Below are 72,089 nucleotides of genomic sequence, written 5' to 3' on the forward strand. Positions count from 1 at the left end.
GCCAGGTGGCTTGCTAGGTCTTTCACTCATCTCTCATTTTTCGTCACCCATTCGTCAACTTTCTATTTCATCTCCTCTAGGCTTTTACTCTGTCTCTGTGTGCTAGGGCGACTATGTTTAGTTCTTGTTCTTTCCACTTTTTTGTTATTGTCTCCTCCTTCAAGTATTCGATCTCTCTCTAATCTCCCTTGCTCTTCCATTTCCATCATAAGCATGTCTATCATTTCATCCATTTGTTTTTTATGCTCCTCTCCTTCTAGATCTTTCACTACTTCTTCTGCTGTGAGACGATCCATGGCTTCTTGGATTTTGTCCATTCGCCCTATCAATTCTTTGTTATGCACTATGAGGAGTTTGTATTGCCTTTGTAGGCCGATTAGCTCTTGATGCTCCTCTTCAAGCCCCTTCCACCACTTGTCTTCTTCTCCTTCCTTAGCCTTGAGTTTTACTTTTAGCTTACTTATTTCTTTTTGGTAGCTCGCCACTTGGCGTGTTTTCTCAAGTTGGTAGGCTACTAGTATCTCCTTCTTAGCCTCCAACTCGGCCATTGTTATCTTCTTATCCTCCTTCACTTTCTCAAGTGTTGCGAGAGAAGCTCTTTGATGTATTCATCATAGCTTATAGAAGGTGGCATGATGGTGAGGATGGAAGTTGTGGAGGTCTCTATTTTTTGCCTACTGGGGTCCTGTCTTGACTCAACATCCACGGCAACCGGTCTCTTGGTTCCAATCATTGGGATTCATGTGCTTATATTTGGGGTTGTCTCCTATGTCTCGTCCACCAGGAATTGCACCTAGGCCTCCATGAGATGAGTCTAGCCTGTCTACTTTGTGTGTCATGCTTTGGGTGGTTGTGGCAACTGGGGTAGGTGGCACAAACGTGGGGGAGATTGGGTGAAGTAAGCCCTTGCCCTTTCCTTTTGCTATCGAGGGTGGTATGTTGTCTAGCACTTGGGCACTAGTTCTTGGGCATTCTTCTCTAAGAGGGCTCATGGCAGTCAACTCCTCCTCCCTAGAGGGCTGCTATACTGACTCCCTTTGTGCCTTGAGGAAGTTTACTTTTTCCTTTTTCCTTCTCTCTTCTTCTTTCTTCTATGAGTGAGTCATCTCCTTTTTCTTCTTAGCCCCTCCTTGGTTGGATTGTGCCTTGTGCTCTCCTTCCTCACTCACCATTCTCTCATTGGATTGTGCTTGCTCGTGGAAAGGTGACCTGTTGAGTGTCTCCCCAACTCGTTCTTTGCTTCACACCTCTCCTATTGCCTCCTGGATTATGGCCATCAACACCCCATCAAATCCTATGGTTGAGGCCTTGGAGGATGACTTATTCCTTGCCTTGCAGACTCCCCTCCTGCAGGTCGTTCATCTGTGGCTAGTGCTTCTGCTGAAGTTTCTATTGTCTTTTGTACAATGTTGTTCAGGTTCACTTTGTCTAGGGATTTGGCTGCAATGCATTTTAGCATAGGTACGTTGATCCAACTCATTAGTACATTGTAGCCATGCCTAGAGAACAAGGTGTGCACCATCTTGTAACTAGACTTTTGGATTTGGGATGTTGGCAAGGCTGATGTCATCATTGGTGTGGACTAAAATCTTGTCCATTCCCAACATATTATACACATCTCTTCTAGGCCGTCTCTCGACCTTGTTGGCTAGGCCCAATTCTCTCTCCACAAGATCAAGGCTCAGCTCTTGACCTCCACCTAGCGAATTTCCTCTTCTTATCACACTATTATGATGTTGTGGTTTTTGTTGAAGGTTCAAAGGAATTCCACACACTTTTCATAATCCATGGCTTGCCCAACTTTCTCCATGTACTTCTCGATAGCTTCTTGCATTACTTCACTATTTGTTTTATGGCATGTTCTTCCATGGCCACATCCTCCAAGTTCAAGACATTCCTGAATCTAAATTGGTTGAAGGCCCTTGTCTCCACTGATGACAAGGCATCCTTGGCTTGTTCCTCTTTCGAGAATGGAAGTTTGCTGATTTTCTCCTGACCTGCCATTGTATTTCCCTATCATAACACCACATCTCACCATTAGTTTTCTTAAATGATTCCTTGCAGGAGGATGAGTAGAGAATGATTGTGCATCACACCAAGCCCCATAAAACCACGAAGCCAGAAGCTGCAACGCTTTCAAGACCCATATCCATCAAGCTCATCCACACATATGCCCAAGAAAGTCAAACAAGCCTATCGGCCCAAACAACAAACACTGTCACATGAATCAACACTCGATAGAGCCGCTCAGACTTCCCTAATCCATATCCCAGCCCTAATTCAAGAGGTCCAACCGCAATCTTAAGAACACCCACAACCACAACTATTTGTTGTCAAAGGCTCTAGTTCTATCAAACCCCAACTGCCAACAAGCCTTCAACCCCCTTATGAGCGAAAAACATTCTTAACACTAGCCGCCGATCTGGTTGAGGACACAGAGGAGGATGTGGTTGATTGCATTAGATGGCTCGATGCCACTTTCATGTCGTTAGCTCTGAGCTATGATCGCTTAGATTTAGGCCTACTGCAAGAACCCTTTGCAAATGAAGTTCGAACAATGCCTTGTTCTTGGGAGACATTTGAATTTGCATTCGCAAAAGCCTCTAACTCCGCTACTGAATTGCTCACCAGTGACATATCCAAAGAGCACGCCATCAAACAACACCTCATCACGTCCTATGATAAATGAACCACTTCTGCCATTACTGACCAAGAAATCACAGAATTATCAAAACTTGCTGATACTGAATCCCCATTCTTAAGGCACTGGTACACTCTTCAATTGCAATGGGCAGTTAAAGGATGCCAAATAATGACCAATGCGGAGTAGCATCGCACAATCAAAACAACGAAGTATGACCCCACTTACGTCACGCCAACCTCGTATAGAGTGTTAACCACTTTTCCTGTGGGGTGGTGGCCGACCCATGGAAGAGCACCTCAAAGGACACCCCTACCTCGATCGCCTACTACTGGCTGAGGAAGAGTTACATATTGCTAGCCGTGTCGATTCTGGTGACTTCCTAACAGATGTTCTCACATACATCACACACAGAGGCATTTAACCCTTTGATCTAGACTGCAAAGCTCAGTTAGAGTACAATGCCAATTTCTATACTTGGCTTCTACGCATGTAAATCCTAGACCACATTGCAGAATGCCCTTGTCCTCCTAATTTTCAATCCTAGGAAGGATTCTTCTCAAGCTGGAAGGGGAGGGGGGTAAGGTGAATCAAACAAAACCAAGGAAAATCAAGCAAATGTATAAACACGTAAAAAAACGAGTGAGATAGGAAAAATGGCACGAGAACTTTGAAATAAAGGAAAAAAAAAGTTAGATTTGAAGGGAAGAATCTACATTGGATTTTAATTCTTTCATTAAATAAACACATAGAGCCTTTCTTTTCCAGCAAATTATTATTTTGAAAGCACTAATGAAAACTTGCGTTCATGATAGGAACGAAAGATGTCGCAGCAAGACCGTGCCCACTGACTCCCATTCATGGAGGAGGAAAGGATGCAATATCGCATCACCCTAGAAAACCGCGCCTATAACAACCAGCTCAAATTTCAAACCATCCATAACATAGAGGGTGTGGTGACCAAGGAGGAAATAGCCAAGAGAGTTGTCAAGCAGTGCAACCTCACAAAGTACCTTGAGAAGTTTGCACAAGAGCCTGACCACACGAAGTGTGTGGAGTTCCTCAGGACATACAACCCAGACCAGGAGTGCGGCACCGTGACGGTGGGAAGGGGTGAAAAGGCCAAGCGGGTGTAGGTACACTTAAACCCAGCCTTGGTGGAGAAGACGTTGGGGTTGGAGCCGAAGGTAGAGAAAAAGCATAAGAGAGATGTTTATGCCATGCTTAAGATGAACAAGGAAGAAGTGCTGACCAATGACGGCATCAACATATCCAAGACATTCCTGATGTGAATGCCCATCTACAAGCAAAGCTAGTGCATGTTCTCTTCTCCAGCAAGCGCTACAACTCCTTGATGCATCGAATCAATGTGCCTGTGTTGGAGAATATGGCAGCTCGCACCTTGGACGAAGTCAACTGGAATGGCTATGTACATAAAACCATTGACTAGGCGGCAAAAGCACTAGCTTTGGCCAGTAAACTAATAGGTGGGGATTCCCCAGCGTCCAAGACCACAGAAAGAAAGAAGGCCTCATCCATTGGCTACGGAACCACTTTGACTGCCCTCATTCAGGAGGCGGTAAAACAGGCTCAGGATGCAAAGGAAGGAGAAGAAGAAACACCCAAGAGATCACCCCTCACCAGGACAAAGAGGTATCCAGTGAAAAAATTGAGAGTAAAGAATAAGGGGAAAAACACAAGGAACAAATGAGCAAGAAGACAGCAAAGAAACCTATTAAAAAGACGACACAAAAGAAGAAGCAGGACGAAATTCGGAAAAAAGAGAAAGAGGATTTAGAGAGGGCAAAGAGGGAATCCCTCAAGGAGGCCGAAGAGAGGGAGAAGAAGAAAAAACAAGAGGCAGATAGATTATAAGAAGAGTCTAGGAAAACAGAGAAAGAGAGGGAGAGAAGAGCTACTGAAGAAGAGGAGGAGCTAAGAAGGAAGGAGGAGGAAGACTTGGCCACGAAGCTACATGTCGGTCAATCAAACAGCACAATCAAACAGCAAAGCAAGACAGATGACCTAGGGGCTATGAGCCCGCCCAGAGAGGAGGGGCCCGGTTCCAGCACGCAGGTGCCAAAAATCGTATTGCCGATCATCACTGAGGGTAAAGGCAAGGCTCCCATCCACCCTATTCTGACCCTCCTGGTACCTCCCACTGAAGCAACAATCCTCACTCCGAGCATCCCCACTATCGCAGATGTCTCAAACTTTGTGGCGTGGATGCAATACTTTATTAATAAAGAACTAGCCCAAGGGAAGAGCACTGAGACCAGAGCCATAGGGCAGAAAAGGCTAGCCATGGATGCCAAGTCAAGGAAGGATCCGAAGTGCCAAAAAGTGGAGGCCTCGACCACTCCCATCCACACAACAATGATGCCACTAGCTAATTACGATGAGTATGTTGCCGAGCTGCTCTCTCAAGTGGAGAAGGCTAAGGAGGAAAGGAAGATAGTTGTGGTTGAGTTGCCGGCAGAAAAAGAGTCAGTGGCTGCATTTCAGCTCGAAAAGACCCAAGTAATAGCCATGCAACAAAGGGAGATCTCTGATCTTAAATAGGAGCTAAAGACTAAGGATGACGGGGAAGAGGGCTGGAGGCAGCAGCAGCTAGAGGATGAAACACAAGAACTCGTGGAGATGCAAAGAGAATACAAGCTCCTGATTGTGCAACATGAAGAGTTGGCTGCAAAAACCAATTAGATCGAAAAGCTTATGGCTAAGTTTACTGCCAGGGACGAGGAAAGAAAGCAGGAGCTAGAGCAGCAACAGAAAGAGATCCAAACCATGATCGACAAGCTGGACCAAGGAAAGAAAGAACAAGAAACCATGAGTAAAGAGCTAAAGGACCAAGAGCAAAAACTCGTGTCCCTGGTCCAGAGGCAGGGTGAGAGCATGGAAGAGATGAAGAAGAGAGCCGAGGAATGGGCAGGGCAAAATGAAAGAAGGGTAAAGACACTAGCGCGGCGCCTAGCTTTGGTAGAGAAATATAAGATCCTTGCAAAGAGCAAAGCAGAAGCCGCCCATGTAGCCTTTAATACCTAGCAAAAGGCCTTCCTAGATACATTAATGGACACCACCTACCCAGAAGAAGGAGAGTCATTGGGGGTGGTTAAGAAGAAACTCTGTATTGCATGAAAAGCTATGTACGCAGGGCTGTAGATGCCACCCCAACTTGCGGAGGTTAAGCTAAGCCTGGATGATCAACGAAAGTACCCCCCGGGAAATTGATGCGATAGGGTTTGAAGAGGGAACACAACAAGGAGACCGGCAGGGAGATGAAGCTAAACTTCAATTTGATATGGGAAGGTTTAGAGAAGAGGTGATCTCACAGCCCCCCTCGCCGCATTCCCAAGAGCAACAACCGGTTGACACATCTACAGAAAGAAAAGCCATGCTCAGGGACAGAAGGAAAAAATTAGTAGAAGAAACCAAAAAGAAACTAAGGGCCAAGCCAATCATGCAGCCGTCCACACCCCTCCCACCATGCCCTGATGACATTCCCGCAGGATTCCACGCATAACTGGTAGTTTGGAAGCAACATGAAAGAGAAAAAGAACCATTCACTTTCAGCTTTCTCATGCCCAACAACCTACGGAGAGTCTTACCACTCAAGGTGGTGGAGGAGTTGATTGGGATTGGTAGCCAACTAGGATAGAAGTGGCTAGAAGAAAGAGAGAAGAACCCCACTCTTTGGGGAACTGAAGAAGCCGAATTTTGGCAAAATAAAGTGTTTGAAGTGCCACATTCTGTGCAAGGTTATAACTGCCAGCCCCTATGGAGGAAGAGGGTGTGCGACATCATCACGCTCACCTAGATGGCTTTTTACAACACCCTTCCCTACAAGAGGAACAACCCCACGTTTATGGCGTACCCTCGTAGGGTAGGAGTAGATTTTGATGCCACCCTCCACGGGCGATATGATTTTCCCATTGTCTACAACTCTAATGTCATCTCTTTTGAATACGCCCTCATCTTCAACTCGGAAAGCTTGGATGACTCCATGACTCACTTCCTCGTCGACTTCTCCTCTTACCATGATCTAGCTTTCATAACTACATGTAATTATCTTAGGATTCTTAAATTATTACTTAAGCAGGACCCAACTCCACAAGAACATGGCCTGCTTCCCCTCTTCTTTGATCCTAATGCCATTGATAGTTGTGCCATGGCACGCCTGATGATAAGGGCTAGCCTCCTCCCTTCTTTTTGCCTAGCTCTCCTGGAAGACATGAACGATAGCCAGTTCATCAGATGTAATCATCCCTTCCTCTCCACCACTTCACTCCACGTTCACATGAATCTTAAAGGATACATGCAGAGCTGGCAATTTTTCAGCAAATCCATCTGACCCCCTTCTCCACCTAATTCAGACGATGAGAATTAGGCACTGACTATCATCCTACTAGTGTAATAATTATTTTTTTTAAAGCAAAAGAAAAAAAAAGAAAAGCATGAAAGGAAAAGCAAGAGGAACATCACATAAGGACATGGGAAAAATGACTCACTTAAAGAAGACTTAGCACCACATAAAACATGATCATTGCACCTAGGGGTCCTCAAGTTAGGTGTGCCCGGTGGCTTCGGTCGGCCAGCTCCACTCCTAACCCCCTAGCCCTTTTGATCCCCTACTTCACGCTTAGGGCCCATCAAGGGCAGGACATACCTAGGGAGGTAACACTCGCCTATGGTTAGACCTGTCACCCTAAGCTACTTGCACCGCATCTCCCTTTGCACAAATGGGGTCCTCAAGTGTGGGATGTCACTCAGGCTTGCATGTGGTTAGATCCACCTCCCCATTCCACTGGCACAAGCACGATGCACCACACAATAAGGTAGATACTCCCCTTAGGTAGCGCACCGCACCTTCTCCTTTTAGGCATTACAAAAGGCAACAAACCACCAACTTCGGAGGCCCCCATCATCCACTTGGCATCCAATTGGCTTCTTTGACAAACATCATTACCAAGCCTCCACAAGCACTCGAGTCTACATGTGGCCCTACCCTCACCCAAATAATTTGCCAACTACCTACCATTCCCCAACAGCAACCAGAAGTGCCATGGGATTGGCACCCGTCTCGGGAACCCCAAGTCGAGATGGTGGAGAAATGAAGGAAAAAGTAGAAAAAATGGTGGATGGAGCTTGGAGATGGAGGAGGCTTGAGGGTGCTTGAGCTAGCATCTAGGATCGTGGAGCTACCGACGTGTGAGAGAGAGGAAGCAACTCATTTCGGCATCAAGGTAAGCTCACTACACTCGTAGGATCGACGGTATGTCGGCTAGGTGAGAGATAGCCATTAGAGCTCACTTGAAATGCTTAAAATAATAAGCGGTCCGTGGGTCTTGGTGGTTGAGTGTGAGCTCCCTATACAACTTACCTACAAAGGAGATCAAATCTCTCTTCAACTCCCTTGCTTCCTACCTATCTCAAGCATTGGTTCGGGGCAAACCTTACTTCAATGCTTGATTCGCAGCATGCAAGCACTCAAAGCTTGAATCCATTTGTCCCAGCAATGGAACCAAAATGTGGAAGCTTCTTGCTCAACCGCCAAGACGCACTGACCACTTATTGTTTTAAGTGTCTCAAGCCAAGTGTAATGGCTATCTCTCATATAGCCATACACACTCTCACGCCTACAAGTGTAGTGATTTTACGTCCATGCTCGATCAAGTTGCCTCCTCCCTCAAGCACTCCAATAGCTCCACAATCCAAGGTGCAAGTTCAAGCAAGCTCAATCCTCAAGCTCTAAGCTCTATGCTCCATTATTGTGCGCGAGAGAAGAGAAGAGAAGAGGAAGAGAGGAGAAGATGGAGAGAGCTTCTCCACCATGGTCCCTCGCCCCTCACACACTCACTCCCTCACTACTCACACCCCCTCTCTTAAGCACAGGCTCAAGCAAGCAAGCAAGCAAGAAGAAGAAGAAGAAGAAGAAGAAGAAGAGAGCTAGTTTTGGCCACACACAAGAATGAGCGTATTCATTCACTTTTTGCCTTTTATACAAAACCCTAATCCCCTTTGGACACCCATCCCTTTTTTACATGCCCGTCCATTTTAGCCTAGGTCCCTTTTTTCCTATTCCCTTCATATTTGCATTGTGCCTTCACCCGTGCATGTCTACATTTACAAATTGCACAGGAGAGAGCCTATTGCTCTTTTACAAAGATTTAGAGTGTGCTTTTATATTTAAAATGTGCATTTCCTCTTTTGCACTTGCCCTGGACTTCTAAGGTTGCCTTTGCATTGTTGGCCTTTTTTCCTCCTATTTCTTCAATTGGGGCCGCCTTTTTTCGCTTTTCCCTGTGTCTTTTTAATTTTTTATTTTCTTTCTTTTTGCACTGGGGTTAATAGAAAGTGTCATAAGCAAGAACAAAAAAGGTAGGTTATCCTTCAACACAATACACTGCGAAGTCAACTTGCTGAAAATCAAATGAAATTTATTCAAATATGTGAACACACTAGTTCCTTTCTTCATGTGGAGGTTCATAAGATGTTTCAACCAATACATTTGTGATGCAAGACTTTGCTTGTCACAAAGTTTGCATACCTTTTTCCATAATTGATAAGCATTATCCTTAAGTGCAACAACATTGACGTAAACATGTTTAGATAATGACAATACAAGGATAGATAAATATAGCTCATCCCAATCATCATAATCCATGCCTTTGGGCGAAATAGTAGTAGAACTACCGCAAACAGTATAAGGAGAAGATGCTTGAGATCTAGAAGGAACAGGAATAGATGGTAATGATGCTGACTCAATGCAAATTTAGGGCATAGAAAAGATGAAGGAGAAGACTAAGGCTTGGGAAGAAAAGAGCGTTTGAAGGCTTATGGACCTTGCCAAACACCTTGCCTTGGCAAAAAGTGAATAAATCATAGCACTAGCAAGGGCAGAAGCAATGGAGACAGGTATAGAATTCCAATAGAGGTAGCAAACCTTTCTTATACCATGCTATTGTGACCCAAGCTAAAGGCAAGGACACAATAGAAGGGCTAAAAAGGAAGCTAGAATTTACAAGAAGAGCCATAATGTACGGTCTCCAAGAGTGCACTCCTGCAGCCACTAGCACTAGCCTCCTAAGCACATAACAACTACAGCAATACTTGAGGTAGGCTGGGCTCTCGACAAAGGAGCTAGAGGAGTTAGGGTTTGGAGAGTAGGAACAATAGATACAACACCCTATTGAAAGCCAAGAGAGCTAGTGTAGGAAGAGGGGCTAGACTTTGAGTAAGGCTAAGATGAGGAAGAGCAACCACGCAAACCTAGCCCACCATGGTAGGAGATGCCACCTGAAGATCCTGAAAAGGGTAATGGAAGCAAAAAGGAAGAGAAGAGAGATGGTGGAGTAAGCACAGAGGAGGCTGAGAGCCCAATCACAGCAAGTCCTTGAAGTCCAGATCCTGCAAAAAGAAGAATGCTATCTTGTAAACTAGGCCTAGGAACTAGTTGTCTTGGAGCAGTGGGAGAACAAATGCCAACCTTTTGAGTTCTCCTTCCACTACCATCACTCCTTAGACAGGGTCGCATCTCTAAGAGTGGTGGAGTAGGTGATTAGGCTCGCACAATCACTAGGGAACCGATGGACAGATGAAAGAGGAAAATACTCTACAAGGTGGTAGAAAGAGCCTGTAGACTACTAGCAAGACAAGGTTTGGGAGATCCCAAAGACCGTCAATAGATACGAAGCCCAATTGAAATGGCAGGGACATGTCTGGATCCCCAACCTTGATGCTTGGATGGCTTTCCGTAACATCATACTGGAGGAGTGCAATGATCCCACCTACATGCCATATATGTAAAGAATAAGTGTAGACTATAACCCAAATGTATGTGGAAGGTATGACTTTTTGAAGATCTATAATGTGAGTGCAAGGAGTTCATAGGAGTGCTTAATCTTCACTACGTGGGACATCCACCCATCCATCATGCACTTCCTTGCCAAGTTTTCATCCTGCCCTGACCTCACGTCATTCATCACTACATGTAATTATCTCAAGGTACTCCAAACAAAAGCCCGCAATAGAAGAGGCATGGCTGCCATCACTCTTTTTTTATCTCAATGCAAGATTTGATAGCTACACGATGGCTCACCTCATGATGAGGGCCATGCTCCTACCTTCCTTTTGTATGGCAAACCTTGAAGGTATGAATACAACCACTCCACCAAGTGTAGTCACCCCTTCCTGTCAACGACACCCCTAAACATACATATTAACATAAAAGGCTACTTGCAGAGTAAACCCTTCCTTACCAAGTCTCTTAGGCCTTGCAATCTAGCTCTTGAAAAGCATCGAGATGACATTTAGCATGCTCCCTCCTAATGTATTAAATATTTATATTCTTTAAAAAGGGGAGAGAAAGAAAGAAAGCAAAGAAAAGACAAAGACAAAGCACAAGAAAATGACAAAATGGAATTCTCATGTACCATCACAGTGCCACAGACACTGCATCCAGGTATAATTATATCCCTAGCCCCTTCCCCCACTTCACACTTAGGGCACATCAAGGCTGAGACATGCCTTGGGAGTTTATACTTACCTACGATTAGACCTATCTCCCTAAGTTGCACCCAGAACACCTCCCTTTACACGATCTAGGTCCTCAAGTGTGGGACAACACCACAGAGGCTGACCCAACTCCCAGTTCCACTAGCATGAACACCATACACTGCATAGTAAGGCAAGCACACCCCTAGGTAGTGCACTTCCTTTTCCTTTTCAAGTACATTCGATAACCCACAATCAACCACCGACCTCGAAGGCCCCCCGTCACCCACTCGATCTCTTCTTGGCCTCCACAACCTCACATCCTTTTTGTTATGCTTCTTCTCTATAGCCAATCTCCCCAAAACCCCATCATTGATCCATGTGGCAAACCATCAACCACCCAAGCCCTCACCAACAAGTGCCATGGGACTAGCACTTGGCTAAGGAGGGGCATAATGTTAACCCTAGTGTAACAAAACTGAAAAAGAAAACAAAACAAAATCAAAAGATGCAGGGCAAACGGGCAAAAAGTGACTAACGAAAAAATAGGAGGAAAAGGCCAAAAGTGCAAGAGCAACTTTAAAAGTCCAAGGTGAGTGCAAAAAGAAAAAGGCATATTTTGAATATAAAAGCACATCCTAAATTTTTGTAAAAGAGCACCACCCTCTCTCCTATGAAATTTGTAAATGTAGACGTGCATGGGTGAAGGAACAATGTAAATAGGAAGGGAATAGGGAAAAAGAAAACCTTAAAATGGCCAGTCATGTAAAAAAGGGATGGGCATGTGTAAAAGGAAAAAAGTGAATGAAGAAGCTCATTCTTTTGTGTGACCAAAAGTAGCTCTCTTCTTCTTCTTCTTCTTCTTCTTCTTCTTCTTCTTCTTCTTCTTCTTTTTGTTCATGCTTGTGCTTATACTAGAGAGAGGGAGTGTGAGAGGGAGTGAGGGACTAAGTGTGTGAGGGTGAGGGACCGTGGTGGAGAAGCTCTCCATCTTCTCCTCTTTTCTTCTTCTCTTCTCTTTTCTTTTCTTGTCTCATGCGCAGCAATGGAGATTAGAGCTTGGAGTTTGAGGATCAAGCTTGCTTGAGCTTGCACCTTGGAACGTGGAACTATTGGAGAGCTCTTTGGGAGAGGAGGCAACTCGATCGGGCATGAAGGTAAGCTCACTACACTCATAGGTGTGAGAATGTGCATGGCTATGTGAGAGATAGCCATTGCACTTGGCTTGAAACGCTTCAAACAATTAGAAGTCTGTGGGACTTGGCGGTCAAGCTTGAGCTTCCATAATGCATAATCATGTGTAGGAGTAGATACACACTTAGGCACTAGGTAAGGGCACACATACATGCATGAGCATGAGTATAGGAATAGATACACACTTAGGCACTAATAGGGGAGCATGTTAGAGCACTATATTTCCAAACCCATATAGTACCCACATAGACATCTCGTAGCATGGTACTCGAAGAGACACACATCTATTGGAGTTCTAATGCATAAGAGATAACCTTGCACGAGTCCCTCAAGCCTAGAAAATTAGGATATGTTAAGAGAAGAATTAGGAGCATACATTTGCACTAAGGTAGCACAATTGCACTCACTAGATAGCCCTAGTTCATCCTTGTGTAGGAGATGCATAACTCTTAGATAACTCTTGCCTCCAATATAACCATATGAGGAATCACCTACAAAGCGATCAAACACTTGACTAATTGCACCACCCTTAGGAGTCCCACACCTAACGTCGATGACCCCATCCACACACAAGGCATCAACCTCACCCAAATTCGCACATATGTAAGTTCCTTAGGTAACATGAAGCCATAGGTATTTTAATGCACATTTCGAGTGATATATCATAGAAACCCCCTTACCATTACTAGATTTTGGACCTTCCGAGTAGGAAAAGCATAACAGTGACTCACAAACTCATAGGGCAAGGCCAACACATATTGTCTATGTAGTAGAATGTTGCATAGGTGCATTGAGACCTTGCACAATTAGATTATCCACTTTGGCCAACAAATAGATACCCAAGAACCAAACATAGGAGAAACCCTAGGGCATCATTGCAACACCATTGCACACCAAGGATTTGCACTAAGGCCTCTTGTTCCTTAGAGTGTCGCTCAAAGTAACTGATCAATTCTCTTCAAGGTTCAACATCCCAAAGGATTCTTTCCAAGCCTTCGTGGGGTAGAGACAAGCTCTCATCCCACCTAAGGAAACTTCAAACTTGTAGTACCTAAAACTTTGTTCTTGGTGTGTTGTGACCAACTACTAGGACATTGGACTTAGGAAGTAGGCCACATAGGATAGTATCACATATATAGTTGTACACTAGTCACACCATAGTCTAAAATTGCATCATCAAATTTCATAGCCACTTGGGACGAGGCTTCTCCACCATAAGATCTAGGAACCATGTGGCACAAGTTGTGTGTGTGACTATCACCATAAAAGAGATTGAAGAGTAAATGGAAGGGTTGTGATTGCTTGCTTGATTATTGAACTAACAAAAAGTGAAAAACAAAAAATGTGTTTGATTACATAAAACAAACATTATTTTGAAAGAGACAAAGCCTGCTAGAGCACAAGGCATTGCTAGTTTTTAGCTCTTGAGGGTTGAAATTGAGAAACCCTTGCAATAAGGTAAACATGTATAAGGGAAATTTCAATAAAAGAAACACCCTACACAAAAGACCAAAAACCAAACATACTAAGGAAAAACCTTGGGAACTTAAAAGGAACCATGAAAAAATGCTTGTAAAGCCTATTTTATGCTTAAGGATACTATGCACATATGCATTTGGTTTCCAAAACCACCCATATAGCCACCTCCACAAACCACATCCCAATTCTTTCCCAAAACAAGAAAAAAGTGAAAAAGGTCAAATACCAAAATTGAGGAGATTGAATCGGCTAGATAGAAACAAAAAGGTTGAACCTTACCTATCGACAAAAGGCACCAAAACTCACCATGACTAAGGTGCAAGTACTCAATGCAATTGCCAATCTCAAAGATAGGCTAATCATGTTTGATGAGTTGAAACAACATCCTTATGATGCTACACAAGACAAGAAGAAAAGCTTCAAGGAGGAAATACAACTATCCAAGAAAGATAGGAAATAATCCAAGGTAGTTGCTAGTCCACCTAAGAGTCTAAAGTCTCACGAATTCAAGAGACCTTCATCTAATTAAAATTGAGAAATCTAGCATTAGCAAACTAGTGTAATAGTCGAGTTGAAGGAATAAGATCCCTAAAAGACAACCAAGATACTATCATGGACAAGAATCCCTCTTTGAGAGTGTAAAGAACTATGGGTGTGTAAAGAAGGCCACAATTGGAGAGTCCAAGCAATCACCTCCTTGAGACACGAGATAAAGCTTCCAAATTCTAAAAATTGAGAAAACCCTTACAACGAGATGGTAAAAATGTTGAACATGAATAAACATCAACAAAAGACTGCAATTTCTAGTTTAGTGAAGCCACCAAAGTCTCCTAAGTTGAAACATTTTTCACATAAACAATATTGGAAATGACAACAACAACAACCTTGTCCCCCTACTCAAGTTGTCAAAATGAATCTTAAGGGAAAATAGTTGTAGGATATATAGCTACAAGAAAGACAATGTCAACAAACCACATCTACAACTAGTGAGCCAAATAACACTTCTAAATGATTCAAGGATCCAACTACATAGTTGTTCTCAATTGCTACCACAATCAAACCCACTATGTCATTTGTTACTATTCTCAAATTTGAGTTGTAACCCCAACAATTACAACCTTTGGCTACAACAAAACTTGTCATTTCATTCGAGGAGAAAGCCCTACTGCTTTGATACTGGAATATAAGCTTTGTAACCCAAAGCACAATGAACCCAATGCTTTATCAAATGCCCTCTTTAGGATTGGAATCTCTAGCAAACTTGAAGCATAGGTGCATCAAGAAATATAGGACATAGTATGGCAAACTAATGAACCAGAAATGAAGTGCCTCATAGAGCTCAACAACATATTGACAACAGTAACACACAATCACATCCATGCTAGCATTGGAAATCCAATTAAAGAGCATAGAAAGATCTTGGAATGACCATTGACATGGGATGAGCAATAGCACATTTTCTCTCATTATATGACCATTATTAGTGAGGGTATGAAGGACATGCTAAAAGCAAGAAATATAGAGTTGCATCTAATTTCATCATTTCATAATGGATATTCTAAGAGAAACAAGCCAAAAATAGAAGCAATAGAATTAAGGACATTCCAAAACCTAAAACTATAGAGCTACACCCAATTCCCTCATTTCACATTAAATATTGTGAGACAAGAAAGCCATAACAATGTGTTCTATCATAGATGGTATTCTAGTCAAAGTTTGGCAAGTAGAATTGATAGCCAAATGATGTCCATCGCAAAGCAACAAAAAGCTTTATGGTCTTCAATGCATAATCTAATGTATGTGGCCCCCACATCCCTAAGAGTGCTTGCAAATTTTTGTAATATCAAACTTACTGCACTTGCTCAACAACATCCCTTTGTACAATTAACTCCTTTTGGAGGAAGAGCTCCATGTGGCTAGTAGTTTGAGACATGGAAGCATGGCACTTAATGTTAGTACCTACCTTCTTTTGCCTTACCCAAGTCCTACAAATTCTTAAGAGCTATGCTATGCTTCAAGACATTTGACTTCTTTATGTGGTTTACTCCTAGACTAATCAATATTCTACTTGTGCTCTTCCATAGCTCACACCATCATCCAATGATGTAAAGTAGAGTGATTCTCCTAAAAACCTCTTCGAATGAGGATATAGGGAAAAAAAATAGTAGAGCTAAGCATCTAGAGATTAAGCCAACACCTATTGAAGGAACTACTTTGACCACTATAATGGATCGTAAAGAAAAAGGAAAACAACCTTTGAATACATAATGCAATCAAAGACCAAAAGTGTTGATAAGGCTACACTCAAATCCCTTAAGTCTAGGAATACTTACAAGCCATCCCAGGATTCGATCTAGTAATTGTCTATAACTTCTACTATGATCAAATCCATTGCTCTATAGCTGTGACTTCCCAAAATAAAGTGGAACCATGATAGTCACATTCTAGCTAAAATAGTCAACTTTGCCAAGGGGCACGCCCCTAATGTTTCAAAGAAATAGGATACTAGCTCTAAAATAACAAGCATAATCAACTTGATAGATATTAAGTCATGCATGATGAAACAAAGCCTCTAGTGAATTGAAAACTAGCTTGACAATCAAAAGTCTCAATAAAATAGCAAAAGAAAAAGCTCAAAACAAAAAACCAAATAGTGGTTGAATGCCGTAAGGAATTGAAAGATAAGCTCATGATACTTGCTCGTGTCTATCCTGGGGGCTAACATTGGAATCATATTGCTGAGGATCACATGGAATTCTTAGAGTGGCCAATATCATGGGAAAATCTAGAACACCTTAGTGAGAAACACTTTGAGCACCTAGGTAACCTTATAGAATGCATTCTAATGAGGATGCTAAGAAATATTGTTTGCTTCCCACATTCCATAACACATTCTTCCAAAAGATCATTGAGGAAGTGCAAGAATTAAAACAACAAGTAGAGGAATGGAACTTGCTTGAAAAATACTAGTATACTATTTGAGCTTCAATGGTTGAAATTAGAAGTGTGACTAATGATGCTTTGAGAGCAAAGATAAGCTATATGGAAGTCTAAGCATGACTCAACGTATGCAGCTTTAACTTTCCTTTGAGTACTTGCTACTATATAAGGTGTGGAGATACCAAATTGATCTTACACTACCCCCTCTTGATTAAATCCTCAGAAAAGAAGAAATACATGTTGCAAGAGAAAACATGGTACTTTGACATGGCAAGATAATTAACCCTACTATTTAAGCTACCCCAACTTCTTAGCATCCATGTTTGTTGAGAGATAGGTAGGAGAACCCTATGTATGCAAGGGTGGATAAGGTTAGCTGGGTGTGAATGAATTGGAGGGTAGGGGGAAAACCTAACCCTAGCCATCTAGAGGCTCTTTAAATAGCCTAGAGGTCACTTTCAATGTAGAGGAGAGTGTACCAGTTGTACTTGTAAACAACTCATTAAGAAAGATCTTCTTCTTATACTCGAGCTCTCTCTCTCTCCCTCTTTGTGCACACTCTCTTGCTCTCACTTTGATATTGCAACAATGTTGCATCTAAATATAATCTAGACTTTCATAAATGGCTTATTTCATGGCCGAGTAACATTGTTGCTCATATGTAAATAATGAATTCATTACTTTTACTTTATATAAATACATTTTTACTTTTTTTGAAAAATGCATGCACACTACAAGAGCGACACCCTTGTAATGCTCGAAAGTAACACCCTTGTAGTGCTCGAAAGCCTCACAACATTTTTAAGTAGAGGAGGGAAAGAGCAATGAATCATCAAATCACAAATCACAGCATAGGTGATGTGGTGAAACTTCAATTCATGTGTACATTTTTTTTAACTTTTTGGAATTAGAATCAACTACATGCACTCTTAAATTTCATCAAGTGAATGCAAGACAAAACAAGCAACAAGCATTAAGTTCGAGTCTAAGAAGACATCAAGAAGTAGTAAAGTAAATAATTCCCGAAAGGAGCTTAAGAGAACACAAAAAATATTGAAGGAATAAAGGAATGCAAAAGCCTTAACTAACCTCAAGGTCATAAAAGAAGACATTCACCATCAAACAACTCACTTCATTAGGCATAATATACCTTTGTTGATTTCTCAAGTCCTCGATTGCCCTAGAAGGATGTGCATTTACCCCTCTAGAGATTTCAATCTTCATCTTAAAGTATGGTTCTTCATCAATAATGATTTTTTCAACACCGAAGCTTGCATATTAATCATTTCTATACAATATTTGTCCAATGTATAAATAGTGTGAATAGCCCGAATCATTCTATTACTTTTGTAAGGTTGAAAGCTTGATTGTATATAACTTGCATATATTCCAAACTAAATAAATATGCAATAACAATCATGGCAACACAACTAGGGATCCTCAAGTTAAGTGTGCTCAATGGCCCTGGTCAATTCACTACATCTCTAACCCACTAGCCCTTCTTCCAAATCCCCCGTATTCACTTAGGGCACATGAGGGCAGAAGACACCTAGGGAGCTTAACTTGTTCATGGTTAGGTATATCTCCTTGAGTCACTTACATTGTTCTCTCCATTCCTCTATCACTTTAGTGCTATCATAGCAATAATAAAAGCAAAGTAGAAAGTTGTAAGAAAGAAACCAAGCACTCCAACTACCATAAGCAATTGTGACCATTGGATCTTTCCCTTCTAATGAGTATGCTTGGATATAACTCTTTTTCCAAAATACTAATGATATCTTCCCATTATCAGTCAAAGTTTTAGGGGGGAGAGAAAGGCACAGACATTGAGAGAAACCCACATACTGAGAGTAGAGTACTCTCATGTTCTTCACCTTTTTTAATTATTCAAAACCCTATAGACTAAAGTCTAGTCACGCACTACATAATAGTCTAGGTTGCTAACTGACTATGTCACTAACTATGGTTGAGTCTCCAACTCCTTTATTACAACACACATGGCAAATGATGACAGCTAAGACTACAACTGTGAAGATAGAATCGATGATGGTGATCATGAGCTTGAATCTCAACACTTCCCCTCAAGATCAAACTAACTACTATACTCCAAGTAGTTCCATGAAATGCACAAATTTCTCTTTATCAAGTGATTTGGTAAATGTATCTACTACCTGGTCTTCTTTCTTCACATGGAGTAGATCAATTTTTCCAGCAAGTACCATCTCCCTCTGATGAAGTGGTAATGAACCTCTTTGTGTTTGGATCTAGCATGATAGACATGATTGCTAGCCAACATCACACTACTAAGATTGCCACAATGCAATGTGACCTTCCTATCTAACTGTATACCCAAGTCATGCAACAATTTCACAGGCCAAACTGCTCCTCATGCTACTAAGGCTGCACCCCTATATTCTACCTCTGCACTAGATAAAGCAACGGTCAATTGCTTCTTACTACTCCGACTGGTCATACTACTACCTAGGCTAAAAGTATAATCATTGGTTGACCTTCTATCATGGGCACAACCAGCCCAATCTGCATCTGTATAACCTATTAAGCCAAGTGACTTTCTATACTCATAAAACAACCCATAATCACTAAAACCCTTTACGTACCACATAATCCTCCTAATTGCATCTAGATATGGCTTATGAAGCTTCTGCATAAACTGACTAATTAGCCCCACTGTATAACTGAGGTTAGGATGGGTGATAGTGAGATAAATTAGGCTGCCCACCATCTGCCTATACATAGTGACATTCTCTATTTTATTCCCAACATCAAGTGCAAGTTTCACATTCTGATCCAATTGTGTTTCCATGGCTTTACACTCGATCATGTCATATTTCAACAACATATCATGAGCATACTATTTTTGCAATAGCCATATACCTTGAGGTGTAGCCACAACCTCAATCCCAATGAAGTATTTCAACTCTCCAAGATCCTTCACCTTGAATTCAGCCTATAACCATGACTTAAATTCAACAATGCCATGATCATCATCTCCAATGATAATCAAATCATCCACATAAATCACCAAGAAAACATAACCATTATATGTCTTCTTTGTAAACAAGCTATAGTCTGCATGACCCATCTGAAAACCAAGCTGCTGTAATTAAGTACTAATATGAGCATTCCATGCTCTCGGTGCTCGTTTCAGCCCATACAAGGCTTTTTTTAGCCTACATACATGTGTCGAATAGTCATGGTGTACATAGGCCTCAAGCTCTTCCATATACACCTCCTCAAGCAAGTCACCATTCAAGAATGCATTTTTGACATCCATCTGCCATACCCTTAGAAGCTGTTAATGCAATGACTATTCTTATGGTTGCCATCTTTGCAACCAGGTTGAAAGTCTCCTCATAGTCTAAGCCATATTGTTGTGCATATCCCTTTTCAATTAGTCGGGATTTTTTATACCTTTCCAATGAACCATCTGACTTGCATTTCACTTTATAAACCCATTTACAACCAATGGGTGTTTTTCCTTCAAGCAAACTAACAAATCCCATGTTTCATTTTCAGTCAGTGTTGCATATTCTTCATCCATGGCAACACACTAATTTTCATATGCAACAGCCTCACTGAACTTCGTATGCTCTCTATAACCTAACAATTTAGTCATATATGCATAATGTCTCCCTAAATATCCGCTGTATGTTAGCTTATCAATTGGTTTCTTGACCTTTTCAAATCTTCTTAGCTATGGTTCTGCTTGGCTCTCATGAGGTGGCACATACCTGCTTTGTCTTACACCAGACATCATAATTGATGGTATGCCCAATTCACTATCAAGACTATCACTTCCATGTGACTCATATCCAACTATAAGTGGGCTAGTTACATCATCAAACATATTCTCTTTGCCTTTATCTAATCTCCCTCTCATTGACATGTGCTAGTGGATGCAGAAACATGACTGCATAGTCATCCTATCCAAGGACTAATAGTAGAAGAACCATCACTTGTAGGTCCACTCATGGTGGTAGTTGAAGGATAATTTTTAGCATGAGTAGGCTAGCTCGTCCATTAGAAATCATTGCATTCAGATCACCATACCATGATGTCAACTCATCAAACACTACATCCCTACTGATCAAGGTCTCTCGAGTGGACAAATTATAACATGTGTACGCCTTTCTATCTTGTCCATAACCATGAAAGACACTCTTTACACCTTTTGGATCTAACTTCTTTCTCTTTTCATTATGTACACATACATAAGCAATGCAACCAAACACTTTAAGGTGGCTGATATTGGGCTTATGCCCATACAATTTCTCATATGGAGTCAAGTCATGAATTCCAGCTGTAGGTGTTCTATTTAGTACATAAGCAGTTGTGACAATTGCTTTAGCCCAATAAGAATTTGGCAAGTTCTTTTCATTAAGCATTGCCATGGCAGCTTCCACAAGTACACAATTCTTTCACTTTGCCACACCATTCTGTTGTGGTGTGTAACTCCATGTGAGCTGTCTTTTTATGCCATATTTTACCAAGTACCTATCAAACTCTCTAGAGACATATTCTCCATCTCCATCCAATCTCAAACATGAGATATAACATCCAAACTAATTTTCACAATGTGTCTTAAAATCCTTGAATACACCAAGCACCTCATCCTTGTGCTTCAGGATATACAGCCATGTATATTTGCTGAAATCATTGAGATAAATGACACATAATACCCTGGCACCACCAAAAGATGCATTATGGGTAGGACCACACACATTTGAATGTATCAAGTGCAATGATCGAGAATTGTTTCTAACGTGCCACATAAATGTAAACCTTGTTTTTTCAAACTAACACGTGGAACAAACATATCCTAGATCAGTGTACTTAAACTTTGGGAGACCAAGTACAACCTACTTTTGCTGCATATTTTTCAGTCTTTGAATATTGACTAATGCATTTGTGCTAGATTTCTACATCCCAAACTACTCCATTATCATGGGCAAACATGGTTGCTTTTAATTCAGGGATAGATGCATCCAAAGTGAACATTCTACCATCTGTTCCAACAACCGAGAACAAATTCTTAGTAATAGAAGGCACATGTAGTACATCATATAGACTCTTCTTTTTGCCATCATGCATGATTAGCGGAACCACACTTGTATGCTTAATATCATGATGTGTGTCATCAACAGTGCATACATGTCCATGGGAACCTACTATCAACTCATCAAACCACTCACCATGCGAAGTCATATGATTAGATACTCCCGAGTCTATATACCACTTGTCATCCTTGCCTTGCTTAGAGGTATTCTTAGAAACATGCTACATAGCAAATAGCCTATCTCCTTGATCATCCTGTGTACCACTAGAAGATGCATAGTTTCCATGTTGTTTGTATTTTGCCTTCATATTTGCTTACTTTTTATGACAATCCTTTGCTTCCACAATAATGATAGTCTTTATATAAAACTGATGCTCTTATTGATGATATATATGATTGATACTTTGGTAGAGATGTTATTGAGGTTAGTTGATGGCAAAACTTTAAAGAAATTGGTGTTGATATTAATACTCTTGAACGATGAATTGTCATGTTGGAAAGAGTTGGAGTGATCATGGGAAATGAATGGAAGATTATAGAAAATGGGAGATTCGGGTGTTGAAGTAGAAGTGATTGCTCATGATTCTCCATAATCTTTTGTATCTGCAAGGCAAAAACTCACACGAATTCACTTCTTAGGGGAGTGGGTTAGTCTTCTATTTGTGTATGTGACATAGATGAATGGGAATTTGGAAGATGGGTTAAACTTCAGGTAAGCCTAAGGTGTTTTCCCACACTACTTGAGGACCCAAATTTGTGTATAGGTTATGGTGTAAATGCTATGTGAGTATGCATGCATACATAGGCTAGTATATAGTATGTGAGTATGCATGTATAGCCTTTCTTAGGACTCTTACTTGATAGATGAATCAATCCGCCATAGTTTTCAAATGTAGAAAAAGTTGTAAATGATCATACTGTGTTAGGTTTAGGTTAAATGCTCAGAGACTCCAATGTATCTCATGACCTACTATTTTTATAATACTAGTTATACCTTTTGATTGTCATTTTTTTTGTTTATTTGAAAGACAAGGACTAAATTGTAACAATAAAAATAACTTTCCTTTTGGAGGATTTTTGGTGTTGTTATGTAGGCTTGACAATGTCTTAGAGGTTTGGCCTTTTGTTTTTAATAGGTTTTTAACATATATAAAAGGTGGATGCTCAATACTAAAATCCATTCCATGCAATCGCTATATCTACTTTTTTGTCTCAATTTTCCTTTTGAAAAAATAACGCTACAACAAATGAGCGAAGTGGGCTATTAGGTAGCTCAAAGACTATACAAAGTTCCATTAAACTATATTTGCGATTTTATTTTTTGAAAAAAAAAAAGGAGCATATGTTAGCTAGTACAATAACATATACTTGAAGAAGAAGGTTTAGATATTTTCCCATGTGGGAAAAGAGGCTCTTTTCCTTGATTTTTGTTATAGTATTCAATATCACGAGCTTCTTCTTGAGCTAGGTGCGGTTGGGGACACAGAACTGTTAGCCCTTTGGTAGAAGCTCATGATATTAGCACAATTCACAATGTAGAAATTATAGTGGGACTTTGTTTAAAACTTCTTGAGAATTGAAGGGCAACCTCGAGTCTATAGACCTATGATTGGAATTGCATCTAGCTTGATATCTTTATCCCTCCCTTAGAAAACGCCCATTACCTTGTTGTAATTTACAATGTGAGAATTGTAGTGGGAATTCGTCTAAAACTTATTGTGAAATAATGGGCAACCTTGTGCCAATAAACGTGTTTCCCTAACAATCAATAAATGTGTGCCAATAAACGTCTTCAATACAATCAAGCTGGGAGTTCATGTGCTATATTTCAAAAATGAATCCCACTTTTGATAGCTTATCGATTTCCTCTTTGACAGCATGAGTATGGTTGGGATTCATCAGATATGGTCGTTGCTTGACCGACATTGCATCAGGTATCATGTGGAATGTGGATGTCATGAGTCACTACCCTTGAATCCACTCCTTTCAGCTCGTCGAGTGACCAAGCGAAAAAGTTGAACATATCGAAAATTAACTACACCTAAGTTATGCCTTGCGATGATATTTGCGACCAAAAAGTTCAAGCAGTGTCTCAAAACTTCTTCCGAATTGAAGGGCGCTAGCACAAGCACCATTACCCTTTTGAGGACATGGGCTCCATATCCTGCGTCTCTCCTTTGAGACTCTTATCAGCAACCGATTGTCACCATCATCATCATCATCGTTATCACGCAGAAGCTTCAACGTTGCCTGTGCGCATGCGCCTTCAAGGTCGGCTTGCGAAGAAGAAACAGTCTTGTCAACAAACATAGGATCACAAAAGCACTTGCTGAATCGCAATGCTGTTTGCAATGTCTTACACTCCACATTGTTGCAATCCTCGCAAGCATGTTTGCCATCCCTTCCATGGTTCTATTTTTCTCAGGATCTCATCAGAGTAGTCGGAAGATCGGAAGGCGTGAGATCCTCTCTGGCTGCGCTCTCGCGGGAGGAGCTTCTCCTTTTCTTGGTGGCGCTTCATGGCCGTCTTGTGCTGCTGAAGCTAAGGTGCTAAACTCGCCGATTGAGAGAATAAAGGTACGAGCTGTTCTCCTGATTGTCTAGACTTTGCAACATGGCTGATCATTAACATGCTACAAATTGCAAATCGATTCGCCATAGCTGAATAGGAAGAGTTTAAGTCTTAAGGAAGAGGGTGGATTGCAGTTTGGTCAAGAATTATTATGCATCATGCCTTGCGCAATCAGTCCGGACAATTCCATTGGTTGTAGCTTATGCTTTGACTAGCAATTTCCCAGTGTACAAGATGGGCTGAGGTGCAGAAGCAAGGATTTTTCACTGTATCTTGTACTTCCATACCTTCTGCTCCATCTAATTGAGGGGCTTTGTTGCCTGGGCTGTTACTTTGTTCCAGTCTCTTTACTATTTTGTTTACAAGACACACACCTAAACAAGGGTGGACGTCTAAACCAGAGCATTATAGGTGACATAGACATTCTGCTATTTGAAAAGGCTTATGTATGTCAGGCCCTAAGCAGAATATGTGTTCAGCCTCTATCAAAGAATCCATAAACACTTTTGTTGTTAGTAGTACTCTCTATATTGGTGTACAAAAATGTCTTAACACTCCTTAAAAATGAATGGTTGATCCTTCAGACAGGCGGAAGTCCTAAACTGGCACTGCCCTTCAGTTATGCTTTTGTGTGAGGCCATTCAACACGAGAACTTCTTGAAGGTATCCTTTGATGAGAGCCAGCACATTTCCAATGCATGATCCCCTTTTTAGCAGTTGCAATAGGTCATTTTGTGCTCTCAAAGTCTCAAACCTTGAATCAGGTCGGGTTCATAAAAGTTGTGTTTCTATGAGGTTCACTTGTGATCCCTCTTGATGTTTTCTGGATGGGGATTATTTAGTATCAGTAGTTTTATGTCACTCTGAATTATGTGCTTCAAGAGACGTAACAAAGGCCATATTGTCATGGTGGCATTATTGATACAGGAGGTTATTGAGGATGACATTAGGAATGGACAATATTATGTTACTGGGAACCTGACTCCCACAATTTATGATGATAATTGCAGGAAAGTTTCGGCTTGTGCTGCTCAAAGGGGCTTTGCTATAAATTGTTTGTATTCTATTGTGTTCTGTTTTTCTGAATTGTATTTGGAACGCCAGATTCATTGATCCAACCACAGATATTCAGGGTATTGACAAGTACGTAGCAGCAATAAAGCTTCTATTCGATCCCAGTTCTTCACATCATGAACTCCTCTCTATTGACATCAAAGATCCACACACAATTCAGGCAAAGTGGAAACTAGAGGGGTACAATTCTTGTCAACTTACTTCATTGTTTTCTTTCTCTTTCTTTTTCCGGGTTTTCATGCCACTGGCCTTACTATTACTACCACATTGCGGAAGGCAATTCATTTGCCCGGTTTTTGCTAATTAGCATTTCTTGAAATTGATATTAGCTGTGACATTCTCTTGTGTGCAAAGAGAGTAGGGACAGCAGTCCCGATGATTTTGTGTGAGCATATTATAGAAAACCCACTGTTGCTTAAGCCTTTTGTCCATGCCATGCTTCATGATGAATAATGGTTTTTGGTGCTAGAACCAGGACTTAGTAGTGTAGAACCCAGCCAAATTCAGTTGATTTATTTTGTTCACACTAACCCAATCATAAATAACAATGAGAGACAGAACAGCATATGAAGGCACATGTGCAGTGCCACAAGTCTGTAAGCTTGAATGTTGCATGTTACGAAAACTAAGCCAATCCATTTGGCCCACTGCTGACTTAAGGAGAGAGAAAAGTCTATGTAAAAGATCGTGGATGGCATTGAAAGACTCATAAGCATGCATGAGCGGACCATTGTGCTAGATCAAGTTGAGGACAATCTAAATGCCACATTAAAAGGACAATGGTAAGTTTGCACTGCATGATAATAGCAAGCTTGCTGCACGCGTGAGTCCCCCATGGCCAGCATTCCTTTTGTCCTGTTCTATGACAAGTGACCAGTTATTAGTGATCTCAGGCATGTTACTTGTGTTCCAGGTTCTACTGTAGTGCCTTCAGGCAGGAGTAGTTCTTAAACTACAGTTCATCTTCTCTGCATTTGAGTGTGCCTCACTCTTTTTGATAACAAGTGGGCCTTGGGGGTTTTTCTCACATTGGCACAGCTGAACATGCATTTCTTACTGCAGCTGAACTGAGTTACAAGAACTGACTTTCAAACTGAAGTTGCTGTTGACCCGCCCAGAAGATCATTGTAGATATTAGTTTATCTTTCACTGTTCTGCAAGCTAAAATTTCACAGTATGTTTTGGAGATTGTTTTTGATGTGATGATGTCGTGAACATGATCTCTCAGGTACTTGAAAGTGCCTTGGCATCCTCACATATTACCTTATGGAGGTTTGTGGAGAATCTTGATGCACTAATCTTTTGTTATTTAGATATAGTGTGCTTGAATGAAGACCCTCTTGAAGCTACTAATTTATGAGTCCTTTTCTTACAGGAACCACTCAGTACACTGTAAATGATAAGGGTCTCATAGCATCACATGTGGAGACTTGGGATATTTCTGTTTGGACAGCCTTTTTAGAATTCTTGACACCTTCTTGGAAGCCTTTGTAATTGTTCTAACACATGTTTGCTTGGTAAAACTTCAAAATGACAAAGCGCTTTCAGATTTGTGTATATAGCTTTAACCATGTTCGGGATAAATATGTATATCAAAATTTTTAAAAATTCCAAACTTTTAAACAGTCATTATGGCAATTAAGAGGAGCACTATGAGCGCGCTAGGTCAGCTTTACTCTCTTTTCTAAACCAAATGGTTGGGGGCACTTCGAGAGGGGTTTATTGTATTGCTAGGTTTAGATGCTCACTTCTCATGTGGAGAAATTGCCTGGTTGGAGTAGATTTCATGAAATAAGGAAAGTACAAAGGCACTAGTATTTAAGTTGGAAATATGGGACATGGGCATGCAAGGACTTTAGAGCATAGACATGTGCAAGTCAATTGACTTGTGCGTGTAAAGGCCATTTCATGTCTGAGTAAACAAGTGATCTAGTAGAGAACCAAAATTCGAGTGAGGCAATAGAGAAAGCATAATGTTGTCGGACTCATCAAGTGGTGAGGTGCCAAGTAGGGAATACTTTATGAAGTAATGGTAGTATTGAGGGTATTGTCTCTACTTTCTAGAGCCACGAATGGTGCATTGAAAAGTCCAAGGACTCCCTCAAAAACCCATCCTTGCACCCTTTGGCTTTGGCTACATGGACTTGTGTAGGTCAATTCGCTCGTGTGTCTTGGGTCTTAGAGATTTCTCTAGTGTCTCCCCTCTCTACTTTCATACTTTGGGGACTCTAGAGAATGAGTGTATCATTCCTTGCATTGGTCAAGTCCAATCTTGTAAATATTTTCATACGTCTTTCCATTGTTATTGGCTAATGCCATCTAGTTTTGAGTACTTGGTACTCGCTTTTGGTTCTCCTTTGAGAGAGAGAGAGAGAGAGAGAGAGAGAGAGAGAGAGAGAGAGAGCATATCTCAATGCACATTGAGTTGCCATATCACTACTAGAGCTATGTGGTAATTTTAGATTGCCAAACTTGTATTTAAAAAATTGAAAACCTAATTTTTCAAAATAAAGAACCCACTAGAAGGACAAAAAGTAGCATGCATGTGTATATGTATGCCCACACAATGTGGGTAATTTGTGAGCCCAAAGAAAGTCTCTCTTTTTTCCAAATATCTCACTTAGTAGAGAATCAATTTGTTTACTCTCTAATGTGTTTTAAGTGTTTTAATCTCTCCCCCCCTCCCAAGAAAAAAAAGCAAAAACCCCATGTGCATGTGTGCAAGTGTGCACATGCACAACCTTGCTCTTTTAACTATGTAATTGGGATGATGCTATCTTTGATGTAAGAGGATGGTGATGGTTGATATGGAGATGCTCATTACTAGTGTCATTAGCAAATTAAGGAAAGTACATAGTGTTCTCTATACATTGATGCGACAACTCATTGAGAAAATAAAGAAACTCAATAGAATGTGTATTATTAGGGTTGAAGGTGGAGGTCCAAGATGAAGAGAATGAAGAATACCAAGGAGGCTCCTCCATTGAAGATGCTCAAGATGACTCGAAAAGTAAGCGAATCAAGCAAAGTAATGGATACAAGCCATCAGGAAGGGAAAAAATTGGCTTGCCATATTTCTTCCCACAATTGCCATTATTAATGATATCTTGGAAGAGGAGTAAAGGGGAAATGTATGAGCATTACATGTGAGAGTGGTGGATTAGAAAGCATGTGATAGTGTGTAGAAGGATATCAAGGATATACATGAAGATGGGTATTAATGGGTTTATGTGTATAGTATTGTATTTGTAGATGCACTTCGGTCCACATTGCACATTTCCATGGGTGGCAATATATAGATGGGAATCAATACTCAATAGAGAGGCATTTATTAAATGTGATAATTGTGGATTAGGATGCGTGGTATTTCTATTCAAGGAGTTGTACTTTATGATCTAGGTAGTTTGCAGAGATGAGTGAGCCACATATATGTGGGTGAGTGACTAACTTACACATTATTTGATTAACACGTGATATGAGAGAGAGAGAGAGAGAGAGAGAGAGAGAGAGAGAGAGAGAGAGAGAGCAACCCACACATAGAGCTTGTTGCAGGGCAATGTCTCTGAAAAGTTGGTATGATATTGGGTGCTATTAGATTAGAACTCATCTAAAGAGAGGTGGCACTAGGATCCATTACTTAGAGATCGACACAGATGCTCTTCAAATGTCTCATATGACGAAACAAGAGAGCTTGCTTAGTCCACATGGAGAGAGACTTGCATTTGTTGTTCATGAGTTGAGACTCTAGAGGCTTTGTGATTTTCAAAGAGTATTTTTGATCCGCCATTACACCTATGGATACATCGAGACATTATGCAAATAGTCTATTTAGAATGGTAAAACAACCTCCTCTATTCGATCTAATATAGTGTTGTTGGGAGATGTCTAAAATAACAACTATGTATCACTAAGTATTCTAATTGTTTTCTATAAATAATAGCCACGAGATATTTAGATATCATAGTCGTTTATATAAGTTGCACCTTTGAATAAGTCATTAGGGTTGGTTTTTCAAGTGTCTTTGTATGTACAATCGAGATGACAAGTGGGTCCCATGACGATACTTACAATATGCATAGGTGGAAGGTTCTTAAATCTAATCAATTTTAGATTCATATCTCATTGTATGCATTTTAATTATTTATTGGAATTGTGATAATTTATGAAGTTTCTAGTAACCTTATACAAATCATTTTTTTGAGGGGATCTTAATACCCCTCCCCCCCCCCCCCCCCCCCCCCCCCCCCCCCCCCCCGCCCCAAACACACACACACACAAAATTGTAATGCCTAACCTTACATATATATTGACAACCACACGTACACATACACACTTACAAAGACACATTACACAAGCCATATATATAGTAAGCAAGACATTATACCCATTGTATTTAGATTTGTAAGCGCGTGCACACACAAAATTTTAATGCGTAACCTTATATATATATTGACAACCACACATACACATATGCACATACAAAGACACATTACATGAGCCATATATATAGTAAGCAAGACATTATACCCATTGTATTTAGATATGTAAGCCTAAGCTTAACCCCTTGCATAGTGAGAATACCCCAATAACTCAACGGGACTTGGGTGTGCTTGTGAATGTTAAATTGTTGACAGCCTTGAAGTACCGCAATACTATGACTAGCCATTCATCTATGATATTCACTATTAGTTCCTCTTGCTCTTCGTTATCTCTATTTAAAGACAATTGAAGCCTAAAAATGCTTCTACCCTACTATGGTCCTTCTCACCTCCTTGCCAATTGCTACCCTCACAGATGCCACCCCACAACCTCTTGTGGTCCTCTCCAACCCCTTAGCGATGGTCCTTCCCAACCTCTTGTGGTCCTCTCCAACCCCCTTAGCAATGGTCCTTCGTCAACCTCATTACAATGTTAGGCCACCTCCTATTGATACCTTCTCGACTCCCCCTTGCTTCCACCACTTAATAGCCTGCCCAAATGCCTACATGGCAACAACAAACTTGAATACGAGGACTGTAGTCCACCAAACTTGTAGTGTAATGTATGATGATTTACATAGGCAAAGATCTTAGAAGCATTGAACTATAGCCCACCATGACTATTGGGATTATGATGAGCCAATGTTGCCTATTGGCCATTAACAATGGCCAAGACAGTGGTTGTTTAACCATGGAAAAGGTGGTTTATTTTATTTTATTTTATGGTCATTTTAATAGCTTAATGATGGGTATGATGACATTTTAGACCTTAGCTTTTGGGTTACCCACTAATGTAGAACCCAACTAATCCCTTTATTTGGTACAGAACCATGATTGGTTTAAGTGGCATAGTGAAACTAATATTGATGGCCAATTACAAGCTAGGAGGAATATCTGGAGATCTTCGATCCACCCCAATAAATTTAGAGCTGCTAATGCAATAAAAGGATGAAGCATACACACTAGAACTCACCATCGCCATCATTGTGTATACTTGGATAAACTACTAGTGCTTCTAAGTAGTCATGCATTTTTGTAACTCAACCAACACATTGTGTTTCTATTTTAGACAACTAGTCAAGCCTATCCTACATCATCCTAGAGATAACCTATGCACTCAACAACACTATATCCTCACACTTAGACTAAGCATCATCCATTACAAGGAGGTAGCATATCTAGAAAAGCATCTACTTTGCCTTGGTGACTCACCATGGTGCTATCCTCTACAAAAAACCTTCAAAGTATATTGGATCAGCTTCAACTTCAGTTGTGAGTAGTTGCCAAACATGGAATCCAATAAGATAGTATGTTATATGGGCGAAAATGATTGACAACTACTAGTGCTTCTAAGTAGTCATGCATTTTTGTAACTCATATTCACTTGACTGCTTCTGAGTAGGCATGCATTTTTGTAACTCACCTTCACATCAACACATTGTATTTCTATGTTAGATAATTAGTTTGGCCTATTGTACACCATCCTAGAAAGAACCTACGCACTCAACAACACCATGTCCTTACACTTAGTCTAAGCATCATCCATTACAATGAGGTAGCCTATCTGGAAAAGCATCTACTTTGCCTTTGGTGACTAACCAGGCTGCTATCCTCTATAAAACAACTTCAAAGTATGTTAAATTTGCTTCAAATTCAATTGTGAGTAGTTGTAAAACATGGATGCCAATAACGTTATATTTTATATGGATGGACAGGATTGACAACTAGGGGTTGATCATTGGCACGTGTGATTTAGACTACTACTTTTAGTTCTCACTAACTGTGGCATCTATTTTTGTTGTATGTAACTGATTGCCCCTTTACCCCTAAGTGGAGGATTTTATTGGACAAATTGTATTGTGACCCCCCCTCCAAATTATCTACGAATTTTTTTTCCAAAAAAATGGGACTCCTTATACTTGGCTTTGATATTCTGTATGCTAAATTCTATAAGTAAGTGTTGTTGATGTTAACATGATGAGTTTGAAACAAAATAAATGTTTCAAGTTAGTAAAAAGTGTTGTAATAACATGCACACACATAACTTGACCTAGATCTCTTTACATGGATGTAGACATGCATTCACGCATGTGCATGTGCACACACGCACACCCGCACACATGCACACACACATGCATGCATACATAGTCACAAGCATAGACATACACATAATAACAAAATCATGAACACACAACACTCTATGGCTTTAATATTATTTCTTGCATATTCTATGGGAGATACTAATTATCCTTCCTCTTTAAATATAGTAGATATAACATTATAGCTCGATAAGCACACATCATTTAGTATTTCTTTCCTTATCTTAGCTCTTGTCCTAGGAAGTTGAGATAAGTTGCTCCTTAAAGTTTATAAGGTTCGAAGTGGATGGGTTCTCAACCTTCTTATAGCCCCCATTCTACTTACAATCCAAATAGAGGTAAGAGCATGACTAGGTATAGTCAAGCCCTATCTACTTCTTGTTTTTACATTCTTCTTAATAGTTGTTGTAATTAAACATTCTAATCCATGTTGATACTAGGGTTTTGTGTGAGCTCCTAGCATAGCCTTTAGAAATGCACTAGCACACTGTTCGCCTTGATTCCTAGCATTATAGCTCTTCACAGTCTTATGCTTGTAACATTGCCCTCTGTATATCACCTTATCTTTTTAGCTTGCTTAGTCATCTAGAGAGGAGTTATATGCAATCATACCGGAGCGAAGGGCTGGGAGAATCTAGATGAGGAGTGCTTGGCCCAATTGGTTGTGTAGTTGTCCCAATAGTTGTTTCTATGCACAAACTCAAACTAGTCATGCGATACTCAAACGACAAGCGATATGTCTAACGAATACCGTGATTCTGCAGTTTGGTGCTGGATCGTCGGTCGCATGTGGATAAAGGAGCTGTGAATCTTCAAAGCATAGAGAGAGTGGTCTCTGGTAAAACCCTCTCCCGCCCTGTGATTCTCTGGTTAAAACCCTACCTCCTGGGCTTCGGCCATGGATGAAGAAGGGCGCAGCAGAGGAGGCAGAAAGAGAAGGCCAGGGCCGCCCCCTTTCAACCCTCCATCCTCTTCTTCTCCACCATCAGACAACAGCCCCGCCGTGGCAACAGTTGGTCCTCGCCCTCCGCCGTCGGCGCCCGAGCCCAAGGAGCTGATCGACCGATATGTGGCCAAAGGGATGGACAGGGACGCCGCGGGCGAGAGGGTGATACGCGACCTGCAGGCCGCCTTGCAGCGCTCGTGGCTTCCAATGCAGCGTATGGCGTCGGTTGATCGGGCCCTCCGCTCTGCGTCGTCGACCCTCGACTCCACCGCCATCCGCCTGCAGCGCATGGAGGCGAAGCTGGACTCGAAGCCAGGCCTCCCACAGGTCTTCCTGGCCGGCGTGACGGCGGGCGCGCTGGTCCAATCGGTGGTGGCATCCTCAGCGGTCATCGCAGGCGCGCTGCACAGCCTGCGCAGCAGCATCCAGAGATTGTTTCAGAGGTGACTTGATCCAGATAGATGTTTTGTTCTTCTCAGAGCCCGTAGAGCTTTCTCTGATGAAGCGTGAGGCCCTGTATCTTGCTTTCCTTTCTTTTTTTTGCTCTTATCTTTGGAAGATCTCTGCAGCAGCATAGTTCATTTGCAAAATGTCGGAATTTATTCTTGGAAATGTCCCAAATAGACATGTTTCTCTGCATTCTTACTGCTGCTGTTTTTCTGTCAAAGCATTTCATTATCCAAACAGTTTCTGTTCATGAGTTTAGTAATGGTCTCTCTCTCTCTCTCTCTCTCTCTCTCACACACACACACACACACACACACACACACACACACACACAGAGAATGTGTGTGTTAAATGACATGCAGGGTGTCTGTCTACGGTCCATGAAGCCCGCTAGTATTTTCTGAATCACATCATTGCCTATGGTTGCATTGAAAGATGTATATGAAATCCTTGCAATCTTTAATGTCCAAACATGAAACCTATCCAGATTTAATGCCCAATGGGGCTTTCCATACTTAGGGATCTCATTGCAGATATTTCTATTCGTTCAATGTTTAAAGTAGATATTCCACTTTGATATGTAGTCCAGACGTTGCATTGCCAAAGAGGCTGAAATGGGATTTTGATATCAGCTATGGAATGCTAAGAAATTATTGAGTGCCTTACAATCTTTGTTGCCACCGCAATTTCATTCTTTGTATTATAGTCTGGTTATTGCGCTCATCAACTTCAAGTAGCTAGATCAGAGTGGTTTGTTCATAGAAAACCAACCAATCTTAGATGTATATGTATAAGTTGCCAAACATGGAAGAAAATGCTATGTAGGTTTTTGAATACAATAATGGTGTGTTAGTGTGCTAATGTTGATGCCCAAGCATGTTGAGTTTAATGTGGTGCTGTGTGTTTTTCTTGTGTAGCTAGTGTATGTATTTATATTGTGGTGGGGGTGAGGTTCATGTGGGGTGGGGTTGTCGCCAATGTGGGCTTGGGGAGGTAAGTCACACTCATAACGTGGGTTTAGCATAAGGGATTTTGACACATTTTTTACATACAGAAGGGTCCCATATAAAGAGGTCACTTGACGGATTGAATAGAAAAGGGTTATGTTTTATTAAGGAAAAATTCACATATAAAGATATTTATAAATAGGGTTTGAACGTATGTGATATAGAGAGTATATATAGTGAATTCCTCGGGGGTGTGGCATATATGTGTTTGAATGTAAGCGGTGAGGGTGTGTATATGTGTATGTGTTAAATGTGTGGTGAGAGGAGGGGAGGGGGGATTGTGTGATGTGGGAGGTGTGTTTATATGGTAGGGATGTGTGCATGTGCATTGATACTTGTGGTGGTGAGGGTGGCAGTGGTGGCAAACCAGGCGGCGGTAGTGGGAGGAAAGCCAAGCAACAAGCCTTGGTAGTGGTAGAAGTGGTGGTGTGATGGTTCAGTTGGTGAAGGGGGTGGACTGGCACGAGCTTGTCGGTGGCCAGAGGCATCGTGAGGGAGAGCAAGGGGTGGGTGTGACATAGTGGGGAGGTGATGGCAATGGAGGCGTTGGCAGTGATTGGAGAGGCCGAGGGGGGGGAGGGAGTGAGAAGTAGCACGGTTAAGGATGGAAGAGGTGGCGGCCCAAGGCGGTAGCAAGCCTTGGTGGTGGTGGAGGTTGATGGTGAGGTGGTGTGAAGGGCGGTAGCGATCGAGCACGAGGAGCAATGTGTTGTGGTGGTGCTATGGAGTGTTGGAGATGGTATGGCAAGGTGCACTCGTTGTGAGATAGAGCAGTCATAAGGGGGTTGTGGGTGAGGAGAGGGAGATGGAATGGAGGGTTGTAGGGCTAGGGCATTGTCTCAGGACGTGGGTTTTGTGGTAGCATAGATAGGTGAGGGAGGAAAAGCCTCGGCGACGGGGGCAAAAGGAGAGGAAGAGGAGTGAGTAGTCGTGAGTAGGGCTACAGGGCTCGTCCCAAGACGTGGTAAGGTGAGAGGGAGCATTGCGGGTTGTTGCGAGGAAGGCGATGAAGGCAATGGGTCGGGTGCGATGGCGGTAGTGGGGTCAAACCCTTTTTTTTAAAAGTAGGGGGAAATATGGCGCCGTCGTCCCTCCTTTTTTTTCTCCTCTTTTCCTTCATTTTTTAATTCTCTTCCTTCTCTTTTCTACTTTTTCTTCTCCTCTTCTTTTTTAAAAAAATTCTATTTCTCCTCTTTTTTATTCTCTCCTTCCTCTTTTTTAAAAAAATGTTTTTTTCTATTTTTTTATCAACTACTAATTAAAATTGAAAAAAAAACCATGATATCCAAATCCTAATCAACCATGAGCAACCGAAGACTATCTTTAAAAGTTTTAAATATTTTAAAAAAGATTTGTAAATAAAAATAAAATAAGAGTAGAATGGATGATTCGTGATAACAAAAATTTGTATTTTTTAAACCAACAATTTAATTATTTCGTTTATTATGAATACAAAATCCTAACTAAGCACTTGTGTTTCGAAGTTGGCACTTTTGCATCCTTCTTATTTTGCATGTGCAACACATGAGTGACTTTGTGGTTGATGTGTTCTTGGTCTCAACAATGAAATCAAAATCACATGCCATACGAGTTCAATGTGTTCTTGGTCTCAACAATGAAATCAAAATCACATGCCATACGAGTTCAATGTATTGGAACGTTAAACATGCTCAATCCTTGAAGAGCTTCAATGCTCGAGAATCAATAACTACCTCTTACATAGTCTCTCGTCGCACATGAATGCAAGCATTCGTTTGTAGTGAGTGGCATGGCCTTTATTCAATCCTATGAAGGATGTATTTTGCATAGTCTACGATCCAAGTGAGTTGCTCCTTTTACTTCCAACTCTCTACAACTTTCACATGTGAGAGAAGCATGGGATGACAAGAGAGTGCTTAGAGAGATGAGAAGAGCTTCATTCTCTTGGTCCCTCACTCTCAATCTCACTCTCTTGCTCTCAATCTCTCTTACTCTCATATCCTCTCACAATTGGAAGGTAAGTGTATAAAGTTTGTATACACATGAGTAGCTTGTTCTATTCATTCTCATAAATATTATACATGATTTTTAGGGTTAGGGTTTTCCCATCTCTCTTGGGTATCCATTTCACTTTTGGGCCTCAAGGTCTGCGGTAATTTCTTATTGCATGCTTTCTCTATGGTAAGAACAAACTAGAACCTTTGTGGTCTCTCTACAGCAGTCTATGCTATCACTACAAGGTGCATTAGGATCGTACTCAGCTTGTGGATTTACATGACGAATCAATATAATTGTTACAACCTTTTAGCAATTCAAGGATGCATGTGCTTTATACACATTGAGTTGTGGGGTGAATAATCCAAAGATTAATTTAAAAAATTAAGCTTATTGTGCTTGTTTGCTAGGTTTTTCTCATGTTGATGCTCATTTAGATGGCTCTAAACATAGCTTGAATGAGAATTTTAGGATTCCGTCTATTAAGACACTTGGTGTATAGAAGGCACAAAAGGATGCTAAAGTACCTGATAGTGATCTAGGTCCACATAGGTTAAGTAGAGTGAGAAAGCCAAGACAATGATTAACATATGATAGCTATGTAGCTCACCACTATGCATACATGGGTAAAGTTGTGTGGGATATGGAACCCACTTCTTTTGAGGATGCAATGGATAATGCATATAGGGATTGTGCTTTGGATGAAAAAGTAGTTGCACTTATGAATAATGACACATGGGAGTTGTTGCCCTTACCTGAAGGCAAGAAAGCTATTAGCTACAAATGGATTCACAAGGTTAATAAGCATAAGTCAGATGGATCTATTAAGTGCTATAAGGCACAATTGGTTGCCAAAGGCTATGTGTAGACTCATGGTATTGATTATGAGGAGACCTTTGCTCAAGTGGCTAAAATGGCCACTATAAGGGGGGCTGTCATAGTAGTGGCTACATTGAAATGTTCAATCATAGATTAAATGGATCTTAAGAATGCCTTTTTGTAGGGGGAGTTGCAAGAGAAAGTTTATGTGGAGCAGCCACTTGGTTATGTGAATGAGAATCATCTAGATTATGTGTGCCAACTTCATAGCCTTTTGTAGAATAAAGTAAGCACCCAAGGCATGGCATGGTAGGGTTGCAGAATACCTTGTCAACATTGGATTTCATAGATCATAGATTAATCACTCACTTTATGTATGTGAGAGTGAAAGCTGGATTTTGGGACTCGTTTTTGAAGTGTTTTAGCCCATTCTTGGAGTGAAAAAGTGGTTGGGAGGTGTCAAGAACCAAAGTTTCATGCAAAATTGAACGGTGGCAGATGGTCAAGTTAGAGTTTTCTTAAGTGCATTTTGATGCTAGCAATCCAACGCAAGTCTTTGTTCGTCGACTCGAAGGTCGTTTGACCCTCCATTTAATCCCCGCAAGGTTTAGCACTCTAAAGCAACTATGTGACTCGGGAGCTAAAAAGTGTGTGATGGGATCAAGCTTATATAAATTTCCACATCACGGAGTCAGCTGTCTAGTCAGATCGTAATTCTAAGTTCGTTTGTCCCTCCAAACAGACCAAAAACCCTCATGGAGCAGTATGAAAGTGGTTTTTTAAAGGTGAATATTTAATAAATGATATGAAATGAAATGTAAATTTAAAAAAATGCAAATTCTTGTCCGAGAGGAGTAGGAGGCATTTTTTTGTTTTACAACCCATTTTTGGATGGATTTGTGTCTCTTCAATACACCGAGAGAGAGAGAGAGAGAGAGAGAGAGAGAGAGAGAGAGAGAGAGAGAGAGAGAGAGAGAGAGAGAGAGAGAGAGAGAGAGATGGAAGTTTGATCTACATGCCAAGAGCAAGATTTTGATTGTAAGCATGTGAAATATGATCAAGGAAATGAAATTTTAATTTCTTAGTCTTTCTCTCTCCTCTCTTTTCTCTCCTCTTGTTGCTCGTTCATATGCTTGATTTTATGAGAGAAGGGAGTGGGGTTTGATGAAATATGGTGATGGACTGATGGCATTGGAGTGAAAGGATTGTAGATCGGGTTGTGGAAGAGGGTGAGCAGCCTCTCAACCTTGAAATAGGAGTCTTAAAAAGCGTGTTTTTATGTGTAAGCGATTGTTCTACTCGGTTTATGATAGATTTTGATTGAAATTGTTTGAAAATGATTGCATTTTGTTGTTAATATTGTAATCTATCAGAGATGTTGAAGAAAATAAGAAAATTCAGTCACATAATGATTTATATATAAACCTGCAAAACCGGTGACTATGCGATTTTAAGAAAAATGATTAATTTTGGGGTTTTGTGGTGTTTATGGAGTTCATGTGGAATGAAAAATGATATCAAAATAATTCTCGGTACAATGATTGGTCCAAACTAGAAAATAAAAAAAAACACATTTTATGCATAAATAAATAAAAAATGGAGAAAATAAAGAAAAGAAAGATTTTTACATTCAAAAAATAGAGAAAAAATAAGATTTATATCTGTGGATATGTGACATGGCTAGAGCATGAGGGACCGAGCCTCAGTTGAGCCTTGATTTTGTGTTAAAGTGGAGTCTTTTTAACTTTTAGAAAGAAAAACACATAAAAAATGCTTCCTACACTTATCAATGGATGCATAACCAAAGCAATAGGGAGAAGGAGGGGATGCTTTCTACACCTATCAACACATGCGTAACCAAAGCATTAGGGAGAAGGAGGGGTTTTAAGGGTGACTAATTGCTAATAAGATTCTAAATTCTGATCTTTTGTTGGTGCATGACATATATGATGTTTATGGTTTAAGTTTAAGAGGGTCTAGCAGCACGAGAATGCTTGGTGCTGTGTAGCATTATGTGTAGATAAAAATCATTGGAAAAAATGTCTTTGCACCTCAGAATGTTGATTTCTAAATGATAAAATGATTGGCACTATGGTTCATACATAATTGCATTGCACGTAACTCATGGTATCATTACTGGATGCATTGCAATTGTATTCATGCATATGACTTATGTTGAGTATATGAGATATCCTAAGCTGTAGGTTTAGATGATCGATTTCCTTGGGGACTATTTAGTGAGAAAAATATCTATATCTCCTGGAACGTTTGAAAACAAGAGTGGAGTTTGTGACGTACGTGCTATTTGTATTAGTGGCGCATCGAGGGGCCAATCCTCGAGGTGTAGGAGAGTTGCAGTGGGGCCGTTGCATTCAACCGAGGGGTGCCTCCTTTGTTTGTGCTTACGTGGTGTTTTACATTGATATGTATAGGGACTCCCTCTAAGGAGTGTGGGGAAGGCTTAATTGTTGGATTACAATCCAAAATAAATGTGAAATTTACGATAGAAATTAGGGCAGTGTGTCCCTTAGATGCTTCTGTCCGCGAGGCCAAGAGGGTGTGTTCTTTGAGTGTAGAGAGGCCCGACTAGTGCCTAGAGAGTTAGTGTCGGGCCATTTTTGAGTCCCGATAGGTGATGTGTTTGTCGGGAGCGGCTTATAAGTAGCGGTTCTTGGAAATAATTTGGCATTGACCAATGGAAGTCAAGGGATAGCTATGACTAACCGGAATGGGAGAGAAAGCATAATACAAAATGTGCCCTTGCTACCAGCTCCTCCCAATGTGATCATGCCAATGGCTAGTCAGATGCTTCCACTAAATAATGGAAGTCAAATGATAAACCCTAATGTGGTTCCAATTAATCAATATAGTAGCCAACCCCTAATGAGGTGGTTAGGTCGATGGAACAATAAGTAGATGATTGTGGCTATGAGTCTAGTGCATCGAATGTCCTAAGTGAAGTTAAGGATATGATGAAGCACTATACCGATATAATCACTAAACAATATATGAAAATAGCTGTTGATGTCAATTTTCTTTAAAAGAAACATAATTTGATAAGGAGTTGGTGCCCTGAAGAGGGTGCCCTCTCAAGATTTAGTTGTAAGTGGTGTGGTGGCCAATATTTCCCTAGGAATTGCCCAAATGTTAAATGTGACATATGTGGGAAGTCCTAGCCATCTAGCTATTACTTGTTAGAGTAAGATTAGTTCTCTCTAGCAAGGGAGTAGGCAACCCGGTCCGGTCAATCATTAAGCGCGAGGAAATAATCTCTAGTAGGATGATGGACCAACGCAAATATTACAAAGAGGGAAAGCTGGTGTAGAAGAGCTACCTAGTGGTAGTGGTGTCAGCCTTATTGAAGTTGTGAGTGTTAACAACATTGAAGCTTCTAATTTGCGAGCCATTAAAAGAGGGTAAAAGGTAAAAGAAGGTAATAGGGATAATGTAAAACCTACTGAGGTAAACACTAAATAGGATGATAAAGGGACACAAGTCCTTAACCCTAATGTAGAAGCCCGTCCTCTAAGAGCTGCTGATGGCAAAGTTGACCTTCAAAACGAGTTGCCAAAAAAGAAAGTAAAAGCTAAGAAGGAGGCGCCAAAGCTAGTTGAAAGGCCAAACGAGAGAATGGTCTGGTAGGAGAAGAGAACCATTGCTAAGTATCATGAGTTTGATGTAGTGAGTTCTCTTTGTGACATAAAGCACGGTGTGAATCTCTTGCAATTGATAAAGTTATCTCCAGGAGTGCGTAAATAATTTAAAAAGATTCTTCGCACTGGGTATATCATTGAGTCCTTTGGCAATAGCTTGTTTGGGAGAGCATTAGTTTGAGCATGCTGAAAAGCATTGCCCAAGGACAGTAGCGTATGTTGATGGAATATTGGTGGATCATGCTATTGTAGACATGGGATCCCCTGTCAATATCATGAGATCATAATAAATGGAAAGGCTAGGATTAGAAATTCGAAAGGATGCCTTCACAATTCTTGGAATGACTGATGACAGTTTAAGACAACTTGAAGTAGCGGATAGGGATGCCTATTCATTTATGGATCACTTTGCTAGATATAACCAAATGGCTATTGTAGAGGAAGAGAAGCTAAAAATGACATTTATTACTGTATTTGGTTTGGTACCTTTGCATATCATGTGATAGCATTTGGATTATGCAACGTGAGCGGCCTCCCAACTTTGAAATACGAGTCTCAAAAAGCGTGTTTTTATGCTTAAGCGATCATTCTACTTGTTTTATGATAGATTTTGATTGAAATTGTTTGAAAATGATTGTCCTTGTTTGTTAATGTTGTAATCTATCAAATATACTAAAGAAAATAAGAAAATTAAGTCACATATTAATTTATACATAAACCCGTAAAACCCGTGACTACGGAGTTTTAAGAAAAATGATTAATTTTGGGGTTTTGTGGTGTTTATGGGATTCGTGTAGAATAAAAAATGATATAAAATTAATTCTCAGTATACATGATTAGTCCAAAGTAGAAAATAAAAAAATTATCACATTTCATGCATAAATAAATAAAAAAACTAGAGAAAATAAAGAAAAAAAAGATTTTTACATTCAAAAAAAAAGAAAAAATAAGATTTATGTGTGTGGATGCGTGACATGGCTAGAGCATGAGGAACAAGCCTTAGTTGAGCCTTGTCTTTGTGTTAAAGTGGAGACTTTATCACTTTTAGAAAGAAAAACACATAAAAAAGGCTTCCTACACCTATCAACGCATGCATAACCAAAGCGAGATATCCTACCAAACTCATGATACTTAGCAATGGTTCTCTTCTCCTACCAGACCTCATGGAGATATGTTGAGTATGTGAGATATCCTAAGCTATAGGTTTAGATGATCAATTTCCTTGGGGACTATTTAGTGAGAAAAATATCTATATCTCATGGAATGTTTGAAAATAAGAGTGGATTTTGTGACATACGTGCTATTTGTGTTAGCAGCGCATCGAGGGGACAATCCCAGAGGTGTAGGAGAGCTACAGTGGGGCCGCGACATTTAGTCGAGGGGTGCCTCCTCTGTCTATGCTTACGTGTTGTTTGACATGGATATGTGTAGGGACTCCCTCTAAGGAGTGTGGGGAAGGTTCAACTGTTTGATTACAATCCAAACAAATGCGAAATTTACGATAGAAGTTAGGGCAGTGTTACCCTTAGATGCTCCTAGCCACGAGGCCAAGAGGGTGTGTTCTTTGAGTATAGAGAGGCCCGACTAGTGCCTAGAGAGTTAGTGTTGGGCCCATTTTAGGTCCCGATAGGTAGGAGAAGAGAACCATTGCATAACCAAAGCGAGATATCCTACCAGACTCATGATACTTAGCAATGGTTCTCTTCTCCTACCAGACCTCATGGAGATATGTTGAGTATGTGAGATATCCTAAGCTATAGGTTTAGATGATCTATTTCCTTGGAGACTATTTAGTGAGAAAAATATCTATATCTCATGGAATGTTTGAAAATAAGAGTGGATTTTGTGACATACGTGCTATTTGTGTTAGCAACGCATCGAGGGGATAATCCCAGAGGTGTAGGAGAGCTGCAGTGGGGCCGTGACATTTAGTCGAGGGGTGCCTCCTCTGTCTATGCTTACGTGTTGTTTGACATGGATATATGTAGGGACTCCCTCTAAGGAGTGTGGGGAAGGCTCAACTGTTTGATTACAATCCAAAATAAATGCGAAATTTACGATAAAAGTTAGGGCAGTGTGACCCTTAGATGCTCTTGGCCACGAGGCCAAGAGGGTGTGTTCTTTGAGTATAGAGAGGCCCGACTAGTGCCTAGAGAGTCAGTGTCGGGCCCATTTTGGGTCCCGATAGGTGATGCGTTTGTCGAGAGCCGCTTATAAGTGGCGGTCCTTGAATCTGAGTGTCCTTTGGCATTGACCAATGGAAGTCAAGGGATAGCTATGACTAACCCGAATTGGAGAGAAAGCATAATACAAAATATGCAGTTGCTACCAGCTCCTCCTAGTGTGATCATGCCAATGGCTAGTCAAATGCTTCCACCAAATAATGGAAGTCAAATGATAAACCCTAATGTGGTTCCAATTAATTAGCATACTAGCCAGGTGGTTAGGTTGATGGAACAGTAAGTAGATGATTGTGGCTATGAGTCTAGTGCATCGAATGCCCTAAGTGAAGTTAAGGATATGATGAAGCACTATACCGACATGATCACCGAACAATATAGGAAAATAGCTATTGATGTCAATTTTCTTAAAAAACAACATAATTTGATAAGAAGTCGACGCCCTAAAGAGGGTGCCTCCTCAAGATTTAGTTGCAAGTGGTGTGGTGGCCAACATTTTCCTAGGAATTGCCCAAATGTTAAATGTGACATATGTGGGAAGTCCCGGCCATCTAGCTAGTACCTGTTGGAGTAAGATTAGTTCTCTCTAGCAAGGGAGTAGGAAACTAGGTCTAGTCAATCATCGAGCGCAAGGGAATAATCTCTAGCAGGATGATGGACCAAAGCAAATATTACAAAGAGGGAAAGCTAGTGTAGAAGAGCTACCTAGTGGCAGTGGTGCCAGCCTTATTGAAGCTGTGAGTGCCAACAACATTAAAACTTCTAATTTGCAAGCTGTTCCAAGAGGGCAAAAGGCTAAAGAAGGTAATATAGATAATGTAAAACCTGCTGAGGCAAACACTAAATAGGATGATAAAGGGACGCAAATCCTTAACCCTAATGTAGAAGCCGGTCCTCTAAGAGTTGTTGATGGCAAAGTTGATCCTCAAAATGAGTTGCCAAAGAAGAAAGTAAAAGCCAAGAGGGAGGCGCCAAAGCTAGTTCAAAGGCCAAAGGAGAGAATGGTCTGGTAGGAGAAGAGAACCATTGCTAAGTATCATGAGTTTGATGTACTGAGTTCTCTTTGCAACATAAAGTATGATGTGAATCTCCTGCAATTGATAAAGTTATCTCTAGGAGTGCGTAAAGAATTTAAAAAGATTCTTTACACTAGGTATATCATTGAGTCCTTGGCAATAGCTTGTGTGGGAGAGGATTGGTTTGAGCATGTTGAAAAGCATTGCCCAAGGGTAGTAGCGTATGTTGATAAAATATTGGTGGATCATGCTATTGTAGACACAGGACCCTTCGTCAATATCATGAGTTCGGAATTGATGGAAAGCTTGGGATTAGAAATCCAAAAGGATGCCTCGACAATTCTTGGAATGGCTAATGACAGTTTAAGACAACTTGAAGTAGCAGATAGGGATATCTATTCATTTATGGACTCCTTTGCTAGATATAACCAAATGGCTATTATAGAGGAACATAAGCTAAAAATGACATTTATTATTGTATTTGGTACCTTTGCATATCATGTGATGGCATTTGGATTATGCAATGCATTGGGTTCTTGGCAATGTGCAATTGATAAGACTTTTGGTGATATTTTCCTCAAGGAGCTGAATATCTTTATCGACGATCTTGGGATAGCCATCACAAGGGGAAGAATGCAGATTATTTTAAGGAAGCATTTTGAGCATTTTAGGCACTTTTGCATTGCTCTCAACCCAAGAAGATGCGTCTTTGGAGTGCCCTACGGACTGCTATTGGGTCATGTGGTTAGTTCAACTAGTATTGCGACTGATCCTGAAAAGATAAAGGTTATTGTCACTATGAGTCTGCCACGTACTCCTAAAGAAGCAGAAAGTGCCCAAAAGGGGTGAGTTTTTAAATATATTTCAGTAGCCACAATGCATAGCATTAACTGTTATTTAGCCCAGATTTGGGAGGAGAAATGGTATCATCCAAGAGCATTTGCTAGTCATAAATTCGGGATATCTGACATTAAATATACCTACACGAAGAAATTGTGTCTTGGGATGGTGTTTGTGACTAAAAAGTTCAGGCACTATATTCTCTATGAAAAGTTAGTATTTTATACAAAGGCGAAAGGACTTAGATTATTGCCAAACAAGTTACAACCGTATGATTGCCTAGTGAAATGGTTGATTACTTTACAAGAGTTTGATTATGAAATTAGGAGTAAGCCACTGAAGTTGCAAGGCATCGTTGAATGTCTTGTGGATTTTGAGGAACCCAAGAAAATCTTGGCTAAAGTTAGTGATATTGAGGGATTGTTTAAAATTGATACGGCCTCCATTCTATCCTTGTATGTTGCCATAATGCACCATTTAATAACAGGAGAGACTGGAGCTGCTTTATCAAAATCAGAGAGGAAGAGAAAAATTAGACATCAAGCTTTGAGATTTTCCTTGATTGTAGGAACACTATATCGACAGGGGGTGGATGATGTTTACCATCGATGTGTTATGCTTGACGAGGTTTTGTTTATCTTGGAAGAGTGCCATGACTCTACTTGTGGAGAGCACTTTTCTGGGCGATTGATTGCACAAAAAGCTTTAAGATCTAGATATTGGTGGCCGCCCATTTTTCTAGATTCATTTGTGTATGCCAAGATATGTGATATATATCAAAGGCATGACAATAGGGAGAATAGGAAGCACCCACTGACTCCTATTATGGCTATACTACCATTTGAGAAGTGGGGCATCAATTTTGACTAAATATTTTACGAAGTGGTTAGAAGCATGAGTGACGAAGAAGGACAATGCAAAGGAGATTGCTAGCTTCTTGCTTGAGAAAATTATTTGCTGATTTGGTCTGCCAAAGGAATTAGTGTATCGGTGGACTGTGGAACCCATTTTCTAAATAAGGTGATTAAGAGCTTGACTGAAGCATGGAGGATGAAGCACAATAAAATGAATCCTTATAATCCATAAGCAAATGGGCAGGTTGAAAGTATCAATAAACAGCTTGTGGGTATTTTGTCAAAGATAATGTCAGAGAAGAAATGAGATTGGGATAAGAAGTTATATGTGGCAGTGTGGGCGTATAACACGACGTTTAAAGGAGCCACATGCCACATCCCATTCAAGTTAGTTTATGGGGAGGAGTGTGTATTACCCCTAGAGATTGAGTTACCGACCATAAGATTCGCAATTAACCATTCTTTGGGGGAGAAGATGCACTCTTTGAGCGCTTTACGACTTTAGCACACCTGGATGAGCTCAAATTGTAGAGTTTGTTACACTAGAAGTGTCTAAGCGTTGGATGAAGGAGTTGTATTATTTAAAAGTGAAGAAATATACTTGTAAGAAATGTCAATTAGTTTTATACTAGTTGCACGTAGGGAGCTGTTTCCAGGAAAACTAGAGGCTAAGTGGGATGGTCCCTACAAAATAGTCAAAATAGGGAAAAATAAGTCCACAACATTACTAGCTGATGTACAGGGAGTGGAGTTTAAAAATAAGATTAATCTTAATAAGATTAAACCTTATTATCTCTAAATACATTAACGATAATTATGCCTTGCAAGTCCATGCTTGGCTAATCTCGAATGTGCAAGAGAAAACATTGGTTGATGGGGTAGTTAATTTCTTACTTAGAACACCCATACTTGGAGCAAAGATATCATCAGGGAAAGCTTATCTGGTGGAGTAAGGGATATAAAATCATTGAGAAAGAGGATGGATCATTTGTTTGGAAAATCAAAGTCTTCTATCATCACTACTTACGAATTCTAACGAGTATTCCTGTTATATTCAATGAAGAAGATGGGATGGAGCCTTCGATACATCCTTTGAATATGCTAAATTTTGATTATCATAATTACGATTAGAGGTGACAATGACTTGCTATATGAACCCATCGTGAACGTATACATTATACTTTGATGAAGCATCCAGGGGTCCCAACAAGAAAGGGAGTATGGGCGTGGTCATTAGGGATCCCTCATGTAGAATCATGATGAAATTAGTTGTCTACATTGGGGTAGGCTTTACCAATAATATGGTGGAGAAAAAAGCTTTGATTATGGGATTGAACGGTGGCGAATGATCAAGCTAGAGTTTTCTTAAGTGGATTTCGACGTCAAGAATCCAATGCAAGTCTTCGTTCATCGATCAAAGGTCGTTTGACCCCCCATTTAATCTCGGCAAGGTTTAGCACTCTAAAGGAGCTATGTGATTCGGGAGCCGAAAAGTGTGTGATGGGGTCAAGCTTTATAGATTTCCACGTCACGGAGCTAGCTGTCTAGTCAGATCGCAATTCCGAGTCTGTTTGTCCTTCTAAATAGATCAAAAACCCTCATGGAGTAGTATGAAAGTGGTTTTTTAAAAGTTGACATTTAATAAATGATATGAAATGAAATGTAAATTTAAAAAAATGCAAATTTTTATTCGAGAGGAGGAGGATGTATTTTTTTATTTTGCACTCCATTTTTGGATGGATTTGTGCCTCTTCAATACACCCCCGTTGAGAGAGAGAGAGAGAGAGAGAGAGAGAGAGAGAGAGAGAGAGAGAGAGAGAGAGAGATGGCAGAGGTAGAAACATCCGCTCCAAAGACTGCAAAAATGGATTGCTAGTTGGGAGTACCCTAACCCGAAGGCGCCATATTGAAGCCATAAATAAGGTCAAGGAGTGGGTGAGTGAAGCCCAAGAGCACTTAAAGGACACATAGCCCATAGTGGAAGATGAAATTGATGAGCTCTCTAGTGTGAGCACACCAGTCTTGCCGATCTGATTGACATCAAGCGACCCATTTATGCCATGAGCAGTACCGCATAGACAAAGCTTAGACGCGACGGGCTAGCAAATGAGTCAAGACCATTGGCCAAGAAGCATGGAGTTAGGAGAGAATCAGGAAGCTGGCAACCTTCTTACGACTCTAGTGTCAACCCCTATGACTCTGCGCTTAGGAGACCTTCTTAGGCAGCATCCAACATTGTGGAAAGAGTTGAAGTAATGGGTAGAAGGACCAATCGAGTAGGGGGGAATTGACCTACATGACCTCGATGTAGTGACTTAGATACCAAGATTGACGCTGCACTCAATATCCAAGTCCTTACATGTTAATGCCTTTTGGGAAGGCATTGAGATGCATACGGTCTTGCTCGTTGGAGCTAGGAGATGCTACAAGGAAAGGGATTGTAGACATGGGAGTAGGAGTTAGTATACTTAGTCGTGTAGTGCTCCAAGCTTGGGGTAGCCTGCCTATCGAGAACGTTAGGTTCAATGTCACACTGGCCAATGGGATGAAAGTTAAGCTATTCGAGGTATATCCCTTCTCATGATTATGAGAAAGATTAGATGCACATGCTAGCCATAATTGATCTGCCATTCTTAGACAACAAGGAGAAATACAAGCACGCTGTTAAGGTAGTTGATAAGCCCATGAATGAGGCCTCAATACCTTTATGCATGATGGCTAGAAGATTTTGTATCCAACCCAACCCTGTCACATTCCATGTCCCAAATGACAAGCGAGAGCTCCACAAGATCTTAGAGTACTTGACGGACAAGCTAGGTGGCAACCCAACCACTAGTCTGAAACCCCTCGAGGATCTCATGGAGGAACCCAATTGGAAATGGACCAAGGTACATGATCTAAACCTGATGTACAATTGAGCCTTGGTCATAAATGAGAAGAAAGAGGAGTGTAGAAACCTAGGGGATGACAAGCAATTGGATGAGGATAGTTCGGATGATGAGTATGAGGACTCCTATTCCTCCAATGAAGAGAGCAAGGAAGAGATTGACTCGATAGAATATGACACTAATGGACATGAGATTGAGCAAATACTAGTAGACTCCAAGTCGTAGGAAGAGAGAACCTTTAGAATTGAGAGAGGAATCGTGCAGATGGAGTGCGATCACACACGGTTGGAGCACACAGGAGAAATTAACTACAAACAGGCAAGGCTTACCCAACCTAGTGCCGCACTGCTACATAGGATAGAATCAACCTCAGAGCTATGACTACCAGGGGAAACTCCCTCTTCTAGTGAAGATGGAGAGTCGAAAGAGATCTCAAATAGCGACCCTGAGATCCCCCAACCACCTAAGACCAAATGCACCAAGGGGGACCTACTCGTCCACCTAAGGTGCAAATGAGTGAAGGAGGAAAGAAAGAGGCAACCTAGGGAGTCTAAGGGGCAGTTGAGGAGCATAAAAAACCGCAAGATCTACCAAAGCGATTCACAAAATTTAAGAAAGGTGATAGAGTAGTAATCTTGCTATGTGCCAAGAGGCAAGAATAAGCAAATGAACTTGTAGAAGGGTTTGCCAAGGTCAAGGAGGTCAACCTGGCAGAGGAAGGGATGAAGCCTCGATTGATCTTCATAGCTAATTCAAGTAGGAAGAAGTAGATCTCATTACACTGCTACGAGAGCACATAAACATATTCTCTTGGTCTCTCGATGAGCTAAAAGGAGTAGATCTGAGTGTAGTGACATATAACTATTGAGATATTTGCAAAATCACACCTACTTCAGTCTCTTTAGATGGAGCAGTGAGGGCTCATGACGAGAATCCTATAAGCACGGTAGGAGGATGTGTTGCCTAGACTTTCCTATAAAGCATTGTACTTGCTTGTCATTTTCATATGAGATGAATACAATGTCATTGTCATGTTTCTCCTCAGTATAGTATACATGATGATTGTCATTTACTCTTGAGTCAAGGTTCTTGGTCTCTATCATGTCAGTATCTTCATGTGTCTAGTTAAGGTCTATGAGCCACCGTAGCTGCCATCTGCCATGCTCTAGATCTTGTGTTTCTTACATGGTATCAGAGCGCAGCTGAGCATGTCTCAGGTCCTCTCTATGCTCTCTCAGCTCTCCTCCATCATTGCATAGCTCAAGGCTAACTCATGACTTTATATTCAGCTCCATTCTCACCTTTAAACTTCTTATTTGCCATAGCCAAACAACACATAGCTCTGATTGAGCTCTGGGATCTTGCAATAGAGGCATTATCTCTACATGCTTCCTTCTAAGGAATTGTCCCTGGCTTCAAGGCACTTCACTCTGTCTGAGAAATTTTCCACATTAGGCAACATGGCATTGCCATTTTCTCAGCTCGCTACCTCATTTTGTGCCCGTTTGCGTCCGTACACTTGCGTGCTCTCTATATTGCGCAATTTGACAAGGCATCATGGGGACTTGGTAGCTTGTCTACCAAGCTTCATTTCTATTTTTTTTTTTTGAAAATGATCAACTATCCAACTTACACATAGTGAAAAACCAGGCTGCTCTCAGAAACTCTAATCCTTCCTCCATAGCCAAATATTCCTCAAGCTCAAACCACCTCATTTTCTCTCTCCTACCATTCAAGACGAGGCATTACCATTTAAATCCAACTACTCTCTAAAGATTCAAGCAAGTAACTCATTTAAATCATTGAGGAGGGGAGATCACAGTGACTTCTTGCAAGATTGGAGCATAGTATCATAGTGTTTCTTGACACTTATTTAGTGACTCTTGTCATTTTTATCAACTTTGCCTCACATTAGGTCTAAGATTTTTGGGCTACTCCAACATCAAATCTAGGAGGGGAATACAACCTTGAAGATCAATTCTTCAAGACTCATTGAAGATTTGAAGATCTCTCAAGCATCTAGCTCCACAAGTATCCCTTGATAGTAGTCACTTAGTGCTTTTTGGGCACTTGTTCTTGTTAGCACATTCAAGATCAATTCTTCTACTATTGAAATCCGAGAATTTTGGAGCTAATTTGCTATTGTTCTTTCAAATCCAACATGGGCAAGGACTCTCCGACAGTTCGCTTTAAGGGGGTCGGGTTTCACACCTGGCAGACTTGCATCAATCTTATCCTAATGAAGAAGGGTCTCTGGGCATCACAAGTGGCAAAGAAAAGAAGCCTCGTGATGCAAACCTGGTAGCCACTTGGCAAAATAATGATGATAAGGCTCATGCTATTACCAAACTGGAGCTAGACGACACCTATATCCACCATGTGGATAACTGCAATACTTCACATGATACATGGAAGAGACTTGACAATTTTTTTGGTGCACAGTCTAAGTCATCAAAGGATGGTCTCTTGATTGAATTTTTCAGGCTTGACATGAAGTCTAGCACATCACTTGCCACACATCTAAATTACATGGAAGGACTTCTAACCTAGCTTTATAGGAATCAACATTAAAATGGAAGAAGATGTTTGCATTGGTGTTCTGCTTAAAAGTTTGCCTCCTGAATATAATAATGTATCAACAACTCTAATCAATATGCCAAACCCTAATCTTGTTGATATCTAGGCATCATTGTTAGAGAAGGAAAAGAAGCTAAAAACTAAGGAAGAACCAATCACCTCTAGAGATGGAAAAGCGTTATATGTTGGAAATAGGTACAAAGGCAAGAAGAACCAGCTTTTCTATCATTTTTGCAAAAGTACCAGACACAATTGAGAAGTTCTGCCACGTCAAAAAAAGGTTCCACAAAGCCTATCTTGTTGTAGTTAAAGAAGAAGAAGAAGACCATGGAGCAAAGGAAGAAGAAGAAGAAGAAAACCACCAGGATAAGGACAAGCCTCATCAGTCCTTCTATTCCGATAGACTTTTTTAGCCTTGTATTACCTAGCCCTAATGCTCTGACATAATCTTGTAAACTCCTCATGTAGCCTTGTACTATAGCCTCTGTATACTTTATCAGGCCCCTATTACAACCTCTGGATGTCCACCATGTTTGTGGTACCCACACTTAGCCTTTTTTTGCAATAGCCTTTGGTGTTTTTCCATGTTTATGGTGTGCCCACACTTTCCAGGTGTTTCTTTCACTAAATTCTATACACACTTTGTACTTCTGGTTGTGATTGAGGAGGGGTGTTGAGATATTTTCACACCTACTTTAGTCTCTTTAGATGAAGCACTGAGGGCTTAGGACAAGAATCCCATATTCAGAGTAGGAGAATGTGCTGCCTAGACTTTCCTATAAAGCATTGTACTAGCTTTTCATTTTCGTATGAGATGAATACAATGCCATTGTCATGTTGCTCCTTAGTATAGTATACATGATGATTGTCATTTGCTCTTGATTCAAGGTTCTTAGTCTCTATCATGTCAGTATCTTCATGTGTCTAGTGAAGGTCTATGAGCCACTATAGCTGCTATCTGCCATGCTCTAGATCCCGTGTTTCTTACAATAACATCCCCATGACACTAGACAAACACTGGTGGTCAAGCAGCCATATCCTATGAATTCCAAGCATGCTCATGTAGTCAAGGAGGAGATAGACAATTTGTAAAGAGCAGGATTCATCTATGAAATTGAGCACACATACTAGGTTTCACCCATTGTGATTGTCCTAAAGAAGAACAGAAAAATTAGAGTGTATGCTAATTATATAAAAGTCAATGCCGCCACTAAAAGAGACAACTATTCGCTATCATACAATTTGCATATGCTCGAGAGAGTGGTTGTCAAGGAATCCTACAATTTCTTGGACAGCTTCTCAGGCTATAATCAGGAGCAAGTCTAGGCATAAGACCACATTTGCTACGAAATGGGGCATCTTCACCTACATAATCATGCCTTTTGGGCTAACAAATGCACCATCCATGTTCCAACGACTCATGTGTGCTATCTTCAGGGACATGCTTAGGAGAGAGTTAGAAGTGCTTGCGGATTGTCCACAATCTAATGAGTAGGAGGTCGAGATGGCCAAGATCCCATATGCATCCACACTAAGTAGTTTGATGTATGCCATGATAGCCACTCGTCCTAACATAGCTTTTGCAATGGGAGTTGCATATGTTATGGTGGCTAGGATATAAGAGTCATGGGATACACTGATTCTAATTATGTAGGACATGCAAACAGTAGGAAATACACCTTTGGTTATGTGTTTACCTTTGCTGGGGGGTGCTCTTTCTTGGATGTCCAGGGTGCTGAAATGCACAGCCTTGTCTACCGCAGAGGCCAAGTATATTGTAGCCCCACCATTGAGGCTTGCAAGGAGGCTCTATGGTTAGTGGCAGACCTTGGTATGGCTAACTTGGTCTCTACACTACATTCAGATTCTATGAGTTCTATCTAGTTAGCCAATAATCTAGTCTTCCATGTGAAGACGAAGCACATTGAGGTGCGGCATCACTTTATCAGAGAGATCATTGAGGACAAGTTTGTTGACCTTGTCAAGATCTCAAATGAGCAAAATCTTGCGGATCTGCTCATGAAAAAACTCTCAGAAGAACATTTTTCCTTCCTTAGGAAGTTGATGGGCATTGAATGAGGTGAGCTCTATTCCTCATCCTATTGTTGTACTCTATGTATACATTATACTTTGTCTTTTTTTTCTTGTTCCCTCTTCACTCGAGGCACATTCACCTTTAAGTGGGAGCTTGTTGGGGGTAAATGCACCTGTGCCCAATTGCCCATGTATTACTACACTAACAATACCCACACCTACACATTACATGTGGCAAGCACCTATCACTATCACTTATTCTGTATTCTTTCAATGACATTTGAATAAAGGGAAGGTTGATCACACATTGCGACTATTGGAGTTCCCACATCTTGATTCTCTCTCTCTTACTCTCTTGATCCATCTGCCATAGCTCACACCTCTCTTACTTTTGCTTGGTCATGCTTCCACTTGGGTTTCTCCCTTCAAGCTTATACCCTAAAGACTATTTTCAATGGTCTCAAAGGGATGTAGGGATAATGCTTGTGTTCCCACCATCAATAATCCTAAGTCTCACCCTGAAGCTAAAATGCAAACCCAGGAGACCACCAAACCTCCACAATCCAAGATTATGATGGTCACACGCCAACCCAAAGTTGTGATGATTCCATGCAATAAGGAATGCCCTAATGAATATAATTAGATTTGGGTAAATTATAGTCATTAAACTCATTCAAATGGTTGGACATGGATATCCCCCCCTTCAATATGAGATCAGCGAGCTTCTTTAACCAATAAACTTGAGATGCAACACTTTACTTTTCATGAGCTTGTTGAAAAGCTTGTATGGCTTTTTTCAAATGTCATATGCACCACCATCGATGTCCTTTATACTAAAGTACACTAACTTAGAGTGCATCAACATGCTAGTAGAGTGTGAAAACTCATCCATTTAATCATAAGCATCTTTGTTCATGTATTTAGGCATTATACATTTCAATTTAATAAAGTTAACTAGTTTCTTATGCACCAAGCTATTATAAATATGTTTGTTCCAATATGAGAAGGTAGTGCTATCCAACTTCTCAATATTTAAAAATTCATTTTCCAAAGTAGACGATGAAACCTGAATTGCTACAATAGATCCAAGCCAAGAAGCAACCAAAATAGTACAACTACAGAATCAAGAAGACCAATACAATTGCAAATTGAGTGCCATTGCAATAGCCAATTGATGGAAAACACAATGCTAAATAGCCAAAACTTGATGCCAAAATATAGTCCAAGCACTCCTTAATGCATGCTAATAAAAATTTAATATAAAATTTCAAAATTTTCTAGAAAATTTTGACAAATTTTCTAAGAAAAAACCAAAAATTTGCATAAAAACAACCTTTTATGTCTTTCAAACAACCAATTTTCTTCTCTATAGTGTGAATAGTTGAAGGAGCTTTGTAAAAAATAACTAGTTCAAGTCCTCCACCTTGTAAAAACAATATTTTTCATGGCTCAAAAAGGTGACCAATTCCAATCCTTTGGTGTGAACACTATAGTGTCTTATGAAAGAGGTTCAATCTACACTAGTACTATAGATACATCCAAATAAGAATCTAACTTCAAACTATCTAGCTTGCATAATTCTAGTGGGAAATCAACTCTAGAAATAACTAGATTAAGTCTATTAATGTGAATACAAATTTGTTGAACCAATTTGGTTTTAACTAGTTCAAGCATCAATCAAGTGTGAAATGAGTATTATTTGATTAAGGTTGAAAAGCTTAATAGAAGCCTTATAGATGCTTATTATTATCAATAGGGGTGCTAATTTTCTTAGGGGGCATTTTTGACAAGATGATCTTGCAGCATACACTCAATGTACAACAAGTTTTGTATTCACATTCAAAAGAGGTGTAGTTTCATGGGTCTCTCAAATGCAGCCACGTAAGCCTCATCTACCATTGATGTTGAATATGTTGTTGCCACTTAGACGTGCCAAGAACCTATTAGGCTAACTCCTCTAGTGGGACTAGCCATTGCTAGAGATGTGCCTATTTTGTATAGTTATACTTAGAGTGCCATTGAGTTGGTATGAAATCCTATTTTTCATGTAGAATTAAAGCATGTTGAGGTGAAGCATCACTTCATCAAGGAAGTCCTAGAGGATAAGTGAATCGGGCTTTTCAAAATTCACACAAATGATAACCCTACAAATCTTCTCACAAAGAGATTACTTTTTAAGTGCTTTGCACACTGTAGGGTGCTAATGGCAATTGGACATTATCTTCACTATTTATTCTCCCTCAAAGGTACATTGGCCTTTAGTTGGGAGGCTATTGGGGTAAAGGCCAATGGAAAAAGGCCAGGCATGTATCCCTTGTACATGCACACACTATATAGCTATATATATAAGTGAAGATATAAAGAATAAGGGTAACAGAGTACACACAATAAAACTTCTTATGCTTGCACACACACACACACACACACACACACTCTCTCTCTCTCTCTCTCTCTCTCTCTCTCTCTCTCTCTCTCTCTCTCTCTCTCTCTCTCTCTCTCTCTCTCTCTCTCTCTCTCCATTGACTCTACATCCCACCATCACTTCCTCTCAAAGATATACTCTAGAAAAGGTGATCACATCTTATGTAGAACAATGCTATGCATGAATTTGACATGGTAGCTCCATAGTAGAGGTGTTCATAGATTATGTTGATGAATTTGGTGTGCATGTTTCCTTTTTAACAAATAATAAAAGGTTCAAGCCAATATTTTAAAGACAACTTCGAGACAAATCTTTACAATGACTCATGTCAATGTATCATGTAGTATCATACTCATGTTCCATGTAAACATGAATACTAACTATTGATTGCACCTCTGCCATGTGCAAGGTCCTATACAACTCCATGATGTGCTCATAAAGGCCATTTTAGGGTTCAACAAATGCTGAGAAGCATGTGTGACCATGTCCTTCTTAAAGAACCAACCATTCAACCTATGTCAAAAGTCCAATAGCAAAGTAGAGGTCAAGGATAGAACCTTTGTAATTGTGGAAGTATATGCATGGTAGTTCAACAAGAAGCTTTTAGGAAATTGAGAAGAAGAATTGGTGGTTGCACTTATCATTACAATAAGTGAGATACACCTATAACAATAGAAAATTGGTCAATGTATGATTAATTACATGATGGTCAATGTATTATTAATTATGTGAGATTATTTGGATGAGAATGTTACTGAAGCTAGGGAATATTCCATCATCTTGTTAAGGTTGTAGAGTTCGAATATGCCACTCTAGTCAATTTTGTGGTTCAAGAAAGTGCATCAATATAGGTAGGCCAAGACACAAACACACCATCATCTAGGGAGGCCTTTGAAAATTCTAGTAGTGGTAGGGTCATACAAGAGACTGCTTTGAGATTGACCCTACATCTATTCCACTCAATCTTATTACTAGACAACATTCTAAAATTGGGGAGTGGACCTCTATATACCATAGTGACCATCACAAAGGTAATTTGAGTCATCTTTGTAAAGAAGCCTTTTGTTATGTTTGCCTCATCATTTTTCCATTGCTATATGTAATTCCTAATTTTATGAATATTTGAAAGGACTTTCTACATTCTCTCACTACACTAGTGGTGTATTGATTTCCAAGTTATTTTGCATATGTTATTTTATTTTTCTACTATGCAACATATTTTGAGTGCTTTCATTTTCAAGAAAGAGATCATAAAGATTGAGGAGGAGGAGAAGATGCATCCACACGCTATCATTGAGCTTGTATTAATAGGTGAAAATTTAAGTCTCGGTCTCTCCATGTGGAGGGTTGTAGTACGCAAGTGGTTCTTTCTCTCTAGCTAACTTGTTGGCATGGTAGGTGAGGATATCATAGATGTAGCCCATCACTTCCTTCTATCAAGAAATTCCATTCAACAAGGACCCTTGTATCCACTAAAAACCCTTGTGTGAGAAGGAGGAATTGTCACTCACAAAACATCAAGATTAGGAGACCCCCATTGTAGCTATCTTCAGAACCAAAAAGAAGGGAGTTTGTTTATTGGGATGATTGTCAATATGAGGTCCTAAAAAGCCACAAGGATAGGTGCCATCATTCATAGCATCAAGATTTTGTAATTTTGGAGGATTAGATGCATATTACGTGATTGAATTAACAACAATATCCAAAACTACTAAAGATGTAGAGAATAGTTCAAGATCTTACTATGGGATGTTGGGTGGTGGTGGTTGTAATTGCTTCTAACATTTTTCATTTTTCTTGAAGAATTCTTACAATGTTTTTTCTTTTTTGCATAATGAATGACCTTCTAATTCTATGTTCTAGGCAAAGTGTAATTTATTTTTGAAATGTCATGCAAAGTGTAGACTCCAATAGACTAACCCCAGAGTGTGGTTCAAGGTGAAAAGTTCCCTATGTGTTTGTACTCCTAGCATCCCGCTTTGTGACATTTTCAATTTGTAGACCATAACTTGCAACTTTAATAGCATGAAATGCATGCCTTTATAGACATATCTTCCTTTAACTTCCTCATATTACCTTTCCCAAAATTAGTTCCAAGCAACAATCTAGTTTCTCACAAATGGATCTTACCATATTTAAAGAAAATAAGATCTTTGCTCAGTGCATCCTTATAGGTATCAAGAGTAGTTTTGGGCATGTTCTATGTTGTCATACCAAATACATCTATAAACAAACCCTTCTCAATTTTGAGGCCTTTATCCAATTGATCCTAAAGATCATCTTTTTAGATCTAACTTCGTAAACTTTAGTTGCAAATCCCACATTCCCTTTATTGATTCCTCCATCATGTCATCCTTATTTGGAGAGTACTAGCTCATTTGATTTGCAAGAAATGCTATCAATTCCAATTTTTTGGTATAAATCCTCAAGTATTTAGATATATCTCACCCTTTAGATCACTTCAGCTTATGTACAACTAATTGGAGCACATTTGTCACTACATCTCATGTCTATACATTCCATATGTCTACATAATCTGCCTCAAATCTGCCCATGTTTCCCATGATATTGAACTCTCACAATGGATTTTTTGCATTGAGTTCACCAAAATATATTAAGAGATTTTGCATGTTTGGCCAAGAAGATACTAGGTCTCAAATTGTGAGAGTTCTATGGAGAAAGAGTCAGATTTCATACCTTGATGAAGACAAGAGAAGATGATTTTAATTTATTGCAATCAACAAAGCACGTATATGACAACCTTGTAATCCATAAAAGAGGATACATCCAATAAAAGTAAGCATAAAGTTCAATTTTCAAGGCTTTCCCTATTTCATTATGAATAGTATGTAATATTTATAAACATTCCCATATGCATTTATGGATTAAGATCAATTCTATTATTGTATGAGAACATCCTTGCTCTTATTTGCATCAATTTAGCCCTTTATATTTAGCATAAAATAGCCTTGATATGGAGACTTAAAGCAACTTTGCTCTATGCATCCAATCAACATTGTTATGCCTCTTTTGATTTGGGATAGAAGTGTACCCCTCTATTAGAATAGTTAACACATGCTCTTAAACATAATAGTTGAGCCCTCTTTTTTTATAGTTTAGGCCTACTCTACATCGCAAAGATCAACCTGTTATGATTCAAAATAGCCATCTATTGTTTTGCTTGCTGACCATGATTATTCTATGTATTCTCCTTGTCTTCAAGCCCCAATTCAACCCTTGTCTTTCAATGTTTGCTATCCATGTTTGTCATTATCAAGATCTACCTTGTTTCCTCCTTCAAAACAACCCCAAAACTACATCTATTTAGCCATCATAATGAAGGATCGAAGTAACCCTAATATGAAAATCTTGATATTCATTTCGTACCCTTCTATCCATACTTATTGGAGCCTATAGCAGCTCACAATTTCTTAGCTTGATGGCACATGCATATTAGCCCCTAAAACCACATTGATCAGCCCCAAAATGTGCTAGTTTTTTTATGCTTTCATGATGCACATATGCTCCCTTGATCACCCTTTGTTGCTACCTGAAAAGTCATGCCTTCACTCTCCCAAAAATAACCCCTTTCCTATCCTTTGTACTCAAGGTTTCAAACCTTGGTTAATGTGTTTCAAACTTGAGAGATTTATAAGCATGAATACATTCATACTCATGACAAGCTATGTGCAATGAACATAAGGCACAATTCACTTGAGTTTTTATGTCCTGCCTTCGAAACCATGACAATGTTTTACTAATATTTATGCATTGCTAGGTGGTTTGGATATTAATGTTTGCTTTGCATGCAACATGAAAGATCATCAACTAAAATTACCATTATGGACACAAATATACAATGTCATAAATGCATGTGCTTTCAAACTTAATACCTTTCTAAAGGAAAATAGTTTTTATCATGAATGCAGAAAGTTTGGAAGAATAGCTCATCTTCTAAACTAAAATCCACAACCAATTAGAGAATTGCATTCAATAGGAATGGCTTTCAATAAAATATTTGCATTTGACACTAATGGATTTCGATAAAATATATATCCAGGATAAAGTTTCTATAGAGAGAACACTTCTCAATTAAAATATGTTGTTTAGAAATAATAGTCTTGACTTTCTTCTTCTCAGTCTTGGGGATGTGCATCTTGTACACCTTTAGCTAGACATTGAAAACTTCATCAAGGCTATTTAGCTCTTAAGGTTCAATTGAGATCTCGAGATACTTTGTATGGAGAGTCCTCTCATAAGATGTTTTTGAAATTTCTAAGAGAGAAGCACAATTCTTGAGAGAGAGAGAAATATACCCTTGTGAGGGATGAAGAGGGTATTATAGCTATCTTTCAAAGGGATTTGCCTTCAATAGGGAAAATTCAACTCAACTTGATTAAGGTTATGAGCAAAGGGTTAGTATACTTTTGGACCCGATGCAAGCCATGATAAGCAATGATTTAGCTACATTGGTTGATAGACCATTCATTAGAGAGATATTGAAGCATGCAATGCATAAGATGGGAAAATAATGGGCACGTGGGCTCAATGAGCTTTTTGCAAAATTGTATATTGTGCTTTAGGATAATTGTGTGGATCTTTTTTGTCAACTAATCAAATCATTTAGGATTTTAGGTATGATGCTTGATAGGGTTAACCAAGAATTAATAAAAGTTGTCCCAAAAAAATGATGTCAGGAGAAAGCTAGGCACTTTCAGCCTCTCACAATGATGAACATTCCATACAAGCTAATGGTTAAGGTGATTGCTCTCAAAATCAAGTTTATGTTACCCAACTCCTAAATAGTAGACAATATGATTTTATGCACTCTAGAAACATTTATGATGCTATCTTAGATTTATTAGTAAGACCTTGTCTTGGAGAGTAGCAAAGGAGTGTGATTTGCCTACAAATAACATTGAAAAAAGTGATAAATCACATATAAGAACAACCACTAAACATGTGTAGATGTCAAGCCAAAAATGTCAAGAAACACAAGGTCAAATGTGAAGATAAAGTGCGTGACAGCCTACAAGTGTAGCGGTTAGTGAGAAGTGTTTGTAATGTAGGTACATGTTAGCATGGCACCTAACATCAATGCACGCGTTGTTCATCTACTGCAACTATAACCCAACTAGTTCAATAGTAGCACGTGGACGATGACATGTAAGATCAATGCATCAAAGGACATGTAGTCAAACATAGATTACGCGTAACAATGAGTACTCATGTATCAGACAATTAAAAGTCGCCCTATCAACCAAGGGTGTAGGGACACAACACAGGTCTTGGCAATGATGTAGATCACCATGTAATAAGTGCAGGTGATTGACCAATGCAATGCCACATGACTGCACGATAAGAGGTTGGCTTTGAATAGATTTCAAGTGACCAAGTTTGTCATTTTCAATAGGTCTATGTAGAGCCCACTAGGATCACTTTTGTAGAAAATCGTGGACCCCGCTAAGTTGCTAGTCAGCATCTGAAATGTGAGCAAGACTTGTGCTTGTTGAGAGAGAGAGAGAGAGTACGAGAGAGATACACAAGACATGCTCCCAAAGAATGATTCATATTGATGTAGAGTTAGTATATATAGGTGAGACCCAAGTCAAGTGAGAGATGATATATATATAGTTGTAACATCCCCACTCAAACAAAGGTCTCTGGCTGCGAGTGAAAAAAACCCTTGGGGAGAACAAGGGAAAAACCCGAGCCCCTACACATACCTACGATACAAAAATGATTTACTATAAAGTTTTCTTGAATACAATGATACATGCCTCAATCAGTGAGACAAGAACTTGGAACAATGCCAAGTGCATGTCTTAATGAACTAAAGCGAGCTTCACTAAGAGCTTTTGTGAAGATGTCTGCAACCATTTGATCACTGGGACAATGCTCCACCATAATGGAACCTTTCTTGACTTCATGTCGAACATAATGATAATGAATAGCAATATGCTTTGATTTACTATGTTGTATATAGTCTTTAGTAAGACTAATAGCACTTTGGTTATCGCATCGAAGAGGTGTACTAGATGAAGGATGTCCCAAATCTGCAAGTAGTTGTTGAAGCCAAACTAGCTCGTGAGCTGCTAATGATGCAGCAACATATTCGGCCTCAGTTGTAGAAACCGCAACACATCGTTGTTTCTTGCTGGACCAAGAAACCAAACATCCATTTACAAAGAAACAATTCCCACTTGTAGATCCCATGGATAAGTGTGAACTTGCCCAATCAGCATCTGTATATCCAATAAGGTCAAGAGAAGTTGAAGAAGATGAAAAAAAATCCTCTCGACGACGATAAATAAGACCAAATTCCTTAGTACCCTTGAGGTACTTAAGAATACGTTTTGCAGCACTCCAATGAATAGTGGAAGGGGAAGAAAGATATTGTCCCAAAAAGTTAGCTGCAAATAAAATATCTGGTCTTGTGTTTAAACCAATAAATTGAAGACAACCAACAAGATTAGCAAAAGGTTGATGAATGGCTGATTCTTCATTGCGTGTTGTAGATGTACCCTTGGTAGAGCTCGAAAGAATGGGAGTGTTGGTAGAGTGCGCATTTGTCAACCCAAACTTCTTAACAATATCATTAATAAACTTTGACTGGCGAAGAAGAAGAATGCATTGTTGTCGGTGTCGTTGAACTTGAATACCCAAACAAGAATGTATCTCACCAAGATCCACCATTTCAAATGCAGTCGATAAAAGCTTCTTCATAGAATCCAAGAAAACAATATTATTTGACACAAGAATAGTATCATCAACATATAGAGCAAGAATAATAAAACATTTGTCCTCCCTTTTGATGTAAAGATTTGGGTCAGCAAAACATGCAACAAAACCTTTAGATATGAGGAACTGATCAATCTTAATATACTAAGCACGAGAGGCTTGCTTCAATCCATATAATGCACGATGAAGCTGGCATACAAGATACTCATTTCTTGCAATCATAAAACCTTCAGGTTGCTCCATATAGATTTCTTCTTCAAGATCTCCATTGAGAAAAGTCGTTTTAACATCCATTTGGTGAATTTCTAGATCAAATAGTGTTGCAAAAGCCAGAATCATACGAACAGTTGTGGAGCGCACAAAGGGAGAAAATGTTTCTTGATAATCTACTCCTGCAATCTGCGAGTAACCTTTTGCAACAAGTCGTGCTTTGAACTTATCAAACGAGCCATCAGCTTTGGTCTTGGTTTTATAAACCCATTTACATTTGATAGGAACACGATTTGGGGGGAGTTCAGTAAGAATCCATGTACCTTTTGAGATTAAAGAATCATACTCGGCTTGCATAGCTTCTTGCCATTGATCCCTTTGAGACGAATCGATAGCTTCCATGTACGATATTGGATCCTCTTGGACAGACATAGCATCATCAAAGACATCATATTCAATAGAATAGAATCCATGCTCTATCTCAATAGGAAGATTGACATAGATCTCCAAATTTTCATCAATCTTCTTTGGAGGTGAAGGAGGTTTATGATCATCAGAATTAGTAGACTCACAAAGCAAGTAAGGAAATGCACTAAGCAAAGACTGTGTATCATTTGAAACATCCGACGACCATGTGCCACCCATAGTCTTCTCATCAAATATAGCATCACGACTAATGATAACCTTTTGAGTAGAAGGATCATAAAATTTATAACCTTTGGAATGATCTGAATAACCAAGAGAAATAACCTTCAAACCTAGAGGATCCAACTTATGTCGAGTGTCCTTGGGTACATGAATATAAGCAATGCAGCCAAATGTGCGAAAGTGAGAGACTAAAGGTGTCTTCCCTGTCCAGATTGTTATAGGAATTTTACCAGCAGGTGCAGTTGTTGGAAGATGATATATTTAAAGTATAAATTGATCATTTTGAGAAAACTAAACATCAATTATTACTTGGCATAAATGTAGTGCCATCACTTGCTAACCTCAAGGTTAATAATTCAAGGCTCATGAATTGATACACATGTCTTTTGCAATCTTTTACCCCTTCTCATCTGTATCTATTTTGTAGTATTTTTAAACATAGTTCATTTTATCCATTGAGAGGTTTATGCAAAAGGGGTAAAAAGGAACACTCTTTACAACTGGAAGCAATGTGTCGCCCTCAAGCCTTGAAACTTTGTCCATCTTCACAATGTTCAAAGGTTATACCATTGGGTTGAACGTACTATGCATATTCTTTGGTATGTAATACTAATAATTGCTATGTTTGGTACTCCTGCCCGAATTCGATTAGATTACCAACATCGACTAGGAGTGATTGGGATTGCAAAATTAATCATGGTGAGCTCTACATTGCAAACGTGTCAAAAATGGCAAACTTGGCTGCTTGAAATCTATTCGGAGCTCCAAGAGTTTCACACACACACGCACTCACATTAAAAAAGGTAGGCAAGGTTCCACTAGAAGTAGGTTCTCACATCTTGTCACGTCTAATGTGAGAATATTGTCAATTGCAACCATAAAGAGAGGGTCATAGTAGTAACTCATCAAAAACAAAGTGTAGCACGATGGTGCACTAGCCAAAATAGCTTGCAGGCTCTGACACAACTTGATTGACATCATGGATCAATGATAGTGCAAATGCAAAAAGTTAGTCAAATCGATCATAGAATAAGTAGTAGTAGTTTGGACTGATAATAACATCAACACAAACATCGTCAACAACACTAATGTGGCAAATGCAAATCTACATACCATTAATCATGCATTAGTGAGAACAAGATCTCCATCACCAAACTGTAACATTTAATACCATGTCGAAAGAGTAAACACACAGTAGAATAAAGAAAGAATGCAATATCAATGAAAGAGACAATGTGCAAGATGTAACCAGGAATAGGAATCCATTATGATAAGAGTACAATGGTTGAGCACCAACTCATACACTCTACAAACTCCCTCTTTACACATTGAGCATTTGCAAGTACCTAAATGGATAATGGACCATAGCCACAATCCCCCTTTTTATAGACAGAAAATAAAGGAGTTGTCCTACCACAAAATATATTGGCCAATTACCAAACAAATAATAAAGAGAGTGCCATAATTAGGCAGTGGGTGCTTGTGAACATATGATATGACCACTTCTAATAGAGGTATATTCATTTTTCCAAACCAGTGATAAGGATGATAGAGCTAATAACAAGTTCTTCTCACACGTAGTATGGTTACAAATAGAGGGCTTTAAGGGGGATTTCTTCCTAGTTGGTACAAAGGACAACTCTCTAAACCTATAAGTGACAAGGGGCTATGTAGACAAATTTACTCTAATTTTTTAATCTTTAAAGCAATTGGCAATGCAATATAGCCTAATTGAAGTTGAGAGGGAATGTCTCTAGATAACCTTATTAAGGAAAAAGGAAGAATGGACAATTGATATATGTGCAAGAAAGAATAGCATATTAAGATGGTGGTCAACATGAGTAGGGAATCCAACAAGTGATTTAAAACAAAGAAACGGCTTTATGGTTTTTCTATAATCATTGGATTCAAAAAGTCAAACTATTTTCAAAAGAGAATGGATTTTCCAGGTATCTGAAGAATGTGAAAGGAGGCTCAAGAAAGTATGGCATGCTACTGCCTCACTTGAATTGAATTAGATTCTATGGACTAGACAATAAATTGCCTATAAATAATAGGATGAAATTTATGGGCATATCCACAACGTATCATTTTTGTAGGAGTACTAAAGAAATTACGAAGCATCGAGTCTAGGTTTGTAAAGAGGTCAAAAGTTGTTGGAGTTGGCTTATGAAAGGCAATGTATAAGTTTTGTATCCATCACACTTTGAGTGTAAGCAAGCTTTGCTTGGTGACTTAGGCAATATGAATGAACAATCTCACAAAGTATTAAGCAATTTAAGGGTTGTATTGTGTGGAACAATGTGGTTCTACAAGAATGAAGTGTTGTTTGGGAAGATTAGAAATAGGATGGGAACTCTAGGTTTAGGAATGCCTCTAGTCTTTTTTGAGATGCATTTTTTAATGTATTAGGCTAAAGAACCAACTAGGCACTCTGCACCTAGATTCTCTTGGTGCTTTGCTCCTGTGTTCTACTAGCGCTCCACACTGGAATTTGACCATCTATAAACTATATAGAGAGTTACCTCTTTTACACACACACACACACACACACACACACACACACACACACACACACACACACACACACACACACACACACACACACACACACACACACACACAATGATAATATATAAATATTAATATGTTAATGTGTGTGTGTGTGTATAGAGTTGATAGTTTTATACTACACTCAATCTTAGCCAACAGGCCGACTACACTTTCCAAGTCAACCCATCATGGCACAAGCAAATCAAAGTAAGAAAACCCTTTGTTTTATACTACTCTTCGTTCTCTCTAGCATTTCACTCACCTGTGCCCATGGACAGGCATGGGAGAGAAAGCACCTAGTCATTTGGGGTGGGTGCATAGCTGACATGTGGCCATTGAAAGTGCAATCACGGGTGATGCTTGGTGTGACCAGCCCCCCCTTGCCCCACCCGAAAACAGAAAAAGAAACCTTTCATTAAAGATAGTAGAAGACTCTTTTATGTTAGTTAAGATAATGTAAAGTTGATTTCATATCTATAAGAGATGTTGCGTATATATGAGACAATCTCATAATTTCTTACCTTCAAAAGAATATGAGGTTTCTTTTTAACCAAAAGTTACTACTCATGCGATTTGGTTCACAATTTAGACAATATTATTTGGCATGTGTAAGCCTGGATTTCATTTCCTTAGTACTCACCAAAAAAATTGTTATGACTTTTGTATTCAATCATAAAGTTGAGTTGGAAATTTTAATTTTAATAGAATTGGGAGGTTGGAAAATCTTGAATGCATTGGCTAGCATTATAACACGGCCCAAGTACAAAAGTGAACTTGAAGGTGGATTGCAAAACTTTGAAGAGATCCTTTAGAATTCTATAAGAAATGCTATAAAGAACATGAATATATCACTTCATGTCATCCTCATTAAAAATTTGCTCTCCTTTTAATAAATGCCAATCTACATTAGCAATAATGGATTCATAAAGTAACATGTTGACTTGTACAATGTTCAAGTTAAGCATCACATCAATGTGGTGTGATGATTCATGTAAAGGAGTGTGCAGCTTGTCTTACCTCTTTCCCTCTCTATTTTTGTGAAGTGACATGTCTTGTGGTTCACAAATCCAAGTATTGAGATCCATCATAGTTCATTTTCTAGTAGTCGTATTATTTGCACTTGTAGAGCCTACTTTATGCTCAACCAATTGGGGTCGCACTTTGATTCTCGATAATTAGAGCAATATTGAGGTTGGCTTGACTCATGTTAGGTTGACTCCCAACCACAAAACAAATTTGGATACCAAATCTCTTAGTTGACAGAGTTTTTGAGTTACTCTTATTATATCTATTGCAACTACTTATCATGTCTCACAAGCTCATTAATGGGACAATAAGGGGGGGACACACCTTCTTAAATGAAGGGAGCACACCATCATTTTAGGCTAATTTGGGTTGCAATAAACTTAGAAATGGGCAATTGACTTCACACTTTGGTGGCTTTCCTTGATGGATGCAACTTTGTTTGAGGTATGGATTTGTCTTAATGGTCTATCAGGCTAAGGGTGAGCCTTTGTAGATTAGGTGGACCACAAAATATGTGATCCACCAATCATTACAAACAAAGAGTTTAGGACTTTGATTGAAAGGACATCAAATTCCAATTTAAATTTTCAGCTCTGGTATGAGTAAAAGAGGCTGGTGCAGAAAGCCCTTCTCTATATAATTTAAGGTGATGAATAGAAGGTTCCATGAATTACTTCATTGAAAGTTGGGAGACGGCAGACATAACATATGATTACAAACTCTAATCATGCCATTGAGCATCTAGCTAAAGCATTACATAGCGCGGTGCAACACATTACCATGCCATAAGTTAAGCCACTCACGGGGCCATTTAAGCATGAAACATTTTGGTTCAAACTTATGCATGAATTGAACATTATCTTGTCATGCTATACTTTTTTGGACCCCACCCAATGAGGGCATCTTATGCTAAACGATCGTATACTCTCAACCATCGGTCGATGTTAGTATGTGATGGCCATAATAAAGACTAAGTTTCAACTTAAATGGCTACTAGGATAAGGGGGTCAATAATGCCCCCCAAAAGCCAAAGACACCCCACCCTAATGACAAATTTGCACAAAAGATGCATCTCTTTAGCCACTAAAAGCTATGATACAAATTTTCATGTATTATACATAAGCTTAATGTGACCCAAACAATTGGAGCCATGTAAATTGTTTAATATTTTGAATTTTGTGAACCTTAAAACACTCCATCCATAAGTGTCACTCTATTGGCCACTCACTCATTTGTGAATTCTATATTTATACCAGGTCAACTCGATAAAAATGATCAAAAATTAGCGCAAATATATTTATCTTGAGTGCTTTAGGAAGTGCTAATAAAGAAAATTATGTGATGGGTTTGAAAAAAGGAAAAGAAGAGACAATGGAAGACTTTTAGATGAGGGTCTATTGGCTCCTTTACACCGGGGGCAAAAGCCCTTAAGGCTTAAAAGCATTGGTTGTGGGAGATTCTCATCGTTTAAAAAAATGTAAGTCTCTCTTTTCCCCCTCCGTGAGAAAAAGCAAGATTCTCTTCCGTTTTGGCTTTCACGAGTCGCGCGGACGAGTTCCTTCTTTGTCCGTCCGCCTGTAATCATATCATAATACAAACAATGATGAAGAAAACGTATTCATAGAAGACCATGACAGATTCTTTCTCCACTCTGCTCTGACCATAGATTGATTCATTGCCCCTTCCATCATTCTCCCCATTGTTCCCCCCCTCCCCCTTGCATTCAGAGAATTTTTGCCAGTTATGGACGCTCAGGCACACCCCTCTGACTCCAATTGCTTCATTGATATCCTCCCTGCAGACTTGCTCGCTCGCTGCCTCCTGCACCTCCAATCTTTCAAGGATTTGGCTCTGTAAGTCTCCAACACCATTGCTCCTCATCAATTCTCCTTCTTTCCGTTGTCATATATGTTGTTATGTCTGGTTTGAAGTTTGGTGCGAATATCGTTATCTTGGTTGCCATGATATTAATTAATTTAATTCTTATTTTGGCTCCCGGGATACTTGTGAATTCAGTTGCTTCTGCTGTATTTACATGGTTTAAAGCTTGGTGTCATGTGCCAATCGTTCAGAATTTGCAAGGAGTGACTCCTTACGATCCTTATGAATTCCATTAGTTCTGTTTATACGGTTTCAGGATTGGTGCATGTTCCAATCATTTGGAATTTACAAGGAGTGGCAAGGACCTGTTGAAACCCATCAGAAAACAATGAAACCACCATTTCAGACAGAGCCTGTTACCCTGAAACGTCTAAGTGGACGTTTCAAAATTTTATGATCCTGCCTGTGTGTGGTTTGAATCCACGTAGTATGCTTGTGGACCGAATATTCAATTGCCTAGAATTTTGCACGCAATAAGTCAATTGTATTATATTTTCTTGGGATTATCTGCTAGGAATTTTTCGGCATTTCAGTTTCGAAGATTGCTTTGTACAGTGACCAATAACATGTGCAGCCAATCCACCTAAACATTCCCAGCAAAGATTCATTGCGTGATCAGGTAGAAAGGAGCACACATTCATTCTCTTGGAAGGGGAAACTGATTATTTATGCCTTTCACTTATTGACATACTGCTAGGGAAAAGGAGTGCAAATTTATTAGACTGGGAAAACTTGGAGATGAAGGTAGGCACAGTTTTGAATATTCACAGAATGGTGTTGCAGAAAAAGCCAATTTAGTGCCTAAATCTCAAGCCCAGCTCCAGATTGTAGAATAAAATTCTAGTACTGTAGAGTTTACAAAAAAAGATGAATGAAGTGGTCAATCTCTTCAAAAATCTTAGCTTGAATCTTTTAGGAGGAAACGGTGGATGGGGTAGAGGATATAAATTCCCCTATCAGACTAATGGAGGTGTTAATGATAATTAGGCTACTTCTGGTGGACGACACAAGGAGTGTGGAATTGTGTCACACTTTGCATTTTCCTTTTCATAGCATTGTGCTTTGTGATTTGGATGGTTGGCTTCCCAATGAAAACTGTTGCGTATGTGACAGCATGCAACCTTTTACATGGTCTCACCAAGTGGATCTCTTGGGCTTCCTTGCTCTATCCTCTGCTCAAGCAACTACTTCACTTATGGCAGCATTCCCTTGTCACAGAGAACATTGAATGTGGTCTAATACTTTGATTCCCTTGAAAAAGAATCAAAAGGAGTGGTCTAGTACTTCGAGTCCCTTGTCATCAAGATTTTTGAGGGTGGTCTAGTACTTTGGCTCCTTTGAAAAGGATTAGAAAAGAGCATTGCTTAGCCTTTTGTCTTGGGCTCAATTTTTGGGCATGAGAGGGGATGTTAACTACAGAAGTTTAGTTTAGAATCAATCCTTATTTATTGGCCAATTTATTCAGCTCTCATATAGCCCCCAAAAAATTAAAACCAAAGACTGAGAATTTTCGGCAGAACATATGTCTCAAAAAAGGGGACTAAGGGCGATGCCCACATGGTCCACATTCTTGAAACTTTCATCACTAGTTGCTTCTTTGCCCATCACTGGCCTTCAATGTCTGCCTGCTGAGCCATCAACTATTGCTGTTTGACCTGCCCTGCTGTCAAAGAGCAGCTTGTGCTGCCTTCTATACTGTCCATACCACTGAGTTTTTCTGTCCAGGATGTCATGCTACTGCTTTTGCTGTCAGATGCCAGTGCTGCTGCTATCATGGTGTCATTACATGCTAAATTGATGCAGTCTGCAGTCCTCCACCACTGCACAGCTGATTGGCACCCAAAATGAAGATTTTCATGCGATTGCGGCACAGACAGGTGGCTGGCTGCTCTTCTTCGGGATCCTATGAGTATGACACGTCAGCGGAGTGCATGAGGATCGAGATATGCAATGTTGTGTTTTGCACAGTGAGAGAGAGTGAGCATAGAGTAGAGAGTGAGAGATAGAGCACAAGACTCGATGTGGGTACAATCTCCAAGTACCACTTTAGGTTTTTGATTATATATATATATATATATAGTACATGTGCTAGGGTGCGTGTACACCCGAACACTGTAAAAGGTACGGTGACTCTTTATTCCCAACAACCTTCCACCTAAAGGCAATGTGCCTGAAGGTAGAAGAAAGAATTAGCTAAGTCTATGTATGTACAAAGTTGAAATACACATATACTATCCAATCCCCATCATCTGGCAGCAATGACCAAACCACTCTACTAGAAGACCCTTCGTGAGAAGGTCTGCAAGGTTATCGTTGGTACGTACCTTGACAAGCCCAATGCTCTTGTTGTCGAGTACATCCTTGATAAAATGATACTTCATTTGTATGTGTTGTCTGTGCATGAAAGAGAGGATTCTGTGCTAGCATGATAGTACTCTAACTATCACAGTGGAGGATAGGAACCTTTGTTATGCCAATCTCTCTCACCAGATGTGAAAGCCATAAAGCCTCCTTCATGTCTCAGTGGCAGCCACATACTCTGCCTCTGTAGTAGACAATGCAACACACTTTTGCAGCTAGGATATCCAAGAGACTACTCCCCTTGTGAACATGAACACATATCCTGAAGTAGACTTCTTGCAGTCGGGATGACCAGCATAGTTTGCATCCGTGAAGCCAACAACAAATGACTTTTGCTTCCCAAAGCAGATGCACAAGTCCTTTGTGCCCTTAAGGTATCTCATGATACCCTTTACTACTTCCCAATGCTTTTTGCCAGGATATGCCATGTACTTGCTAATCGCTCCCACAGCAAATGCAATGTCAGGATGTGTAGCAACCATAGTATACATCAAGCTACTAACAGTTGAAGCATAAGGAATCTTGGCCATCTCAACCTTTCCATCGTCAGATGTAGGACTGTCATCTACACTAAGTTTCACATATGGAGGCAACGGTACGCCAATGGCTTTCCCCCCTTCATATTGAAATGCTACAAGACCTTAGTAATATAATGTTGCTGTGACAAATAGAGAAGACCTTGTGATCTGTCCCCCTTGAGTATACACATACTAAGAATATGATTGGCCTCACTAAGATTCTTCATATTAAAGCTACTGTGTAGGCTTTGTTTCAAGGAGTCCAAAGCATGAACATCCCTACCTGCAATCATCATGTCATCCATATACAAAACCAATAGAGTAAGGCTCCCATTTGCTGCCTTCTTGGTGTATAAGCAGTGATCAACTTGAGATCTATGGAATCCCTAAGATTGCATAAATGTATCAAATTTATGATACCATTCTCGCGGTGCCTGTTTCAGCCCA

The 72,089-nt window shown here is 39.9% G+C and overlaps 3 protein-coding genes across 6 annotated transcripts in view; all 3 read left to right on the forward strand.

The window, feature by feature from the left end:
* The first annotated feature begins 23,881 nt into the window (after nt 1–23,881).
* LOC148014142 (uncharacterized) lies at nt 23,882–27,119 on the forward strand. Of its 4 annotated transcripts, XM_087667135.1 has the most exons (7): nt 23,882–24,095; nt 24,250–24,401; nt 24,981–25,059; nt 25,324–25,403; nt 25,498–25,650; nt 26,699–26,742; nt 26,846–27,119. In XM_087667135.1, exons 3-7 carry the CDS (start codon nt 25,018–25,020, stop codon nt 26,962–26,964), a joined length of 438 nt encoding a protein of 145 aa, XP_087523261.1. In that variant the 5' UTR covers nt 23,882–24,095; nt 24,250–24,401; nt 24,981–25,017; the 3' UTR covers nt 26,965–27,119. The 4 variants fall into 4 exon arrangements, 3 of the variants coding, with proteins under 3 accessions (XP_087523261.1, XP_087523260.1, XP_087523259.1); XR_015688711.1 differs by lacking the exon at nt 24,981–25,059 and having other exon boundaries at nt 26,384–26,742; nt 26,846–26,950; XM_087667133.1 differs by lacking the exon at nt 24,981–25,059 and having other exon boundaries at nt 23,883–24,095; nt 26,846–27,114.
* A 5,693-nt stretch (nt 27,120–32,812) lies between these two features.
* On the forward strand, nt 32,813–34,090 carry LOC148014143 (ribosomal protein-like protein). Its single transcript, XM_087666620.1, has one exon. The coding sequence runs from the start codon at nt 32,946–32,948 to the stop codon at nt 33,438–33,440; it is 495 nt and encodes a 164-aa protein (XP_087522746.1). The 5' UTR covers nt 32,813–32,945; the 3' UTR covers nt 33,441–34,090.
* Nucleotides 34,091–68,395: 34,305 nt separating this feature from the next.
* LOC148014144 (F-box/RNI-like superfamily protein) overlaps nt 68,396–72,089 on the forward strand; it is a 16,513-nt gene continuing 12,819 nt past the window's right edge. Inside the window, exon 1 of the mRNA XM_087666697.1 lies at nt 68,396–68,735. Within this exon, the coding sequence (XP_087522823.1) occupies nt 68,626–68,735 (110 nt within the window). The 5' untranslated portion in view covers nt 68,396–68,625. The remainder of the gene's footprint in view (nt 68,736–72,089) is intronic.

This window comes from Lygodium microphyllum, chromosome 25 (assembly GCF_053477565.2).
Source record: "Lygodium microphyllum isolate KBCC chromosome 25, Lygodium_microphyllum_v1.1.10, whole genome shotgun sequence".
Classification (NCBI taxonomy): Eukaryota; Viridiplantae; Streptophyta; class Polypodiopsida; order Schizaeales; family Lygodiaceae; genus Lygodium; species Lygodium microphyllum.

Coding starts and splice junctions, on each gene's coding strand:
- LOC148014142 (XM_087667133.1), top strand. CDS start 23,975: ATGGGCTCCATATCCTGCGTCTCTCCTTTGAGACTCTTATCAGCAACC. Junction 24,096..24,249: donor TGTGCGCATGCGCCTTCAAG/GTCGGCTTGCGA, acceptor TATTTTTCTCAG/GATCTCATCAGAGTAGTCGG. Junction 25,404..25,497: donor ACAATTTATGATGATAATTG/CAGGAAAGTTTC, acceptor TATTTGGAACGC/CAGATTCATTGATCCAACCA.
- LOC148014143 (XM_087666620.1), top strand. CDS start 32,946: ATGGATGAAGAAGGGCGCAGCAGAGGAGGCAGAAAGAGAAGGCCAGGG.